Genomic DNA, 72,089 nt, shown 5'->3' on the forward strand with positions numbered 1-72,089 from the left:
TTCTCTTTCTGATAGTTAGTATTAGTGTATAGAAATGCAACAGATTCTTATATATTGATTTTGTATCCTGCAACTTTATTGAATTTTTTATTTGTTCTATTGGTTTTCTGATGGAGTCTTTAGGGTTTTCTACATATAGTATTATGTCACCTGCAAATATTACAGTTTCACTTCTTCCTTTCCAATTTGGACGCCTTTTATTTATTTTTCTTGCCTAATTGCTCCATCTAGGACTTCCAATATTATGTTAGATAACAGTTTAAATCTTAGGTGTGACCTTATAATACATGAGAAATTGCTGCTCTTTCCATTTGTGCCTCAGATTTATATCCATAAAGGGTTTGGAAAGACATTAACATTAGGTTAAGTGTTCCACCTAGTGGCCCAATCAATCCTAGCCTATTTTCTTGGGATTCCTGAAATACCTAAAAGATTAAAGCAAGTTGGCAGGAACTACCTCCCTTTCTGTAAAAAAGGAAGTGTATATAGTGGGTAATCCAACCTAGGTTTGAATCCAGGCTCTGCCTATTTACTAGCTGTATGACCTTGGTTTAGTTAATTAACACCTGGGAACTGGGAAGCTTGAATTCTAGTCCTGGCTCTGACACTATAGCTGTATATAATCCCATGAAATTTCTGCCAGGCTGTACCAGGCAATGAAGCTTCCTACAGATGGTGTCTAGGCTACCATCTAAATCAATGTATAGGACTTCCCTGGTGGCACAGTGGTTAAGAATCTGCCTGCCAATGCAGGGGACACGGGTTCGAGCCCTGGTCCAGGAAGATCCCACGTGCCACAGAGCAAGTAAGCCCGCGTGCCACAACTACTGAGCCTGCGCTCTAGAGCCCGCAAGCCACAACTACTGAGCCCACACACCACAACTACTGAAGCCCGCATGCCTAGAGCCTGTGCTCTGCAACAAAAGAAGCCACCGCAATGAGAAGCCCGCACACCAAAACGAAGAGCAGCCCCTGTGCACCACAACTAGAGAAAGCCCGCGCACAGCAACAAAGACCTAACACAGCCAAAAATAAATAAATAAATAAATTTATTAAAAAATAAAACAAATCAATGAATGACCTGAGGTCTAAAGTTGACAATTTTGGATATAACCATGAAAGTGTTGATTTCATGAGTGTGAGAGGCAGGGAGAGCTGAAAAAGTCAAACAGCTGGGTACATCTAGCTGAAACTAATGACAATTACAGCAGCAACAAGTTAGTCTCATAAAAATGGAAGACTTCCACTTCCTCTCTGGAGAGTTTCAATGTAGGAGCAGCAAGCCAAAAGGCTGTCCCAGATGCAACCATTTGGACCCTGCAGATGAAGTGCTGCCTCTCTCCTGACCAACAGGAGATGACCCAGCATCTCAGGGGAATGCAGGTTGCCAAGAGGAGCTTCTCCTTCCCTTTCCATCCAGAGGCTTGGGTTAACTACTGCAGACCAGCAGATATGGGAGAGCATGCCCTCTGGAGAGGACATTTCTTCTCTCCGCTTTAAGCCTTAGTATCATAGGAAGCATCAAATAAATGCAAGTTTCTGTGTTTAACCTAAATAACGTGCACATATTATGTGTACCTTCACAAGCACAAAGGCCAAGTGCCTGACATGAATTTGTAACCTAATCTGTGACCCGAGACATTTCCATCACCCATCCTCATTTAGTGGCAGAGCACTAAACACTTTAGGCTTCCTGAGAAATTGATAGAGGCACTGTTTAGTCAAAGACTGGCTGGTCATAGCAAAATATACAAATTTGACTGTAAACCTTCTGCAGTGTTATTTCTTTTGTAAAACAAGGCGTACTAGGTGATCCCTAAGTTCCTTCCAAGTCTGAACTTCTATGTGTACAGGGGTCTGCTGGAGCTAGCTCTACCGCCTCTCAAGAGCCAATTGTTAAACATTTAGAAATTTTAAAAGTCAGTGGTTAAACCACAGATAACATGAAATTGCTGGGTTTGGAATATTTACAGCACAGAAATTGGCAAAGGATACAACTTAGGGCTTTTTTTTTTTTTGAGAGCTAGCTTACCAGCGTGCCACTGAATATGAGCCATTTAACCAAATACTGTGCATGTACAGGGCACAGTTTCAGATGCTGTAAGAAGGTATTTCTCAACCAGACACATGGCCAGCTTCCCAGGTGGCATTTGAAATGTGAGAATACATTTTTTTTTGTCAAAATAACAGATGGGCACTACTGGCATTTAATGAGCATATGCTTGTTATGATAAATATCCCACAATGTGTATGATAGTTTCTCCAACTGAAGAAATATCATGTCTAAAATGTCAAGAGCAACCCCATGGAGAAGCAGTACAAGCAGAACAAATATAACACCAACTTGGGGTTGCCTTCTTTGAGCCTCTACAGGAAATCACAGTTGTATGAAAATTATTGTCTATACAACTAGCAAACAAAAGTTGATGAGGCCTCACTCCGTATAGGAATCTGTTGATAATTTGTTCCCTTACTTCCTAATCTCAGTCTCAAAGTGTCATTTGTCCTTTCTTCTTGCATCTTTCTCTTTGTCTTATAGCTACCTCCACTCTAAATCACTGATGAAAAATTTCTTTTAGCCTAATTCTATTGAGACACTGTATAAAAAAGGGGTTGTTACTGGAACAAGAATATGGCAAAGAATATACATATATGTATAACTGAGTCACTTGGCTGTACAGCAGAAATTAACACAACATTGTAAATCAACTACACGTCAATAAAATTTTTAAAAAAGAATAAGGAAGGGGTTGTGTTAGGCTGCAAGTAACAGAAAACCCAACTAGTGATAGTTTAAGCATGTGATGATTTTTTTTTTCTTATACTGATGTCATGAGGTAGACAGTTGCTGGCTTTTTTTCAGCAGCTCAAAGATAGTGGCCTCTTCCTAATGGTTTCAAGTTGCTTAGGAAGCTCTGCCAATCAAGACCATTTCCCCAGGAGGAAGATGAGGAATGAAATCAGAAAAAGGAGTCATCTGTATCCAAAAGCAAAGGCTTTCCCAGAGGTTTCTAGTAGACTTCTGCTTCACCCTCAAGGACCAGGCTCTATCACACAGCCACTCTAGTTGCAAGAGAGTGTAAAGTGGGATTTTAGCTTCCTATTCTCTATAATAAGAAGAAAGCAAGGGAAAGTGAATCGGATTGAGTGATGAGAGAGCCAACCCCAGTATGTGTCACTGGCAGAAACTTTCCTGCAGACCTTCAGGGAATATCACAGTTAAATATAGGAATATTGAAGGTATAGAAATAGGCTTACTCAGAATGGATTCTTATTGTAAAACAAATACAACGTAGCCACAGGCTAGTTGGCACATTTGTGGGCCTTCATCCAGGATTGCTTTTTTCCACTTTGTTTCATTCTGAAGTTCCCTGTCAAAAATGTTCACCCTTTGGAGTCCATAAACAATGTATATCAAATCATCACACTATACACTTCAAATGGCTTACAATTTTTTTGTCAATTATAAATCAGTTTTTAAAAGCCATGGAAGCATTAGTAAAAGAAGAGATACAGAAGCAAATATTGACAGTGTGCCCACAGGTACTCACCAGGAAAATTCTTCCCAATGGATTCTGAAGTCTATTTCCACTGGCTTCTATTTCTGCTGTGCAAAGATGAAGCAAGCTATTTCAACCATTAATCATTTTTTTAAGTCCCCTTGATTTACAGCAAACATTCTGGGGAAACGATTTCATTTCTCTAGAACGTCTGTCTTCAGGGAGAGAATACACGGGTCAAGGGGACTTGGAATGTGAGAGCCTCGAGGTTTAGAGCAGTGATCCTCAAACTGTAGCATTCCGTAGGAGGACCTAGTAAATCATAGCTGATTGGGCCCTCCCCAGAGAATCTGATTCGGTAGGTTTGTGGTGAGGCCCCTGAATTTACATGTTTAACAAGTTCCCAGGTGATTCTGGTCTGGGGACCATGCTTTGAGAAATAACGGTTTCATTGAAATTCTTAGCAGTCACTAGCAGAGTCACTGCTTAATGAAAACTGTTACCATTATTTCTCTGGTTAGGGTGTCAGCCTTGGGCGAGTGCTCACCATTCCCTGCGGGGCCTATTTTGCACCTTTCATGCTCTCCTCATGATTTCCTCTCTCCATTTCCATCCCCTTTTCCTGATAACCTGCCTTTTCCTTCACAGGTGAAATACTAGGTGTTATCCTTCTCAGCCTCCTAGCACCTTTAAGTTGATCTTCTACATCCTTTCAATGAAACCATTGTTTCTCAAAGTGTCCCCAGACACGTAGTAAATTGAGATCCTGATATTCAGCCAGTAGACCATGGTATGGTAGGCAGGTATTTCAGCCAGCATGCCTTCTGATATCTATATCCTTGCTATACTGGTTATTAAATATTTTTTTGTGTTTAGATTACCTAAGTGATAAAACACACAAAGCCATAAATCACAGCTATTCTAAAGGAATATTTAGAAACAAGCAGCAAATAATAAAATGATGGCTAACACTATAAAGTAGAACATCTCTTCAAAGGAAGATATTATAAATATTTAGTATATTTTGAAAGTAGGAAGATATCTAAGAAATTTTCAAGTGATATAGATTTTTTTGTTTACGTTAAACTGACTCACTGACATGCTGAACTGTTAACTTGGAGTAGTGACTAGATGGGTTCTATTCCATCCCCAAAGCATGGCATTTACTCAGGCACTCCCCATTCAGAGTTATTGCTACAAAAAGAAACAATCACCTATGAAGCAAGTTACTGTCTTGTTACTCCATCTGCACAAGACACAGAAGCTTTGCCCATGGTGAGCCCTGAATTCAGAGTTCATGGGAACAGTATTAAAAGATGAAAACTTTTTTAAAAGCTAATAAAATCAGCCTCACAGGAAACTGTACTCAGTATTTTGTAATAACCTATAAGGGAAAAGAATCTGAAAAAAATAGCTATGTGTGTATAACTGAATCATTTTGCTGTACACCTGAAACTAACACAACATTGTAAATCAACTATATACCTCAATAAAAAAATTCAAATTAAAATTAAAATTTTAAAAATCAGCCTCATCCACACAAAGATCACAGGCAATTTTTTACTGTTATAATTCAAAAACCAGTTCAAAACACTATAAATGCATACATTTTCCTTTAGCATGTAAGTACCTCTAAGAGTATTTTTATTTATAGATTTCCCCCAAGCATCAAGGACCTTCAACATGCCCTCAAAAATAAATATCATCTTTCAGCATGTGGAATTTTAAAATGTAAAGCTTTGGACTATATGAAAGTTGAGCGAAAAAAACTAAGACAATTTGTTATTCATCACAGAAATAAGTTAAGATGCTACCAAACTTATGAAATTCATTCACCAGTTTAAAAAATAGAATTTAAGGGAAACTTACCTGGCGGTCTAGTGGTTAAGACTCCGCACTTCCACTGCAGGAGACACAGGTTCGATCCCTAGCTGGGGAACTAAGATCCTGCATGCTGCATGGTGCGGCCAAAAAAATATATATGTATATAATTTACAAAGGGGCTGATTGGTAACCTAGGATCTGGCGCCATCTACTGAGCAGCCATAGTAACTTGTCCCTACCTGTTTCAGCACATTTACATAAGAAATATGTACTCGTGTGAAAATGACTGGAAAGTAATTGGCAAAGGTAAAAATAATTCCTATGTTTATAGTGGAGCTTTGTTCTTTTTGAATGGCTGTATATATTTTTTAAGAAAACAGGTTGATTTAAATATTTACAAGACACAAGAAATACAGAAACTTGAAAGACATGGGCAAAATGAGAAAATGAATAGCGCCAGGACAGGGAATGAAACTCTTAAGGTCACTTACCACAGGGAGGCAGGCATCGGAGAGTGTCACGGATCTGGTGCTGGTGACCAAAAGTCATCCGACCAGCCAAAATTCAAGACCTACCTTTTCTTTTACTGTCTACAATTAAGGCTGGTTATCTAACAAAACATAAATCAAGACCTCCTATGAATCAGCACTATGAGAAATTTATTCCAATAGATTTACCCCCTGGTGGTAATGGGAAGAAACTCTGAAGGCATTCTTTGAATTGTCAAAGAAAAATAAATATATGGTTTAGCTAGACTAGAAGTTCCAGGATCAACTGTGTTGAGAGCGTGAGCTTCCAGGGCTTTGCCTGGGCCATATAAACTACAACCTCGTAGGAGGCTAGGTACTGAAAACTGCGATGTGTCCCTGCAAACCGGTTCATCTGTACCATTTTTCTAGGTTCCACATACATGCTTTAATATACGATATTTGTCTTTCTCTTTCTGACTTACTTCACTCTGTATGACAGTCTCTAAATCCAACCATGTCTCAACAAATAACCCGATTTCATTCCTTTTTATGGCTGAGTAATATTCCATTGTATATATGTACCACAACTTCTTTATACATTCGTCTGTCGATGGGTATTTAGGTTGCTTCCATAACCTGGCTATTGTAAATAGTGCTGCACTGAACATTGGGGTGCATGTGTCTTTTTGAATTATGGTTTTCTCTGGGTATATGCCCAGTAGTGGGATTGCTGGATCATATGGTAATTCTATGTTTAGCTTTTTAAGGAACCTCCATACTGTTCTCCATAGTGGCTGTATCAATTTACATTCCCACCAACAGTGCAAGAGGGTTCCCTTTTCTCCACACCCTCTCCAGCATTTGTTGTTTGTAGATTTTCTGATGATACCCATTCTAACTGGTGTGAGGTGATACCTCATTGTAGTTTTGATTTGCATTTCTCTAATAATTAGTGATGTTGAGCAGCTTTTCATGTGCTTCTTGGCCATCTGTATGTCTTCTTTGAGAAATGTCTATTTAGGTCTTCTGCCCATTTTTGGATTGGGTTGTTTCTTTAATATTGAGCTGCATGAGCTATTTATATATTTTGGAGATTAATCCTTTGTCCGTTGATTCGTTTGCAAATATTTTCTCCCATTCTGAGGGTTGTCTTTTCATCTTGTTTATGGTTTACTTTGCTGTGCAAAAGCTTTTAAGTTTCATTAGGTCCCATTTGTTTATTTTTATTTTTTTCCCATTTCTCTAGGAGGTGGATCAAAAAAGATCTTGCTGTGATTTATGTCAAAGAGTGTTCTTCTTATGTTTTCCTCTAAGAGTTTTATAGTGTCCAGTCTTACATTTAGGTCTTTAATCCATCTTGAGTTTATTTTGGTGTATGGTGTTAGGGAGTGTTCTAATTTCATTCTTTTACATGTAGCTGTCCAGTTTTCCCAGCACCACTTATTGAAGAGACTGTCTTTTCTCCGTTGTATATCCTTGCCTCTTTTGTCATAGATTAGTTGATCATAGGTGCCGTGGGTTTATCTCTGGGCTTTCTATCTTGTTCCATTGATCTATGTTTCTGTTTTTGTGCTAGTACCATATTGTCTTGATTACTGTAGCTTTGTAGTGTAGTCTGAAGTCAGGGAGTCTGATTCCTCCCGCTCCGTTTTGTTCCCTCAAGACTGCTTTGGCTATTCACAGTCTTTTGTGTCTCCTTACAAATTTTAAGATTTTTTCTTCTAGTTCCGTAAAAAACGCCATTGATAATTTGATAGGGATTGCATTGAATCTGTAGATTGCTTTCGGTAGTATAGTCATTTTCATAATATTGATTCTTCCAATCCGAGAACATGGTATATCTCTCCATCTGTTCGTATCATCTTTAATTTCATCAGTGTCTTATAGTTTTCTGCATACAGGTCTTTTGTCTCCCTAGGTAGGTTTATTCCTAGGTATTTTATTCTTTTTGTTGCAATGGTAAATGGGAGTGTTTCCTTAATTTCTCTTTCAGATCTTTCATCTTTAGTGTATAGGAATGCAAGAGATTTCTGTGCATTAATTTTGTATCCTGCTACTTTACCAAATTCATTGATTAGCTCTACTAGTTTTCTGGTGGCATCTTTAGGATTCTCTATGTATAGTATCATGGCATATGCAAACAGTGACAGTTTTACTTCTTCTTTTCCAATTTGTATTCCTTTTATTTCTTTTTCTTCTCTGATTGCCGTGGCTAGGACTTCCATAACTGTGTTGAATAATAGTGGTGAGAGTGGACATCCTTGTCTTATTCCTGATCTTAGAGGAAATGCTTTCAGTTTTTCACCATTGAGAATGATGTTTGCTGTGGGTTTGTCATATATGGCCTTTATTATGTTGAGGTAGGTTCCCTCTATGCCCACTTTCTGGAGAGTTTTTATCATAAATGGGTGTTGAATTTTGTCAAAAGCTTTTTCTGCATCTATTGAGATGATCATATGGTTTTTATTCTTCAGTTTGGTAATATGGTGTATCACATTGATTGATTTGTGTATATTGAAGAATCCTTGCATCCTTGGGATAAATCCCACTTGATCATGGTGTATGATCCTTTTAATGTGTTGTTGGATTGTGTTTGCTAGTATTTTGTTGAGGATTTTTGCATCTATATTCATCAGTGATATTGGTCTGTAATGTTTTTTTTTGTAGTATCTTTGTCTGGTTTTGGTATCAGGGTGATGGTGGCCTCATAGAATGAGTTTGGGAGTGTTCCTTCCTCTGCAATTTTTTGGAAGAGTTTGTGAAGGATGGGTGTTAGCTCTTCTCTAAATGTTTGATAGAATTCACCTGTGAAGCCATCTGGTCCTGGACTTTGGTTTGTTGGAAGATTTTTAATCACAGTTTCAATTTCATTACTTGTGATTCGTCTGTTCATATTTTCTATTTCTTCCTGGTTCAGTCTTGGAAGGTTATACCTTTCTAAGAATTTGTCCATTTCTTCCGGGTTGTCCATTTTATTGGCATAGGGTTGCTTATAGTAGTCTCTTAAGATGCTTTGTATTTCTGCGGTGTCTGTTGTAACTTCTCCTTTTTCGTTTCTAATCTTATTGATTTGAGTCCTCTTCCTCTTTTTCTTGATCAGTCTGGCTAATGGTTTATCAATTTTGTTTTTCTTCTCAAAGAACCAGCTTTTAGTTTTATTGATCTTTCCTATTGTTTTCTTTGTTTCTATTTCCTTTATTTCTGCTCTGATCTTGATGATTTCTTTCCTTCTGCTAACTTTGGGTTTTGTTTGTTCTTCTTTCTCTAGTTTCTTTAGGTGTAACGTTAGATTGTTTATTTGAGATTTTTCTTGTTTCTTGAGGTAGGCTTTTATAGCTATAAACTTCCCTCTTAGAACTGCTTTTGCTGCCTCCCATAGGTTTTGGATTGTCGTGTTTTCATTGTCATTTGTCTCTAGGTATTTTTTGATTTCCTCTTTGATTTCTTCAGTGATCTCTTGGTTATTTAGTAACGTATTGTTTAGCCTCCATGTGTTTCTGTTTTTTACGTTTTTTTCCCTGTAATTAATTTTCTAATCTCATAGCATTGTGGTCAGAAAAGATGCTTGATATGATTTCAATTTTCTTACATTTACTGAGGCTTGATTTGTGACCCAAGTTGTGATCTATCCTGGAGAATGTTCCATGCACATTTGAGAAGAAAGTGTAATCTGCTGTTTTTGGATGGAATGTCCTATAAATATCAATTAAATCTATCTGGTCTATTGTGTCATTTAAAGCTTCTGTTTCCTTATTTATTTTCATTTTGGATGATTTGTCCATTGGTGTAACTGAGGTGTTAAAGTCCCCCACTATTATCGTGTTACTGTCGATTTTCTCTTTTACAGCTGTTAGCAGTTGCCCTATGTATTGAGGTGCTCCTATGTTGGGTGCATATATATTTATAATTGTTATATCTTCTTCTTGGATTGATCCCTTGATCATTATGTAGTGTCCTTCCTTGTCTCTTGTAACATTCCTTATTTTAAAGTCTATTTTATCTGATATGAGTATTGCTACTCCAGCTTTCTTTTGATTTCCATTTGCATGGAATATCTTTTTCCATCCCCTCACTTTCAGTCTGTATGTGTCCCTAGGTCTGAAGTGGGTCTCTTGTAGACAGCCTATAGATAGGTCTTGTTTTTGTATCCATTCAGCAAGCCTGTGTCTTTTGGTTGGAGCATTTAATCCATTCACGTTTAAGGTAATTATCGATATGTATGTTCCTATGACCATTTTCTTAATTGTTCTGGGTTTGTTTTTGTAGGTCCTTTTCTTCTCTTGTGTTTCCCACTTAGAGAAGTTCCTTTAGCATTTGTTGTAGAGCTGGTTTTGTGGTGCTGAATTCTCTTAGTTTTTGCTTGTCTGTAAAGCTTTTGATTTCTCCATCGAATCTGAATGTGATCCTTGCCGGGTAGAGTAATCTTGGTTATACGTTCTTCCCTTTCATCACTTTAAGTATATCATGCCACTCTCTTCTGGATTGTAGAGTTTCTGCTGAGAAATCAGCTGTTAACCTTATGGGAGTTCCCTTGTATGTTATTTGTCAGTTTTCCCTTGCTGCTTTCAATAATTTTTCTTTGTCTTTAATTTTTGCCATTTTGATTACTATGTGTCTCGGCCTGTTTCTCCTTGGGTTTATCTTGTATGGGACTCACTGCGCTTCCTGGACTTGGGTGGCTATTTCCTTTCCCATGTTAGGGAAGTTTTCGACTATAATCTCTTCAAATATTTTCTCTGGTCCTTTCTCTCTCTCTTCTCCTTCTGGGACCCCTATAATGAGAATGTTGTTGCATTTAATGTTGTCCCAGAGGTCTCTTAGGCTGTCTTCATTTCTTTTCATTCTTTTTTCTTTATTCTGTTCCACAGCAGTGAATTCCACCATTCTGTCTTCCAGGTCACTTATCCGTTCTTCTGCCTCAGTTATTCTGCTATTGATTCCTTCTAGTGTAGTTTTCATTTCAGTTATTGTATTGTTCATCTCTGTTTGTTTGTTCTTTAATTCTTCTAGTTCTTTGTTAAACATTTCTTGCATCTTCTCGATCTTTGCCTCCATTCTTTTTCCGAGGTCCTGGATCATCTTCACTATCATTATTCTGAATTCTTTTTCAGGAAGGTTGCTTATCTCCACTTTATTTAGTTGTTTTTCTGGAGTTTTATATTGTTCCTTCATCTGGTACATAGCCCTCTGCCTTTGCATCTTGTCTATCTTTCTGTGAATGTGGTTTTTGTTCCACAGGCTGCAGGATTGTAGTTCTTCTTGCTTCTGCTGTCTGCCCTCTGGAGTTGATTTATTTTTAAATGGGCCTTGAGTGAGTCCAGTTCTTCCACTATTAGCTGTGGGATTTTTTTCACTTGATTTCTCTCTGGGCTAAATTTGAGAAATTATGTATTCTGACTACTGAGGAATTGTTTGCTGAAAACTGAAAAACTGAATAGATCAAACAGTCCTAGAAAATTTAAAAACTGTACCAAGAACAAGAGTGATCATTCAGCACTATGGGTGACAACAACATAATTATGTACAAAGGGGGTTTAGACTAATCCTCACAGCAGGGCATTCATAATGGTAGAAAGACCACATATTTTAACATTTTAATTCTAATTCACCATTGACCAAGAGCCCACTTATTTGCATTATATCATGACAACCCTCAGCCAACATACTTAAGGTCATGGCTACCTCTTTAATCTTTCTATTTTTTATTATACTGTGCCAAAATTTTTCACCAAAAGAGAGAGGAAGAAGTTGACAGTGAGAAAAAGAGAAGAGAATAAAAGATCAACACCCACAGAAAACTACAGACTTTCTTCCTGCTTCTGGCAGTTAGAATAACTTTTATCATCGACAAAAAGAAAAGCTACTGCATTTGGATTTCACACATATAAATATGCAAGGAACATCTGCTATAAAAAGCTTTTTCACTGTTCTGTATCCTTAAGGGCATGTAGCTTTCACTTCTTCTTTACTCAGACATTCATTAAGACTTCCCCAGAATAAAGGACAAAATGAGTCATCATAACACAAGCAAAGTGGAAACCAAGAAAATGATTTTTATAAAATGTAAATGTTCTGTCTCTCTGCAAAATATTCATCATCTTCAAGTGTGTCATAGCCATTTGCTATGTCAAACTGTACAAGTGTGATTTCATTCTGGAAAAAAAAAGAAGAGCTTTTTTCACCGTCCTTTAAAAAAAAAACATTTAAAATCATTACAACAGAAAATGATATATTGTACTTGAAAAGTATGATTAGGAATAACTTTATATTATGTGTTGGTAGTCGTGAGGAAGCTGTAAATGTGCTCTCAACTGGTTAAAATAAAAGAAAGAGCATCCAAATAATTGTGACTTTTTAAATTAAAAAACCATTTTGCAGGTTGAAATTAGTCCTCATAAAGATGAGAAAGCATTTTCATAAATTTTATTTTTACCAGCAGAGAATCAAAATGCGTTTTGCCCATGAAAGTGGGAAGAAAGAGACAATGCTTTCAAGATATTAAAATGTCGGAGGACATCTTTACCGAGGTGGCATTTAAAACAGGAACAATGTTACCTCCTTGTTGTCTATTGTTCTTTCAGGAACAACAAAACTCAAGCAAAATCTGAGTGCAGTGACAGTTTTAACTTGTATGTTATATAACGGGGGTGGGAATCTTTATGAACTTTGATAAATTCATTAAATCAACATTTGCTGAACATATATATGAGGTATTGTTCTAAGCCCAATAGAAGAACTTGCTTCTTTCTCTAGAAAAAAAGAATGCCGTTAGTCTTGAAAAAGAAAAAAAAAAAAAAAAGGAAAGAAAGAAAACTATTGTCTTAAGGGTATAGGCTTTCAGCATCTTTCACTAGCTCAATGAACTAAAATGAACACTTTAAGTTTCCCTCACAGCACTTTGACGTCATGCTTTGGCCTCTCTCTTCAAGTGTTGTGTCCTGAGTTTCTGCCTTTAACATTGTCCTTTAGTTTTCTCTTCATCTAAGAATCCCCTTCTGAGCCTCACCTCTACTCTGTCACACACTTCACAAGCCCTCTGAATCTCACATTTCTTGTTTGGGAAATTCAGTATGAGATGTGTCAACAGAGGCTTTCTCCCCACATTGTAACTGAATGGAGGTCCATTCAGTGTGGAGATCCTGAATAGATGGGAAATGAGTAAAAGGATCTGGAATGTCTTCTTCCAGAATTTATACTCCAGCAGATGCACTAGAGGTAAAGGATATTTAAAAAAAAAAAATCAACTCAGCTCAAAATATTTCCCAGGAGCAAGCCACCAATCAGAGACTGATTTATGGTGACAGTTCCATTTAATAATTGCAAACATACATTATGAGGGTTAATCCTACTAGTCACTCACATTTTAGGTTAATATCCAGTTAAGCTTAAACATAGCTTTGTTTGAAAAGAGAAGACAAGGTCAACTAGGATGTCTGGGCAGGTCTGCGTGAACTTTCACACAGTGACTAATGAGACTGGCATGCAGGAGACCTTCGATAAATATTTCTGATTGAATGAAAGAATGATTCAGAAAGGAAAAGGGAAGGAACAAAGAGAAAAATGGCCTTATTTGCAAATTCATCTCAAGTTGGAAGCAGGGACCAGAAATTAAGGAAGTTGCCAGTTAGATAGACCATGTTCATGGTTGGGAACACCCACTGTAATAAAGTCAATTCTCTCCAGATTAATCTATGAACTCAATAAAATTCATTTCAAATTTTATTAAGGTTTTGTGTGGAACTTGACAAGCCAATGTTAAATTTTATTTAGAAGAGCAAAGGGCCAAGAAATCAAACATTTTTTATTAAAAAGACAGGGGATATCTTTGCTCTAAGAAATACCATTATAAAGTCTAATAATTAAGACCTTGAGATTTTGACACAGTAAAGACCAAAAGGCAGTTAAAACATTTTTTAAAGTAAATATAGAAATACAAAATATCACTGAACTAACATTGCAAATCAGTGGGAAAGGATGAACTATTCAATAAATGCTTTGAGGTCAATCGGTTATCCATTTTAAAAAAGGTAACTTAGAGCCCTAAGTTCACACCATACATAAAAGTCTATATTAGGGGAATTAAAAACCTAAATGTGAAAACCAAAATTTTTTAAATTCCAGAAGAAAATGTAGGAGAATAACTTTTTTGAATTGTGTTCAGGAAGGATATCTTACATTAGGATACAGAAAGCATAAACAATAAAGGTGGAAAAAAATCAATGAGTTGAACTACATCAATCCCTGAAAACTCTGTATGAAAAAAGACACTATTAAAAAGTGAAAATAACTAAAACCACTATAAGCGTATGCTTTTTAAAGAGTTAGTTGTGTGGTATGTAAGTTATATCTCAATAAAACTGATATTAAGAAAGTAAAAAGTACTATATGCAAAATAGATAAACAACAAGGAACTTCTGTATGGCACAGGGAACTATATTCAATATCTTGTAATAACCTATAATGGAAAAGAATCTGATAAAGAATAGATACATATACGTATAACTGAATCACTTTACCATACACCTGAAACTAACACAACATTGTAAATCAACTACACTTCAATAAAAAATTGTTTGTTTGAAAAAAAAAAGAAGAAAGACAGTGATAAGACTGAGAACAATGACCTCTGACTTTGCATGCATAAAATTGACAAAAATTTTAAAGACTGAGAGTACCAAGGGTATGCAAAGGTGTAGAGTACATGGTTGAATAAGCTGCTGGTGAGAGCATAACGTGTTACAACCACTTTGAAAAGAAATTTGTCAATATCCATTAAACTTGAAGATCTCGGAACCCCATCACCCAGAAAGTTCACTTCCACGTATATACGCTATTGAGACTTGAGCACCTATGACCTAAAAGACGTATGTACATGTTCACAGCAGCATCTCTTTAGTATCAAAATTTTTTCAAAATCATCTGAATAATCACCAATAGGGAAACGTTTAAAATAGGAATACTCATAAATGAAACGTGATACAACAGCCCCAATGAAAAAGCACAGCTACAGGAATCATCATGCTAACAACTGCTTGTTACCACTGGCGGGGGGAAGAGAATCTGGAGGCACAAAGGGACACAAACAGAGCTTCAACTCAACCTGCGAAATGTTTATTTTCTGTTTCCAAAATCTGAGACAAATATAACAAAAATGTATGATCCAGCAATCCCACTCCTGGGCATATACCCAGACAAATCTATAATTCAAAAAGATACATGCACCCCTATGTTCATAGCAGCACTATTCACAATAGCCAAGACATGGAAACAACCTAAATGTCCATCGACGGATGAATGGATAAAGAAGATGTGGTACATATGTACCATGAGATACTACTCAGCCATAAAAAAGAATGAAATAATGCCATTTGCAGCAACATGGATGGACCTCGAGATTATCATGCTAAGTGAAGTAAGTCAGACAGAAAAAGACAAATACCATATGATATCACTTATATGTGGAATCTAAAATATGACACAAATGAACCTATTTCCAAACAGAAGCAGACTCACAGACATAGAGATCAGACTTGTGGTTGCCAAGGGGGAGCGGGAAAGGGGGACCGGGGAAGGGAGAGGGCTGGAGTGGGAGTTTGGGGTTGGTAGATGCAAACTATTACATTTAGGACAGATAAACAACAAGGTCTTACTGTATAGCACAGGGAACTATATCCAGTCTCCTGGGATAAACCATAATGGAAAAGAATATTTAAAAAAGAATGTATATATGTGTATAACTGAGTCACTTTGCTGTACAGCACAGATTGGCACCACATTGTAAATCAACTATACTTCAATTATATATATATATATATATATATATATATATATATATATATATATAACAAAAATGTTAGTTGTAAGATCTGGGTAGTAGCACATGTGTGTTTATTATCTTATTTTCATGTTTTATATATTTGGAATAATGTCATAGGAAATAAAAGGCCTTTGATGTCTAATAAACATGGCTGGTTCTGCAATTATAGTAAATAATACTTTTGGTATGAAAGCATCAGTTCTATCCACACACTTCATTATCAAAAATGTTTAAATCAAAGGGATAGTATACCTTCAGTTATGCAGAATGAATAAGTCCTAGAAACCTGCTCTATAACATTGTGCCTGTAATTAACAATACTGTATTGTGGATTTTTTAATTTGTCAAGGGAATAGACCTCATGTTAAGTGTTCTTACAATAAAATTAAATAAAATAGATAGATAGATAGATAGATAGGGATAGTGGCAAAGAATTACAGAATGCCCTAGAAATAGGTCCTGTAAAGTGAAAAATTGGTTCTCTGCATTCTTACTAAAACATACATGTAAAGGTGACAAGCAGAATTCATATAACTTAATCCAATCTATTCCTCCTTATTTTTATATGGCACTCATTAATTATGTACTGATGAAATATTACTGATAGATAATTCCTTTTACTCTTTAGACAAGACCGTGCTACTTCTATGTCTTGCCTAATACATCATAATAAGGTAATAATCCCACTTATGAGCCAGTTTTTTGATTAGGCTGTCAATTTGCTTTTTTAGATAAGACCCAGTTATCAGTGTCCTGAGAACCCCCTAAACAAGGAATCGTCAGTCTAGCTGCAGGTACATCAGTATGCACAGGGTTTGCCCCCTTTCTCGTTATCATTTTTGGGTGACTTCAGCTATCATATCTCTCTTTCACCTGTGAAGAGATATGACCAAATAAGAAAATGGGCAAAGAGGGGCATTGCAATTAAAGGGAGATGTCAGGCAGCGAGAGAGAAATTCTTGGCTACCTTCCATCCTTTATGCAAAACTGAGTCAGAGGAGCATATGCATATTGTCCTGGAAAAAGGATCTAAACCCATGTTAACAAGCTGGAACTTTGGCCAAATTTTACACTGAAAACATTAATAAGGGCAAGTATAAAAGACCTTACTTGGGGGGCATTCTTGGGGGCTTCCCTGGTGGCGCAGTGGTTGAGAATCTGCCTGCCAATGCAGGGGACGCAGGTTCGAGCCCTGGTCTGGGAGGATCCCACATGCCATGGAGCGGCTGGGCCCGTGAGCCACAACTACTGAGCCTGCGCATCTGGAGCCTGTGCTCCGCAACAAGAGAGGCCACGACAGTGAGAGGCCCGCGCACCGCGATGAAGAGTGGCCCCCGCTTGCCACAACTAGAGAAAGCCCTCGCACAGAAACGAAGACCCAATACAGCCAAAAATAAATAAATAAATTTAGAAAAAAAAAAAAGACTTTACTTGGGTGCAAGAATCCCAGTGCCACACATACGGGCTAAGGACTAAAAGAATGAGCAGCCATGTGTTAAACTTTTTTAATTTGTATAGTTGACCAGACACTCATTGTCAGTAAACAGTGAATTACGGCTGAAAAAACAAAAACGCTAGTGCAGTTTCAGACAGAATCTGAAAGGAAGAAAGTATGTCCCAGACAGGTCCATGGTGTATAATATCAACATCTGGGCCATTGCATCTAATTCTGGACACCATGTTTTAAGAGCCGCTTGAACACATTTAAAGAACAGTAAAAATGGTGAGGAGACCAATAACTATTTTATGAGCAGGAATGGAAGAAACATAAAGAGAGCTGAGCTCCTATGGATATAAACAATGAGTGAAATCAAAGAGCAAACTAAATCCTGCTGGACACAGAAAACGTCTGTGGCACATTACGGGGCCTGTTTCCATCACGGTGGGCCCAGAGCAAAAAGGATGTCTTCTACTGGTATTACAGAGAGTGAATGGCTCATCCTTCTAGAATGTAAAATAAATTTTTAAGGTGCACCCAGTGATATAGATCAAGTGCCTAAGAATAAATAAAAATATAATTAACTTTATAAGATTGAATGTACAAAGGGGTAGCATGCCAGAATTTGGGGAGGTGATGGAATTGTTCTGTATCTTGACAGTGGAAGTAGTTACATGACCCTACACGTGTCAAAATTCATAAATCTGTACACCAAAGAAGAATAACTTTTACTATTGTGAATTGTAAAATAAACAACTAGTCAAGACATTTTAAGTTTAAAATAAAACAATGCTAATTTTATCCAAAGAGAGCTTCTTGTTTATACTACACGACACACCAATTCCAGAGTAGAAAAAAGACACTCATGAGAGTCCAGGCCTTTAACCTTTTTGATGCTCTTTTGGTGGTTGATACACATCCTGGAGGTATTAAGAAAGGTCCATTTAAGTCTTTCCGGGGGGCAGGTGTTGGAGAAGAGAGATGATCTTCTCCTCCCCCTCCTGGCATAGGACAGATGAGAATATGCTCTATGATGCCTGGACAAGCCCGGTTGGCCCCTCGGCCTCTAAACCGTCTAAACTGAAAACTAAAAATAAACAAAAAAGAAAGAAATGCGCATTCACCCTTTCTCTTCCTCTTGTTTCTCCTTCCTTTAACCGTAGAACTTATTTATTATTGAGTTTCTAGGATCTTAGCCTGACCTGGAAGCCTAAACGTAAGATCATTTATTTGCTTAGAAAAGAAAAATAAATCTGTGTATGCATTCACATGAGCTTAGAGTTACATTTTCAATGTGATATAATTCTCATTTTATGTCTTTTTCTTACATAGTGTTTCATCAGCTAAGAAATAATGATGAAAAAAGTAAAAGTCAACTTATGAGTTTTCTAAGTTGGTGTAGTTTAAAGACACTGAGAGGGTTCAGTTATTATGCCAGCAGATGGAAAGTTTCACATTTCGCATATGAATTCCAAGCTGTAGATATAATAATTCGTAATAACTCATAATTCGTAATAATTCATAATTCCAGTGCCATTACTGCCCGACACATGAGCAGAAAATGCTGCCTGCAATAGAAGAGGGTTTTGTAAACAGGAGGCTCATGCTTCATTGTGTGACCGAGATGTGATGCCTAGCTTCCCGCTCCAGATGAAGCCGGCCCCCGGCCAGCCCAGGGCCCCTTGCCTCCTAAGGAAGACATCTGGGAGGAGGCCTTGACTCTCTTCTGCTCCACCACACTCCTTGGAGACTGCAAGATAGAACAATTGCCCAGTGGCTCCCATAGAAGATATATTAAACCAGGTACCTTCCACTCAGGGATGATCATACAAATCCCTTAGGCTTTATGAACACCTCAGCTCAGCCATCGGCAGAAGCCCAAGCCCCATAAGTCAGCCATCATCACCAAAACAACTAGGCACCTGCACTAATGTGACCCCATTCCCCTTCCTCTCCACACTTACGAATCCGGCAGTGTGTTCTGTGGAACTCACAGAGTATCATCAGACACTCCCTTCCCATCACTGGCTTCTCTAAGCTTTCTCTTCTCCCATGCCCTGTCTCAAACGTGGTTGTTCCATTAAAATGTCTCTTCCTCTTTCCCTGCTGCCCTCTGGACTGGTGGCTCTCTTTCCTCCCCCACCCCATTAACTTGGGGTCTGGAAATAAGGGTGTTGTCCTTCTATCTTCCCATTGCAGAGATAAAACTCTCAATTTTCTTCTCTAAACCTGTTTCTCCCCTAGGCTTCCTCAGCCCAGGAAATAACAGACATATCTACCAGATTGTTCAAAACTCTAGCAGTTACGTTTGATGAACTTCTTTAATCACACCAGCATTCGGTCCCTCAGAAAACCTATCAGTTCTATCTCCAAAACACATCCCAACTCTGTCCTATTCTCTCCACCTTCACCTTTGCCACTGTAATCCCAGCCCTGCCTACTCCCTCCTACCCTCTTTTCCTCCACGCTAACCCTCCTATGGTCCATCTCCACATAGGAGTCATCTTTCCTTTAAAGGACCATGATATCACATCTCTCTGCTTCTGAAAACTCACCAAGAGGCTCATTCCTTGCCTTACCTTGCAAATCCCTGTGTGATCTGGGCCCTGCCAACCTCTCTGCTTCCTCTTGTACCACTTCCAGCCTTGTCCACTGCAGTGGGTTCACTTGTGTCCCCAGAAAAGATATCTTGAGTTTCTAACCACCCCTCCCATACCTGTAAGTGTGAACTTATTTGGAAATAGGATCTTTGCAGATGTAATCAATTTAGATGATATCAACACAGGATGCCCTTCTCCAATGACTGATGTCCTTATAAGAAGAGGAAAAATACAAGTAAAGACAGAGACATAGGGACAACACCACGTGAAGACAGAGGCAGAGACTGGAGTGCTGGGTCTACCAGCCAAGGAACACCACGGATTTCCAGCAAGAACCGGAAGCTAGAAAGAGGCAAAGAAGTATCCTCCCCTGGGGTCTTCAGAGGAAGTATAGCCCTGCTGACAGCTTGACTTTAGACCTCTGGCCTCCAGACTGTGAGGCAATAAATTCCTGTTATTTTAAGCTACTTAGTTTGTGGTAATTTGTTAGGAAGCCCTAGAAAACTAACACACCCACTAAACTCAAGTTACCTTGGCTCCTTTGGGTTTCTTAAACACACCAAGCTTATCCCAGACCTAGGACTTTGTTCTAACTTTTCTCTTTGCCCAGAATGTTCTTTCCTTCTATCTTCATGTGACCATCTCCTCCGTGTCATTCAGCTCTCAGTTCAAATGTCACCTCCTCTATCACAAGCACTCAACCTAAAAGAGCCACCAAGAGACTTTCAATTACATTAACCTAATTGGTTACCTGTGTAACTTATATCTGATATGTTACATGACTATACATCATCTGTGTACCCTTCCAACAATAACACACACTCCATAAATAGTGACTTTGTCTGTCTTATTCATTGCTACATCCTGATTGCCCAGACAGTGCTTTATACTTAGTAGGTAGGGGACCGATTGGTCCCGGTTTATCTGGGACTGTCCTAGTTTTAAACCTTAAGAGTCTAGTGTCCCTGGAGGCCCCTCAGTCTTGGGAAAGCAGGGATGGCTTATCACCCTATTGGTAGACACTGTCAATCCAATTACCCATAATGCCAAGAACTGAATGAATGAATGAACAGTTTAAAGAAAGTTCTTACTCACTGAAATCTAACATGATGTAGTTGAGCATTTCAGTCACAGGGTGGCACTAGACTACTAGATTTATTAACACACCAACTTTAAGTCAACTTGATGTGAAGTGATATTACATTCTAAAGTATTAAGATATTCAGCTGTTTTTCATAGTACTATTAGAGTTTCTTTAAGACTGAAGTATAGAACTATATACTTTTGAGGAACTTTTGATTCCAGTGCTTATTTCTGACAATCATTAAATTTTTCCATATAGAAAAAAGATGAACCAGTTTGCAAGGCAGAAAATAGAGACACAGATGTAGAGAACAAACGTATGGACACCAAGGGGAGAAAGCGGGGTGGGGGAGGGATGAATTGGGAGATTAGTATTGACATAGATACACTAATATGTATAAAATAGATAACTAATAAAAAAAAGAAAAAAGGTGAGTTTATAAATACTATGACTAATTTGCATTTTTAATTTTATTTCTAAAACTTGTGTCACACTAACATGAAAAAATCTACCGTTGGACAGATAAAACTGTGACTACTGTAACATCTTGTACCCAGGGATTTAAAATATAGCAAGTATTTATGTATTCACTGTGCGACCACCTAAAGATTTTGATAGCTGCAGAAAAAAATCAACTTGCCAGAAAAATCGAATGTCAAAAATGTTCCAAAGCAAGCTTTCATCAAGTTTACAGATGTTGGGTAAGAGATAATCCCAACCCCATTTTTATCTTCTAGCAGAACCTTGTAAAGTCACCACGGCAAAAGAGTTCACCTCCAGAATCCTTGTCTGTAGAAGAGATTTACTACTCTGATTATTCCAGAAATTAAAATTTGCTCCAGGGAACAGCTGGGTTTTTTTGTTTGTTTGTTTTTGGTTTACTTCTCCTAGTATTAGATTTTTTTAAAAATCTTTTTAATTGAAGTATAGTTAATTTACGATGTGGTATTAGTTTCGAGTGTACAGCAAAGTGATTCAGTTTCAGTTTTATATATATATATATATATATATATATATATATATATATATATATTCTTTTTCAGATTCTTTTCCATTATAGGTTATTACAAGATACTGAGATATTGAGTATAGTTCCCTGTGCTATACAGTATTATTGTTTACCTATTTTACACATTCCAGGGAACAGTTTCTAAAACAGAGGTCATAATTTAAGGAAATTTCATCCTCTCTTATCCCCAGAGATTAAGGTAGTTCAATCTGATCTTGGCAAGACATGATACTATGTTTGTATCATGCAAGCAATAGTATATGTTATTTATAAAGAATATACCTAAAGTAAAATAATGGGCTGACAGATACCATGCCGAAATCCTCATGGTGGTGGCTTTCAGGGGGAAATTAGATCAGGGAGGAGGTCAAGGGGACTGCAGCTTAATCCGCATTATTTATTTTACAAAAGAAATGACAAAAGTTAGATATTTTCTTGTGTCTGCTAATGTTTGTTATATTATGTTCCATTGTTTTCTTTCTTTTTAACTTTTCCAATTAAAAGAAGAAGAAAGAAAGAAAGAAGTATTGTTCCCAAGGGTCAGTTGACTTTCCTGCAACAAGTCTGGCAAGTCAAGGAAGGAACAGAATATGGGGCTTCCCTGGTGGCACAGTGGTTCAGAATCAGCCTGCCAATGCAGGGGACACGGGTTCGAGCCCTGGTCAGGGAAGCTCCCACATGCGGCCGAGCAACTAAGCCTGTGCGCCACAACTACTGAGCCCGCATGCCACAACTACTGAAGCCCGCGTGCCTAGAGCCCATGCTCCACAACAAGAGAAGCCACCGCAATGAGAAGCCCACGCACCACAACGAAGAGTAGTCTCCACTCGCCGCAACTAGAGAAAGCCCACACGCAACAACGAAAACCCAACAACTGAAACTTTCATGAAGACATAAGAACCCAGGATGGGTTATTCCGATTGGAAACTGTTTTGTTTTGTTGGATATTTAATTTTTTTCTTCCAGTTTTATTGAGATGTAGTTGACATACAGCACTGTATAAGTTTAAGGTGTACAGCATAATGATTTGACTCACATACATCATGAAATGATGACCACAATAAGTTTAGTGAACATCTGTCTCATATAGATACAAAATAAAAGAAAAAGGAAAAGTATCTTTTCCTTGTGATGAGAACTCTTAGGATTTCCTCTCTGAACAAGTTTCATATAAAACATTCAATAGTATTAATTATATTCATCATGTTGTACATTGCATCCCTAGTACTTATTTCTCTTATAACAGGAAATGTGTACTTTTTGGCTGTCTTCATCCAATTCTCCCCTCCCCCAACCCCTGCCTCTGGTTACCACAAATCTGATCTCTTTTTCCATGAGTTTGTTTTGTTTTGTTTTTTTAGTTTGGGAAGGTTTAACGGAAGAATTGGTCCTACAGGACTGTGTTAGTTCCTAGGGCCCAGCATAGTGATTCAATATTTCTAGACACTACAAAACGATCACCGTTTTGGCTTAGATCACAAATCTAGCTACCATCTATCACCATACAAAGATATTACATCATTATTAACTCTATTTATTCTGTTATTTTATTCTGTTATTTCATACCCATGACACATTTATTTTGTAACTGGAAGTGTGTCCCTCTTAATCTCCCACACCTATTTCTCTAAATCCCAGCCCCCCCCACCCGCCACATTAGAAGTTTCAATGGGTCAGTGGATAGGTGGGTTTCTTTCTTTTTAAGCTTGTTATTAAAAAAGAGTGTTTTGCAAAATGCAGTTCTAATGAGAGCGTTATATAGGTAATGGCCTCACACACGAGAGAAATGGAGGAAGGATGGAAAGGGGAAGAGGTGGGAGGCTTGGAAAATGAGTCAGTGCAACTGGAAACCATTTACCACAAAACAGTTGAAGATGACAGACTCACGGGGAAATCTCTGGCATGTTTAAAATGTTCTTCTTGTGGTGACCGTTTTGCTTTATACAAATGCAGCATAATGCAGGCCAAAAACCCAAGGTTATGGGTGGGAAAAGTGTATGAAAAACTCTAGGCATCTTTCCTTGCTTTCAGTGTTTTTCAAGTAATTTTTAATGGCTTTGAAGTAGCTACTTTTTAGGGAAAAAATATGTTAAATATATCTTTATATAGTGAGATTCTTTTTCTTTAATATTCTTCAATATATTTATATCATTTGGTTTGGATCAGTTCAGATTCAGTGAAAAAATGCTGTCTTATCATCAATGAGGCTCTAATCCACATTCCTAATTCCCTTTCGGGAAACTAAAGCACACACAGAGGTAAATAAAATACAAAAACTATGCATTGATCCAACATCTTGTGAAAGGTAAACAGGAATGAACAGATGAAGCGTCCATATAATTCAAGTCTATTACAGATATACCCCATAACTTCGTATTTGAGCACTTTGAATAAAATGCTTTCTAAAATTTATTTTATACTTTACTCTTTTTTATAGTACAAAACCCAATTTAACCTTTTCTTTTCTTCACATTCAAAAATGCTAGTTGTTACTATACATAAAATAGATAATCAGCAAGGACCTACTATATGGCATAGTGAACTCTACTCAATACTATTTAATTACCCATATGGAAAAGAATCTGAAAAAGAAGAGATATATGTATAACTGAATCACTTTGCTATACGTCTGAAACTAACACAACATTGTAAATCAACCATACTCCCATATAAAATAAATTTTTAAAAAAAAAATGCTAGTTGTTTTCCTGACCAATGAGTAGAAAGGCATTCTCAGGAGCTACACTAAATGCTGTTTGCTTGTTTGTTTGTTTTTTGGTTTGTTTGCTAAGGATCTTATGTGCTTTGCTTGAAGGCTATCTTATTACTTGAATAGAGGTGGGAGTAGTAATACTTGTTGATACGTTGTTCATTGAGGGATGCATTTTTGTATATTTGTTTGTTCCTCAGATGTGTTTTTGAATAGTTGTGACTTAATAAGAGGCCCAAAGAAAGTGTACATTTAGGGCAGGAATCTACATAGACAGATTGGGTGGCAGGAATCTAAAAGATCCATGGAGTTCTCTACAGATCCCTGCAATTAATTAAACCCTCTCTCTTTTAGGGACAACAAGAAAAAAAGATACCCTTCAAAACTTTCATCTTCCAAAATATGTTGATGCAGAGTCTTGTAAGAAGGTAAATAGGTCCTGTTTTGATCAGAGAGGCAGTATATACAGTGGTTGGAAGCAGACTCAACAAGACTGGCGACACTTACTTGAATTCCTATGCCCCTATTGCCTTATCCATAAAATGGCCATTATACTAAGAGTACCTACCTCACAGAGTTTTCAAGAAGAAAAACATGAGTCAGGATTTGCAAAGCACTTAGAACTGTGTCTGGCACATAGAAAGTACAACTGTTATATAAGCCACATTATAGCAAAAAAAAAAAAATGCTAAGGCAACATTTTTTTTTTGTTCATATTCCTGACTGGAATATATGTGTTGTTGTTGTTTTCTCGGTGATTCTAAGAATAAATGTGTATCTGGGTGTGTAACCCTGCCCAGTGCCAGCTTCACCGACGTGCCACCCACCCAGGGCCCCCACGCCCATCTCAGAAGGTCCCCGTGCCGGGTTTAATGCTCCTGTCTTGAAATGCTTCTTACCTTTTGAACAAGGGGTCCCCATTTCATTTTGCACTGGGCCCTGCAAATGATGTCCCTGATGTTGATAATGACCAGCTAAAGTCCCTCTTCTGTTCTCCTTGGTTCTTTTAAGCCCAGAGGCCCTCAGCTGGTGGCAGCACCCTCTCTCTGCTCACAGGTGTGGGGTGGATTGCTTTGGACGACAGGAAACAATTGAAAGCTGTCAGGCACCTTGCGCTGTCTTTGCCCACAGCACCCAGCGGACTGCGGCAGCAGAGGGGGAGGGGCTGAAAGGCTTGCTTTGCTCCCTTCTCCCTGCCTCAGACTTCCAAAGGGAATGCATCTATAAATATGCCTTTCCAGAGAGAAGAAAAAAGAGTTTTTCCTTCTTGGACACACAACTTACACAAAACTACGCTTTATTCAGGGCCATTTCCCCTTGGGAGTTGAATGATCAAGTCCAGAGTTTCTCTTCTTCCCTTCGAGGTCTTACTTCCTTAGGAGGTGGCAGCAAAAGGCAGTAGGAGAGTCTTTCATTCTAGCTGCACCACCTCAGACAGGCAAATCAGCCAAGCACTCTTGGTCTCCCTTTCCAGTTGTTTTCAAATGAGGACAACAATAGTTGCAGATCCCCGGACCACGTGAGATCCAAAGAAGATAATGTTAAAAAAAAAAAAAAAAAAAAGTTATCATCTGGAAGGTGGGGGCAGTAGTCACAGCCTGAAATAATCTCCTCTGCTCTTCTTCCTGGGGGGGATGTGAGACCCAGTTACAAAGCAGCTGACTTCATTTTCCCAGTGGAAACTCTGAGCGCTGGGCACATTGTTACTCCATCAGAGTTTCATAGAAAAGGTTAAACAAAGGTACACACATGAAATAAATAATCACTGATTATGTATCTTCTTTGAGTGGATTACAGAAAAAAACACCAAGAAGTGGAATAAGAAACATGCATTTTCCTCAAAGAGTTCACACTACATGCAGGAGTGAGGACTGGGGGGTAAATATGTACCGTGCAGGATCGTGGGCATTTTAATTAAGGAAAATGTAGACAGTGCTGAGGCATCACCTGTTCTCCCAGAGGGCCTTGGGGAAGGCTTCAAAGGGGAGGCTAGAGGGAATTCACCATTCGTTCAGGGAGGAGGTTATTCTGGTCAGAGCAGAGACCCAAAATGGGGAATGTGCGTGGCATGAGAATTTGTCCATGTAGGGCATCTGTGGAAAGAAATAAGGGACAAGGAGACTAAAACAGGAGGATGGGGTGAGGACTTCTTTCTGTAGGTGAACCACTGGCCAGCCTTCACAGGTTTTTTTTTAATACAAGGTGCTGTGATCAGAATTGTTTAAGAAAGTAATCCTGGGGAATTCCCTGGCGGTCCAGTGGTTAGGACTCCACGCTTCCATTGCAGGGGGCATAGGTGCCATCCCTGGTCAGGGAACTAAGATCCCGCAAGCTGCTCAGGGTGGCCAAAAAAAAAAAAAAGAAAAGAAAAAAGAAAGTAAGCCTGGACATGGTATAGATTACACATTGAAGTGAAGAAATCAAGAATCAAGGAGGCGAGGGAATTTAGTAATAGACTATTCCCCAAGTGTCCATCCACTGGCGAATGGCTAAACAAATGTGGTCCCTCCACACAATGGAATATTATTTGGCCATAAAAAGGAACAAAGTACTGATACATATGGATGTATACGTATGGATATGGATGAACCTTGAAAACGATGCTAAGTGAAAGAAGCCAGTCATGAAAGATCATGTATGGTATGATTACATTCATATGGAATGGCCAGAATACACAGATCTAGAGAGAGAGAAAGTAGACTGTTGGTTGCCAGGGGCGAGGGGAAGAGAAGTTTGAGGAGTGAGTGCTACTTGGTACAAAATTGTTTTTTTGGGTGATGAAATGTTCTGGAATTAGATAGTGGTGATGGCGCACGACTCCACATATACTAAAAACCACTGAATTGGACAACTTAAAACTATACAAATTAAAATTTTTAAAAAGAACTGAACAGAATTAGAACCAGAGAAAATAAAGAAATAGGATGGGCTCCAAAATATTTAGGAGATGCATTTGTAAGAAAATGCATTTAGAAAATATGGCAATTAAAAAAAAAAAAAAGAGCTTTCCACCAGTCTTCCAACCAAAGGCTGGCTGGGGCTGAGACAGAGAACAGACAAAGGGGAAATATTCTTGCAAATACAGAGCTGCATTTCAGGTGTGGCAGGTCAGGCAGTGTTACACTAGGTTACATGAAGTTACTGCAGTTTATAGAGATGGAGGTCGTTAGCAGTCAGAAAAGAACAAACCATTTTTTGTGGACCTTTTAAGGGGCTACATTTAGCAGAAAAATGTGTTTTTAATTATTACCTACTTTTTGTTTTGTTTCAAGAGGAATTGTGAAGCCATTTATTAAAATGCATAATATACAAATGCTATAGGATAAACAGTGTGATTGAAGCAAAGGGATAGTAATAATAAAAATGGTCAGAGGAAGCTGGGGGATAAGTACTGTACAGCAATGTAACTCAGAAGATCTCTTGTACTTTCTGAAAGTGGGTGCAAACTGAGCTCTGAGGTTTTGTTTTTTTTTTTTTTTTTAACAGCAGGAACATGAAGTACAAGTATTTGAGAAGCCTGATCAGTTGGTTACAAGAGTCACTGGTCAATGAGGGATTTGGATTCTCGGCTTCCTGTTAATTGAGGTTTTGCTATATAAGGCTTTCCTGTTTTGCAGATGAAACCGCCACTGCTGTCACGTCCAGGTGTGTGTGTTTTGTGGCAAGCTGTGCCTCACCCACCAGGCCTGCGGGAGCCCTGCTGTTGAGCTCACAGAGCTGCAAGATCTCATCTGGTTCCAGGCACACTCTCCTCAGAAGGCAAGAGTCAAGCTTGGGAGACCAATTGCTGTTCCTTTCCAGCAGCAGCATTTAGCCACCCCAGCATTTGACCTTGGGCTCCTGTGTGTCTTCTCCAAAAAAAAAAACTGGGCCTCTGGAATATGTCAGTGAATTAAGAGAAGTGCCTTGACTACCAGAGTCTGAACATAAACTCCATCAGTTCTAAGGAGATGCCTAAAGTCTCATCCTTTCCCATCCCACCCACCCTCTGTGCCCTAAAATACAGCAGCAGCTAAACTGCTTTAGTATCCAATTGGCTACTAAAAATAAATTTAAAATACATTGGACAGTAACGCTAAATATGCAAAAAATAACAAAGGATACCTAGGGACTCATCTTAGTGCTGAAACACAATTGCTTCAGTTTCTCACAGCCAGCACAGAACTAAGGATTATTATCACCAACTGGGGTGGAGGGGTGGTTCCGGCTTTGAGATTCTGCTTTGATTTCTCTCTAGTAGGTCCAAGGGATGGACCTACTTTTAATCAGATGACAGCATCATCCAAACAAAGGCATTGCCTTTGGGATGGCATATTTTGCTGTTAAAGGGCAGCCCGAGGAACTAGAGGAGGGGGGGAGGAAGAGAGAAGAGAAGGCAAATAGGATGCAGTGAAGAAAGAAGTGCTTCTAAAAATAAACAAGCTACAAGGATATATCGTACAACACAGGGAATATAGCCAATATTTTATAATAACTATAACTGGAATATAACTTAAAAATTGTGAATTACTATGGTGTATACCTGAAACATATAATATTGTACATCAACTATACCTCAATAAAAAAAAAATTTTTTTAAACCTTTAAAAAGAAGTTCTTCTAACAATGTGGTGGCAACATTAGCAAACACCTTGAAATATCAAGTCATCTATTGCTTTCTAGAAAGGTCATGAGACCTCACCTGCCAGCTTGTCCTTTTTCAACTTACTGTTTTAGGTTTTAGTAATTACAAGAGTTTTGGTTTTTAAGCCATTGGATATAGAGCAGTTTCTAAGACAACACAAGCAATCTTGTAGGAAGGCACAAGGGTATTCTGGCCTTGGGAGACTCCAGTTCTAGCTCTGGCCCTGCGATTAACCAGCCCACTGGGCATAGGGCAGAGCCTCAGAGTCCTGATTTGTAAAAAGAGGTGTTTGACTAGACTATTCCAGTCACCCTTCCATCCTGAACTTCCTCTGATAACCTGATGCAGTGTAGTGACCAAGAATAAGGTAACTGGCATTGGATAATGCCTGCCTTGAATCACGGTTTTGCTATTTATTTTGTCACCATGCTAAGCCTCGGTTTCCTCATCTATAATACAAGTATAACGATAATGAATATATCACCTACTTCATAGAACAGTTATGGACACTAAGTAAGGATGTATATAAAATGCCTACCCAGGCACTGGCATATACGAAGCCTTAAAAAAAAAGCTGTTTACTGTTATCGGTATTAGGAATCACCTAGGATTTCCCTGGTGGTCCAGTGGTTAAGACTCCGCACTTCCAATGCAAGGGGCATGGGTTCGATCCCTGGTTGGGGAAGTTCCACATGTCACACAGTGTGGCCAAAAATTAAAAAAAAAAAAAAAGGAATTACCTAGAAGAAATAGACAGGTTCTAACACAGAAAGCACAAGTCACTTAACATTTAACAGCAAGGATGAAAATGAATCTTTTCATTAACCTTTTTTCTCATTTCAAAAGTAATATCTCATTCTAAGACGTTTAGAAAATATTTTTTAAGTATTAGTTCTTCTGAGGAAAGATACCCAGAAAGTGAGGCAGAATTTCTTCTAAAATACAACAACTTTGGAGGTAAAATGACCCAGTGATTTTAAACTGTACTATTACTGAATCCAAGTCTTTGAACCTTCAAAAGTCATCCATCCATTACGCCACAGAATGCACAGTTCTAAAATCCTACATACAATCACTATAATTCATGTTCTATCTTTTGGGGGGTTCTGCCATTTTAAAGATTATTTCTTTTCAAGGAGGAAAGTTATGGAAACCATTAGCAAAATGTTTCTCCTCGACCCCCTGCTTGCGACGGCCCCGTTTCCGGTCAGCAAGCAGCAGCTGTTTTTGATATCCAGTTGCCATCTTCGGCACCTGCCCACTCGGCCGGGCAGAGAGAATTTGCAGCAAGCATGGCCTCAGAGCCAGGAGCCTGGCAGCCTTCCAGGGTCTTGATACATGGCTAGGAACAAGATCCTGCCTTCCCATATCAACTCACCATGGCTTATAGGTGATGCTAATGAAGCAGCTCAGGAAGTAGTTATGAAGATCGATTTGTGCTGGAAACTATGGGAGATAGCTATGGGACTATAAAGAGGATGACAGAAGGTGTCACCAGGGTTTTCAGTCCTTGTGTCCCTGTAACTACACTATGAGTGTTGCAGTAAGATTTTATGATGCTAAAAGCCTACCAAAAACATCATCAGCCATAAAAAGGGTAAAAAGGAAATTTAGATATATGCTACAACATGGATGGACCTTGAAACCATTACACTAAGTGAAATAAACCAGACACAGAAGAACAAATATTGTATGAGTCCATTTATACACGGTCCCTAGAAGAGGCAAATTCATGGAGCCAGAAAGTAGAATTGGGTTACCATGGGTTGAGGGGAGGGGAGAAAGGGGAATTGTTGTCTAATGGGTACCAAGTTTATGTTGGGGAAGACAATGAAGTTTTAGAAATAGATAGTGGTGATGGTTACACAACACTGTGCGTGGATATAATGTCACTGAATTATACACGTACGTAGGTTAAAATGATAAATACTATGTTTTGTATATTTTACCACAACTGAAAGAAGCAAAGCAATCAAAGCAGTGGGGGAGGGGAAACTCTGTTAAATTCAGTTTCTCAGAGAAACAAGCAGCTTCAGATCCAACTTAAGCACTAATAATTTGAACAACTTGCTTCGCTATCACACACACCAGCTTCAAGGGAGTGGCTGTCTTTGGAAGGATGGAAAGGATAAAATGAACAGTGGAGAGTTACTTTGACTATCTCTGTAACTGTTTGTTGTTGTTGTTGTTTTTTTTTGGCTGGGCCATGCATCATGTGGGATCTTAGTTCCCCAAACAGGGATCAAGCCCGTGCCCCCTGCAATGGAAGAGCAGAGTCTTAACCACTGGACCACCAGGGAACTCCCTGTAACTCTTTATTTAAAAAAGATAAATCTGAACAAAGTATGGCAAAATGTTATCTGTTTGATCTGCAGTTGTTTATAAGTGTCTGTTACATCGTATTCTGTACTAAATAAACTTTTCACAACTTCGGCTTCTATCCTCATATCTCCCCCATCCTCACTTTCTGCTGACCTTGCTTCCTACTTCCCAGAGAACATGGACACAATGAGAACTTCCTGGGCTTCCCCCCCAACTCCATCAACCCACCCACCAATACCTAGACCCACACATTCTGCTTTCCTGCCCACTACCATACAGGAACTATCTAAATCCACTTCCTTCTTGGTCACTGGGTCCCACTGCCTGTCATCTATTCAAGACCATCTCTGAAGTAATTCTTTATTGCCTATCTCCTCTGCCAGAACATACTCTCCATAAAGGTAGGGATCTTGGGGCTTCCCTGGTGGCACAGTGGTTAAGAATCCTCCTGCCAATGCAAGGGACCCGGGTTCGAGCCCTGGTCCGGGAAGATCCCACATGCCCGCGGAGCAACTAAGCCCGTGAGCCACAACTACTGAGCCCATGCGCCACAACTACTGAAGTCCGTGTGCCTAGAGCCCGTGCTCCAAAACAAAGAGAAGCCACTGCAATGAGAAGCCTGCACACTGCAACGAAGAGTAGCCCCCGCTCGCCACAACTAGAGAGAGCCCACGTGCAGCAACAAAGACCCAACACAGCCAAAAATAAACTAAAATAAATAAATTAAAAAAAAAAAAGGTAGGGATCTTGTCTATAGAGTTCTCTGATGTATCCTAAGCATGGAGATCAGTTGCTGGCATGTAGTAGACTTGCAAAAGATATTTATTAAATGAATGAATATATTCTTTTTCTATATGTTTGAACTATTTCAATATTTTTAAAATGAAATATTTGAACAGATAAACTTGATTGCATAACCTGATGTCATGAAATATTTGGAATAAACGATTCTCCCCTGTTATTCCCATAAACCATTTAAATGTCCCAGAGGATTCCTTAAAACACTAAAAATAGAGTTGCCATAAAATCCAGCAATCCCACGCCTGGGCGTATATTTGGAAAAACAAAAACTCTAATTTGAAGAGATACATGCACCCCAATGTTCATAGCAGCACTATTCACAGTAGCCAAGACATGGAAACAACCTAAATGTCCATCAACAGATGAATGGACAAAGAAGATGTGGTATATATATACAATGGAATATATATATATATATACACACACATACAATGGAATACTACCCAATCGTAAAAATAAGAATGAAATAATGCCATTTGCAGCAACATGGATGGATGTAGAGATTATCACACTAAGAGAAGTAAGTCAGACAGAGAAAGACAAGTATCATATGAAAGTACTTACATGTGGAATTTAAAAAATGGATACAAATGAACTTATTTACAAAACAGAAAGAGACTCACAGACTTTGAAAACAAACATGGTTACCAAAGGGGAAAGGTTGAGGGAGACATAAATTAGGAGTTTGGGGTTAACAAATACACACTACTATATGTAAAATATATAAACAGCAAGGACCTACTGTATAGCACAGGGAACTATATTCAATATCTTGTAATAACCTATAGTGGAAAATAACCTGAAAAAGAATATATATATAATATATACATTATATATGTATGTATAACTGAATCACCTTGCTGTATGCCTGAAAGTAACACATTCAATTTAAAATTTTTTCTTTTAATTAAAAAAAAAATTTTTTTAAGAAAAAAAAAAAAGAAAAAGAAATGTCCCAGAGGTACAAGTATTTCAACAACCAAGCCTCATCTCCCAGAAGTCACACACAAAATACTTGGTCATCCATATGTCCCCAATATTGTTTTAGAAATAGGGCTGTCTCCCTTTCCATGGCACAGTGTCTCTGGACCTTGGACACCAAGGAATTTGTGCAGCTCACGTTCAAACACTGAAGAAATGTGAAAGTCATTTTAGTACAGACAAAATCAGAACCATTAGAATAGAAGGGGTTAAGAGCTGAATGCACTTTTTAGACAGCTGTTAAGTGCCAAGGCAAGTTCTCTGTGACTAATTATAATACTAAACACCTTTAGTCTGAATTACATATGCTATGTTTCTTAAAACACTAAATGAAGTGTGGGCTTAAGAGTACAGAAGTGGTTATTCTTTACTTGGTCTCTATACTTCCTGTCATCAAAGCAGAGCATGAAGATCATCATTAAAGAATTTTTTTCTTCTGACCTACTTGAGAACACTGTGAAATGATCAGTTGTAATACGTTCTGGAAACTTGACAATGTTGGCCTTAACAGTGACAAAAAAAAAAAAAAAGATGAAAAATATGTGTGTCTTGAGGGAGGTCTCTTTCAGCAGAACTGTATAGATACTTTTCTGTTTTAAAATTTTTCACTCTAATAAGTAACCTGATTCAAGTTGGAGGCTTGGGACAGCTTTTATGATCTATTCTAAATTACAATTAAGAATAGATTAAGAGCCTTTTTAGCTTGCACGTAAGCTAACGAAAATTTAAATTTACCTTTACATACTGCATATTTTATCTCTACAGCTAGTTTTTCCATTGCATCTTAAATCCAATACAGTTAGTACTGGGGGAAAGATTTTAAAGATGCTTTCCCTTTGGCACATGGTACTGCGATGTAGGAACAGCCTTGTGTACATTTTGGGAGTCGGGGTTAAGCTTTCAAGTTAAAGAATAGGATTTCTCTTTTATGTTCCATGACTTAATTTAGGGGAAAACCAGACTAGAGGTTAAGAACAGTTCATTAAGACTCAAGAATTCTAATCATGTCTCTGGGCTTGTCCTTAATCTAAAGCATTAAACGATAGCTTTCACTTCTCTGTGGCTCACTGTTTACATCTAACCTCGAGACAAAAATGCCACCCAGAGTTTGTTAGGTCGGGGATTCAGTTCCCCTCTAGAGTCTCTTTGGCAACTCAGCTCCACATGTACATTCAGGATTGACATGCTTAGAAGTTGAAGTCTGTCATTGTCGGTGCTACCAAATGATTTGTGTTTATAAACTTCCTTGTTCTTAGCACAAGAATAAGTAATGTTTTTCTATTTCTCTTTTATTAGAACAAGTAAATATTTACAAAGGAGATCCAAGTATGGTATTCATTACAGCCTAAAGTCGAGATACAGAGTGAAAACCATTTATGGTAAAGGATGTCAAATCTCTTAGCAAATTTCTTTTCAAACTACCTTAAAATTTAATCAAGTGTCATTTGTATAAACCCAACTCAAATCAAGGGGTCCTAATAAGCTTTTTAAAGATTAGTTGTTTTTGTCAAGTACTATTAAAATGGAAAAAAAAAGTACCATGTTTTCACTGATAGAAATGAGCTTATTTTAATATACAGTTGATATCAGAGTTCTACAGATTAGCAAATGAATATTAACTGTTATACTGGAGATATATCTATATCATACATACATGACTTGCCTTAATGTTCCATTATGAAGGCACTAAAAACCTTAGAATTAATTCAAGTATATTCTTTGTGTTTACAATGACATTTCCAAAAGAATGCTTTTTTAAAATCACTCAAATACTCTTTTGAGATTAAGACGTTTATTAATTTGTGTCCCATCTTACAGAGATCATGTCTTATTCATTTTTGCACTTCTAATAATTAACAAGATCCTGGGGATATATTTGACAATAATAAATATTTGCTGAGTAAAAATGCAGGCACACACTGACATTAGCAAGTCATATTTAGAAATCTGTCTCCCTCTTTAGGACACAAGTTTTCGACATGCACAACTGAGCACCAATTTGATCTGGAAAACTTGGTCCTTACGGTATTTCCTTTAAGACTGATTTGTAAGTTATCTCACTGCTTTTACTGAAGGTCATCAGTGGATCTGGGTTTTCTTACCTTTTCCCACTTCCCCTCGGGTCTTCCTCAGGGACCATCCCCAAGGAGATGCCCTTCTGTCTACATTGGCTTATCTTGTCTACAGAGATGTCCTGAAAGTCTCCTACAGGCAGCAATTGCACGAAGATGATCACTGATTGAGGGAAAGATGGACCCAGTCTTCTGCTAAACAGGAACTATCTTCCATCCACCAGGAGAAGGACTGATGCCCTAAGAACAGGATGGAATCATGGAAACCATCTGAAACCTGGAGGAACATGAGCAGCTTTTTATAGTGCAGGAAGGTGTAACCCTGCAGTCAGAGAAAATGAACGTAACTTCCCATGCTCATGGCCATTGCTTACAAGGCACACTGTTCAGAGTGATCATTAACAAACCCAGCCACTCATGTTGCATTATCTGGGGTTAAAGCTGATTGCTTAGCACACTTCTCTAAGCCTCTTTAGAAGCAGACGCCTTTACCATTGATCACATCTCACTAATCAGAGAATAATCTAGAGGTGACTATTCTAGACACCTTTTGATGCAAAGCAGCAATGATGTGGGAAACTTAGGCTTGGAAAAATGTCAGGTTTTTATTCACTCCTGTTTTTATTCTGATTAAAAACATAAGGCTGGGCCTAGGTCAATTTCACCAACCTCATAACTTGCTAGGAGTTCCAAAGGCAGATTTTGTAGTTACCTTACATGCGCAAAAGGCACACCCTACCTCGGTACCACTTCTGTTTCTGAGGTTCCACCTAAGTTTGTTTTTAATGAGTATAATCTCACATACCTCTTAAGATTGCGTCTCAAATAATTCCAGAGTCCCCTCTCTCCCACCTTCGTCTGTAAAGCAAAATATACTCTATGGGATTCAGAAGAAAAGACATTTTATTCTTCCCTTGAGATACCCATCTCATGCAGAACCTGCAGCTGGATCCTCCCCTTGTCTTTTATAATTTAGCCATGGCCTTGGGATCTGGGGACTCTTAGCCCCAGCTGTTTTCAGTGGCTTTCCTGAAAGCATTATGTACATTAAGACACTGAGCTCAATGGCCAGGTTAGACTTCCGGTTTCAGTGAAGGAAAAGCAACCTCATTAAGATAGATCTCTTTGTAAAAAGAGTACTTAATATTAACATCCTGGGGAAACCAACAGAACTTTCTGTTATCTGAATTCTTTCCACATATGGTTCAATGCACCGCTAATGGCTTCCATTTGAAAAAGCAAATTCATTTAGAAAGAAAGATGTTTTGTAATGTATGTAAGATTTCGTGTTCTTAAGAATACACCAGTTCTTTAGAATTTGAGTAAATCAATCTAAGAGTTGCCAGTCATAAGTTTTAAACATAATTAACCAGTATTTTATTATACTTAAAGTTGCAAACTTCATTGGTTCACAGTTGTGGGTTTATATACACACTGCTCAGTGAACTCTTTTACAAAAGTTAGAGGGATACGTGAGCACTGATAATTTTGTAAGATTAACATCATTTCTTAAAACATCTGCCTGAGAACCATCCTGCATATTCCCACACATTTTCCACGTTCACATCCCCTGCTGCAATGTCTTCTTCCATTTTGCAAAGGGCCCTACCTTCTACTCTGGTGCACTGCTCCAAGTACTAAAAATCTCTGTTAAAATGATGGGTGTTAAGGAAGCCATTTAATGAGAAATTAATTTGCTATAAACCTGCCTCACTACATATATTTCAATTAAGACCCAAATGTGACTTCAGCACCAAGAGTATTTTGGCTGAAGTCAGGATACTCCGAATTGAGATAGATGGCAGAGTAGAATGGTGGGAGAGACTTTTCCTTTTCCGTACTCTAGTTTCAAACAACACAGATCTCTTTTAGGAGAGAACCTTGTGAGCAAAAGCAAAGGAAGCTTCAAACTGAAAACAGCTTTCCCAGTGTTTAAGAGGTATACTTAAAAGTGTTATGAAATATGACTTCTGTTCATGAACTTGAAAACCTGATTTGGTAACAGTCAACATATACCCTAATCTCTCTTTGTGATTTTGAGTCAATTTCTTTTAGGGGGTTTGGTACATGAATAATTAGATCATAAACCAATTTAAAGTTTGAGGTTCTACCTCTACATTGTTGGTGGGAATGTAAATTGGTGCAGCCCCTATGGAAAACAGTATGGAGGTTCCTCAAAAAACTAAAAATAGAGTTGGCATATGATCCAGCAATCCCACTCCTAGGCATATATATGGACAAAACTATAATTCGAAAAGATACATGCACCCCTATGGTCATAGCGGCACTATTCACAATAGGCAAGACATGGAAACATCCTAAATGTTTTATCCATCGAATGGATAAAGATGTGATATATTTATATACACAATGGGATACTACTCAGCCATAAAAAAGAATGAAATAATGCCATCTGCAGCAACATGGATGGATCTAGAGATTATCATACTAAATGAAGTAAGTCAGACAGAAAGACAAATATTATATATCACTTATATGTGGAATCTAAAATATGACACAGATGGACTTATCTACGAAACAGAAACAGACTCACAGACATAGAGAACAGATTTGTGGTTGCCACGGGGGAGGAGAAAGGGAAGGATGGAGTGGGAGTTTGGGGTTAGCAGATGCAAATGATTATATAGAATGGATAAGCAACAAGGTCCTACTTGTTGTGTAGCACAGAGAACTATATTCAATATCCTGTGATAAACCATAATGGAAAAGAACATGAAAAAGAATGTGTGTGTGTGTGTGTGTGTGTGTGTGTGTGTATATAACTGAATCACTTTGCTGTACAGCAGAAATTAACACAGCATTGTAAATCAACTATACTTCAATAAAATTAATTTTAAAAAACAATAATAATAAAGTTTGAGGTTCTCAAAAGATAATTATGTTTCAAAGTAACTGGGTAAGCTGTTAACAGTTGAGAAGAGCCTATTTTAATTCTATCTAATCAGGGACTCCATTTTATTTGTCTTCAAAAAGCAATACCATTTCACATTTACATTGCAATTTATAATTTGTAAGGATTTTTGACCTATGTAACCTCATTTGATGTTTATACCAACTCCACATGGTGGTCAGAGCTTTTTTATTGAGGGGACTGGGGCTCAGGGAGGAAAGCGTGGAACCCAGAGCAAACTCGGGTCTCCTAGCTCCTGGCCCAGTGTTCTTTCTGTTCTATCAAACTGACTCTCAACAGTTAGATGGAACCCTCCATTGTTTGGGGCTGTGCCTTCATCCTTACATGAAAAACCATGGTGGACTTCCCAGGTGGTCCAGTGGTTAAGACTCCATGCTTCCACTGCAGGAGGTGCAGGTTCAATCATCCCTGGTCGGGGAGCTAAGATCCCACATGCCACGTGGTGCAGCCAAAAAAAAAAAGGCAATACATAAGCAGAGTGTAATTGATTATGAAAATTTTTAGGCCAAGAAGCAATTGTTTTTGTTTTGTTTTGCTTTTATCAAGACTTCTTTTTTTCTTAGAGCAGTTTTAGATTCATGGCAAAATTGAAGGGAGGGTGCAGAGATTTCCCATATACTTCCTGACTCTCCACATGCATAAAGACAATAGTTTTAACCCTTTCTTAAAACATAAATTTTAGTAAGTAATTTGGGAATGTAACAATTAGGCTGCTATTCAATATTCCCATTACATCATTGTGCTCTTTGAGACTTAGAACAAGACCATGTGGTTCTAAAACAGGATTGTGGTGATGGTCATGGGACTATATAAACTTACTAAGACTCATCAAACTTAAAATGGGTAAAATTTATAGCACATAGATTATACCTCAATAAAGCTGTTAAAGCTACATACCCACTGGTATGCACTGAATTGGGTCCCCCCAAAATTCATATGTTGAAGTACTAATTCCAGCACTTCAGAATGTGATGGCATTTGGATAGGGCCTTTAAAGAGGTAATTAAGTTAAAATGAGGTCATTAAAGTTGGCCTTAATCCAACATGATCGATATCCTTTAAGAAGAGAAGATGCGGACACAGACACACACAGAAGAAAGACCATGAGATGACCCAGGGAGAAGATGGCCATCTACAAGCCAAGGAGAGAGGCCTCAGAAGAAACCAACCCTGCCAACACCTTGATCTCAGACTCCTGCCTCCAGAACTGTGAGAAATCAATTTCCGTTGTTTAAGTCACCTAGCCTGTGATACTTTGTTTTCGCAGTCCTAGTAAACACTCCCCAAATCTACCCCCCAAAGATACACATACACATGGATGGACCTAGAGATTATCATACTGAGTGAAGTAAGTCAGACAGAGAAAGAAAAATATCATATGCTATCGCTTATATGTGGAATCTAAAAAGATGATACAAATGAACTTATTTACAAAACAGAAACAGACTCACAGACTTCGAAAACAAACATGGTTACCAAAGGGGAAAGGTTGGGAGAGGGATAAATTAGGAGTTTGGGATTAACATATACACACTACTATGTATAAAATAGATAATCAACAAGGATCTACTGTATAGCACAGGGAACTCTACTCAGTGTTCTGTAATAACCTATATAGGAAAGGAATCTGAAAAAGAATGGATGTATGTATATGTATAACTGAACCACTTCACTGCACACCTGAAACTAACACAACATTGTAAATCAACTATACCCCAATATAAAATAAAAATTAAAGAGTATATATAAAAACAAATAAAATAAAATAAACAAACAAAAAAAAAGATACATACACACAGATACACACACACAAATGCTACATAACACAAACTATATGAAAACCTGCCTGAAAGAGTAGCTTTGGATTTTTACTTCTCCCCTGGGACACTATTTTACTCACCAAATTTTGTATGCTTAAGTTTCAATTATTTATATTTTGATGTTACTTATTACAGACTTAATAACAAACTACCAAAATTCAACATATAAAAAAGCTACATAGCTTTTTAGCTACATACCTCAACTCTATAAAAATAGAAACAAGCCATGCTCGATGGTGAAGAATGACTTTCCTGAAGTTCCACAGTCACTGGTGGACACCTTGAGAACTGGGAGCCAATATCTGGGCATCTGTCTCTTTATTAAAAATATTGATAGTTGCAGTGGAGAAAGCCCAAAACGCTGGGCCAAAGAAAGAAAAGATGAAATTCTTGCTACACAAACTGTGTAGAGTTAGTATAATTAGAAAGCGTAGAAATCATCCTATGAAGCAAGCACTATTTCTTACATTTCTTAACAGTAAAAATTTCCCTTGTTTCAATTCCTTTCTTAATTTTGTACCACAGTGACATGTTGCGGTACAGTGAGATCCTGAAATGACAGAAAAACATTGAGGTTAAGTATTGTTTTTAGTCAGATGAGTTGTGAGTTGAGCAAAAATGAAGTTAGACATTGGCAGGCAATGGGATATTTCTTTCATGTGCCCATCGTCACACTTCATTGACAGGCTGGGGTGTAAAATGTGCATTGCTGGGTTCAACGTGTAACGTTTGGCAGGACTTTTTTTTTTTTAATCACAATTGCAAACTAAAGTTTAACTTGATATAAAGAGAGATTAAAAGTCTAAGAACCATCTTTAAAACACAATACCATCCCCAGTTCTAAGAAAATAATTTGTTCTCTATAGAAGTTAAGAAAATTCCCCCAACAGATGGAACTTACTGCTTTATAAAAAAATATGATGGCCAGGCCAATGAAATGTTGGGTGGTGTTCTATAACCCAGAGGTCTGTACCCCTAGTATTTGTTTTACTTTTTCTTTATGCCTTTATTTTGACCACTCAATTCTATTCTCTTTCATAGAGTCCGCAGAATTAGTGACCCATGAGGCCATCTGCCTCTCAAGACAATCACTAGTAAGTTCTGCTACGTTTAAAGATACCATCCCACTGTAGTAGTTCCCAAAACTCAGCTCTCTTTCTTCTCATGTTCTCTGGATTGACAATATTTAACAGCTACCGATTGGAACTGCCATTAAAGAAAGTACATACATGAGACCCCAAATCTCTCAAATTCTAAAATCCTGACTACGTAAATCTAACACATTTCCTGCATTAGCTGACTGGTTTAAAATGTTATGCTTAATTTATCTCCATGAAAGCTGTCTGTATTTCCAAGAACATGGCAACCATAGGCATTCACTTCATAGGCAAATTTTCAGATCATCTAACCCTGTTGCATAGTTTATGTTATTCCCTCACCCCTCAAATGCTTTCTCAAACCTTGTGATCATCTGGGTAAACAAGTAACAGCTCCATGCTTACAACAAGATTAGAGCATAGGATAGAAAAATCAAAACATTAAAACAGGTCTTAGACTCAATTTCACTGTGCTTCGTGGTAAATATCACCAAAAAACAAATATCTATGCTTGTATGATTATGTAGGTTAATGGCCAGACTTAGCCAATGGTCTTTAGTTTCCATTTTGGCTGTAAATCAGTATAGAGGAAGAACCCTGCCCTGCTATTCTCTCTTATTTCCCTATGTTGACATCAAGGGGACCCATTTTCAAAGAGAATGTTGGTTGGTCATTTCAGGGCACATACTTATGAACATGGAGTTCATTCCTGATAGAAAAGGAAATTGAGAGTGCCAAAGGACAAGAATTTGGGCTGAGAATAGGAGGAAGAGCTGGCACTAATCCAGCTAGAAGACCTACACACATATAGGAAAAATATAATTTAGAGCAAGTCCTTTATTCCATTAGCTCTCTGTGTAAAGGAGGCCATAACTCCCTTCTCATATGAACCCTCAGAAGAAAGTTCCTAAAACAATAAAGTATATTAGGGCAAAAGAGGAAATGGAGTCTGATGAATGTACCAGAGAAGAACAACTAGCAAAATGACGAAGTAAACTGCTGTTTACATTTCTATTGTGATGGATCATGCCTTGTGAGTGTAAGTAATCTCTATGCTTTGATTTTAGCAATCAGCATATAAAAATATTGCCTAAGCCTCAAAAAATAAATCACCATAAAGGTTCATAGCCTCATAAAGTTTGGTAAATAAGCAACAGAATGGTTTGGAGTGCATTCATAGGACATAGAAACACAGCATTTGGAACTGTTAGCTGAAAGTAAAATTGAATAAGATGTATCTGTATAAGGCTTACCTTGGAGACGAAGGAAGATGCAAAATCAAATTATGAAAAGTAATATTTTCAGGGACTGCAATGTATGATGTTTCTAGGTAGAGTTCAATTTACTGAAGATAAAGATACCATGAAGCATAGCAAACCTGACTATATTTAAAATAGAAAATCATTTCTCTACTTGAAGGGAAGTCTATTAGCTACATTTTAGTAAACCCTGAACCAAAGAACCTATGAACTTCACTCTTCCAGCAGGAAGTATCTTGAGTTGGTTCAGGCTGTATTACAGGCTGGTCATTACAACACTTAGAAAAAATGTTATTGTCATCTCCATATTTTACCCAACCTAAGTATGATGGTTTCCTAGGGCCATAACAAAGTACCACAAACTTGGTGGCTTAAAACAACAGAGATTTATTCTCTCACAGTTCTGGAGGCCAGAAGTCTGAAATTAAAGTGTCAACAGGGCCATACTTTTTCTGAAGGCTCCAGGGAAGATTCCCTCCTTGCCTCTTCCTAGCTTCTGGCAGTGGCCGTCATTTCTTGGCTTCTAGACTCATCACTCCAGTATCTGCCTCTGTCCTCAAGGGGAGTTCTTCGTGTATGTCTCTGTGTCTTGACATGGCCTTTTTTTTTTTTTTGGCCGTGTGGCTTGAGGATCTTAGTTCCCTGACCAGGGATTGAACCCAGGCCACAGCAGTAAAAGCACCAAGTCCTAACCACTGGACCACCAGGGAATTCCCAATATGGCCTTTTTATAAGGACACCAGTCACTGGATTTAGGGCCCAATCTAATCCAGTGTGATCCCAATTTAACTTAACTAGTTACATCTGCAAAGACCCTGTTTCCAAATGAGGTCACATTTTGAGGTTCCAGGTGGACATGAATTTGCAGGGGACATTATCCAACCCAGTACACTAATCAATGATAAAAATATTTTTTAATAATCAAATATCTTCCAGGAGTCCACAATTTCTAAACATGTGCACTGTGTTTGGAGGCCAAATATAAGTACTCCAAATTATCCTTTTAAAAACAATGGATACATGTACACGTATGGCTGAGTCCCTTTGCTGTGCATCTGAAACTATCACAACATTGTTAATCGGCTAAACTCCAATATAAAATAAAAAGTTAAAAAAGAAAAAAGAAGGGTTTTCTTCTTGATCCTCGAATGACTGAAATTACATCTAAGCATGGAACAACTTCTGCTCTGGGGAGAGTGACGCAGACTACTGTTGCTATTCTTTCCTTCACTTTTTAAAATCATTTTTTTAAATCAAAAATAGTCCCTTGTTTAAAAAAATGCTTCAGGCTGTTGGGGAAATCCATCACCTGTTTATCCTTTTGGAACAGGACTTTCTTCAGGAACGTATTCTCATTTTATGTAGTTACAAGATGGATTCCATTTTTTCTTGTGTACTCTATCACCCTGACTTAGATAAACCCACAATGCTTCTTGACTTCAGTAAACAAATGAATAATGCTAGAGAAACAGATGACAGTCATCATTAAGATTAAAGAGCAAAGCCATGTGGTTAAAATATAAATTTGAAGTCTAGACTTACTGTTTTCATGTAGGGAGAGGGAAATATCTCAGACATTTTATATTCCAGAAATTGAGTTTACAGTGGTGCTTTTACAAGGAGAAGAAACAATTGTACATTTGAGGGTTTTTTTTTTTTAATAACCTAAGTTTTGGGCTAAGGCTTAAAGGAAAAAAAAATTTATTTCCCAAGAAATGGGAATTTTGTGAATTTTTGACTTTTTAACATTGATTTTATGGACCCTTTAACCTTCCCTGCTCTTGGGCTCAAATACGTTCCTTCAGATGCTTTAGTCCCTAAAAGAGGAGGGAATAGTCTAAGCCACACCCAAACCTCTGATTCTCATCCCACTCAGGTTCATGCAGGTTCAGAAAATGGGCAGAAGACCTAAATAGACACTTCTCCAAAGAAGACATACAGATGGCCAAGAAGCACATGAAAAGCTGCTCAACATCACTAATTATTAGAGAAATGCAAATCAAAACTACAATGAGGTATCACCTCACACCCGTTAGAATGGGCTTCATCAGAAAATCTACAAACAACAAATGCTGGAGTGGGTGTGGAGAAAAGGGAACCCTCTTGCACTGTTGGTGGGAATGTAAATTGATACAGCCACTATGGAGAACAGTATGGAGGGTCCTTAAAAAACTAAACATAGAACTAGCATACGACCCAGCAATCCCACTACTGGGCATATACCCAGAGAAAACCATAATTCAAAAAGACACATGCACCCCAATGTTCACTGCAGCATTATTTACAATAGCCAGGACATGGAAGCAACCTAAACGCCCATCGACAGATGAATGGATAAAGAAGTTGTGGTACATATACACAATGGAATATTACTCAGCCATAAAAAGGAACGAAATTCGGTCATTTGTAGAGACGTGGATGGATCTACAGACTGTCATACAGAGTGAAGTAAGTCAGAAAGAGAAAAACAAATACCATATATTAACGCATATATGTGGAACCTAGAAAAATGGTACAGATGAACCAGTTTGCAGGGCAGAAATTGAGACACAGATGTAGAGAACAAACGTATGGACACCAAGGGGGGAAAGCCGTGGGGGGGAGTGGTGGTGGTGTGATGAACTGGGAGATTGGGATTGATATGTATACACTGATGTGTATAAAAATGGATGACTAATAAGAACCTGCTGTATAAAAACATAAATAAAATAAAATTCAAAAAAAAAAAAAGTCATAGAAAAAGAGATCAAATGTATGGTCACCAGAGGTGGGGAGTGGGGGGAGGGGGAGTTGGATGAAGGCAGTCAGAAGGTATGAACTTCCAGTTATAAGATAAATAAATACTAAGGATGTAATGTACAACATGATAAATGTAATTAACACTGCTATATGTTATATGTGAAAGTTAAGAGAATAAATCCTAAGAGTTCTTATCACAAGGAAAAAAGGTTTTTTTTCTTTTTCTTAATTTTGTATCTGTATGAGATAACGGATGTTCACTAACTTTATTGTGGCCATCATTCCACGATGTATGTAAGTCAAATCAGGATGCTGTAACTTACACAGTGCTATATGTCCATTATATCTCAATGAAACTGGAAGAAAATAATTCACCCACAAAATAATAAAAAGAAAAAGAGGAGAGGACACAAGACAGAGGCAGAGATTGAGGTGATGCTGCCACAAGCCACGGAATGCCAGGAGCCACCAGAAGCTGGAAGACACAAGAAAAGGTTGTCTCTTGGAGGCTTCAGACGGAGCCTGGCCCTGCCAACACCTGCATTTTGGACTCTGGCCCCTGGAACTGTGAGAGAGTAAATTTTTGTTGTAAAGTCACCGAGTTAGCAGCCCTAGGAAAGTAATACAAACATCTCTTGCTTTTTATGACTCAGTTCTCTTTCTGCTATACCCTTTGCAAGAATGTGGTTATTAAACTCAACAAGTTTAAAAAAAAAAAAAAAAGGGGGGGGGGGTGAGCTGCACTGCAGATCTGGGTAGTAGGTCTTGATTAGATCAGCTCCAACTTCTCGCTGAGGACCAGCAATTACATGGAGAGAAGGAAGAAGGAGGCAAAGCTACCCGCCCCACGGTGTTCACATTAAATATTCAGTAGCTAACTTCTTGCATTCTATTTGTGGCCGAGATGATGAAAGATTATTTGAAATCAGCACAGAAATATTTTTTGCATCTGATTTTAAAGCTGTGCTTAAATATAGTGAGAAGAGCACAGCAAAGTATGTATAGACAGAATCTTCTAGAGCAATCTCTTTCTGGAATTCCCCAAGACTCATGCCTGAGCAATACAGACATTACCTAATAGGTAGCTTTCTTGACTACATAAGCCAAGATAATTATATCAGTTGTTTCCACCCAGACAGGATCCTACCTGGACAGGCTCCCTCGATGACACCTGGTAAGGCTTCGTAGGAAAAAGGAAACGTGACTAGCTTGGGCTACAATATAAAAGTATTTCTTAATCTTTAGAGTTTAAATCATTACTAGTATTTCTAATTAGGTCCCCTAAAGCCCTCATTTCTGTGTCAGGATACTGATAATACTATCTAATAATATAACAGACAGTATCATGCATTAAAACTGCTGTTCTTATTTTTCATTTGCCAATCGTTCAATTTAGACCATATGGGTTGTATCAGGTACAAGGTAACCTCACGAGGTTGAAGCAGGCTAGATTTCATTTCCATCCACCCCCAAGACAGAGTTTAACTTTACATTGTGCTTAATTGCCATCACACCTCCCATGTGATAGAGGCCTTTACTTTTTTATTTATATAGAATACATATATACAGAAAAGGGTTGGCAACGTAATTCCCTGATAAAAAAGCTATGTATTTTAACTTCTTTTTCTCTGTTATACAAATACACATCACTGAATTTTTTAAATAATTTAGAAACAAAATCTACTTAGTAATGATTTTTCACTGCTTCTGATTCAAATCATTTAACTTTCTAATGGCCAAGACAACAGCACCCAAATGGGTGGTATCTGGGGAAATAAAGAAAAGATCACCTTGGCTGCACCCCCCCCCACCCCATCCTCACCTCCCTCACTCCCTTGGCTTCACATGGCATCTTCACTCTACCCAGGGTTATTCAAAATCCAAAATCGTAAATTGAAACACACTGACTTAGTTCTTTCTGGCTGCTGTAACGGAACATCGCAGGCTGGGTGGCTTAATAACAACAGAAATTTATTTCTCACAGTTCTGGAGGCTGGAAGTCAGAGATCAGGGTGCCAGCATGGTGGGGTTCCGGTGAGGACCCTCTTCCGGGTTGCAGATGGCTGTTTTCTCGTTGTATCCTAGAGGGAGAGAGCGAGAGAGAGAGAGAAAGAGGAAAAGAGGGAGAGAGGGAGAGAGAGAAATTGAGAACGAAGAGAAAGGGAGAGGGAAAGGCAAGCTCCTCGGGACTCTTCCAAGGGCATTAATCCCATTCATGAGGGCTCCACACTCATAACCTAATCACCTCCCCAAGACCCCACCTGCTGATACCGTTACACTGCGGGCTAGGGTTTCAAAGTATGAATCTGGTGGGGGGGGGAGAGGGACACAAACATTCAGTCCACAACACACACCCTTCTTGGATGGCAGTCTCTACCTCTCAGCCTCACTCCCTTCCACCCACTACTTCGCTTTTCAATTTCATCAAGACCTCTAGGCACCTGAGCCCTTTTCTGTTGATCAGCCACGCCCACTCCCTTCCTTACCCGCAAAATACGTGGTGGTTCCTCACCTCCTTTCCTACCAAGCTCTTCAACTCCCTAGTTCCCTTGTCCTTCTGCCATGCTGGTCCCCTAAAACCCCAACCTAGATCTAACCAACTCTCCACCTTGTCGTTGCCGTTGTGAACGGCTGGAGGAAATCTCTCCACCCCCAGATGGAACTTGACATCGATGCTGCCAGTTGTAGGCGCATGTTTCCCTGCTCAGCTGTTCCCCTCCTGCTCCAGGGGCTATTTTCAACCTTCTCAGCTTTCTTCAAACCTTCGACCCCAGGATGGCAGATACAGCCAGCTGGGGAACCAACCAACGTCCTCTTCTTCCAGGACACCCAGGAAAACTACACTCCACAGCCCCTTGCGTCTGGTGTGGTGGTGCTGCTGAGATCTAGTCCCGGGCCTGGCACAGCCAAACCTCCCATAAATGCTCCTCCGTCTCCTCCCCCTTCTGCAGGGCGGATGCTGAGGCCTGGGGCAGACTCGGATGTAGCCAGTTAAGAATCAGAGCCTCGGGGCTTCCCTGGTGGCGCAGTGGTTGAGAGTCCGCCTGCCAATGCAGGGGACACGGGTTCGAGCCCTGGTCTGGGAAGATCCCACATGCCGCGGAGCAGCTGGACCCGTGAGCCACAACTACTGAGCCTGCGCGTCTGGAGCCTGTGCTCCGCAACAAGAGAGGCCGCGATAGTGAGAGGCCCGCGCACCGCGATGAAGAGTGGTCCCCGCTTGCCGCAACTAGAGAAAGCCCTCGCACAGAAACGAAGACCCAACACAGCCATAAATAAATAAGTAAAATTAAAAAAAAAAAAAAATTTAAAAGAATCAGAGCCTCTGTCCAAAGTGGCCCTGAATGATTTTGCGAAGCACATCTCACGCACGCGCACACACACACGCACACCCTCCTACCTGCCCTCTCCACTGTGTCACGTGAGTTTCACGTGAATGAGAAATAAACTTAGGTTAATGAACTTAGGCTAAACCCCTGAGGGAGGCCTGGAGAGGACATCACGTCCAGCTGCTGGGCTGACCTAATCCCCACCCCACCCTCATACAGCACGGGGCCTTGCCTGCCGTTCTGCTGAAGAAGAAAAAATGAAAACGCATTTTGTTCTCTAATAAGCGATGGAGGCCAACGAAAGGCAGCCCGAGTAGTAAGCTTCAGTGTTACCTATTGTCTTCGGGGCAATGATCTTACAGAATTCATAAGGCCGCCAGCCTCTCAGACTCAGCTTGGAGGGGAGATCTGAGGCCAGGAGGCCTTCACAGGCCCTGGTTCTGAGCTCTGCCTTTCCCCTCAGAATTCTAACCTACTATAATAGTTTTATACCCGAAAGTCTTTTATTGATCTTCCTTATGTTTCTATAACAAAAATAGGTTTATAAATTGAAACTGAAAAATTATTTCCTCTGACCACAAAGGTCTGTGTTGAAAAAATTATTTTTTCTGGATTGAATTATCTTTACAATTATTATCAGTAAATAGTTGATCAAAGTACCTAAATATTACATATTTTAAGTAATTAAATAATAAGTAAATATAAAGTAAAGCATAAGATAAAAAATATAAAGCAAAATATGGAATTCCCTGCTGGTCCCGTGGTTAGGTCTCCACGCTTCCAGTGCAGGGGACATGGGGCTTGATCCTTGGTCAGGAAACTAAGATCCCACAAGCCAAGCAGCCCAAACAAACAAACAAATAACAACAACAACAACAATAACAATAACAAAAAAATATATATACATAAAGCAAAATACAATAAAATGTATTGGGAATGAAGCTCTTAAGAGAGGAATGGGTCTATTTTGTTTAATGGTTTGGGGGTTTTTCAATTATTAAATGTATCTGTGGATGATGGACTGAAAATAGCTTAACATCAATTTTATTCCTATTTTCACTTTTTTGAAACAATTGAGAAAACTTTTTGCACATAAATAGAAAGAATGTGGGTATAAAATGGTACTCAATTATCTGAACAACTTCTCTGTTTTACTGATAAAATAAAATTATTTTGAAGACATACCACTAAAAATAAGTTACATTGTTAGTTGTCTATCACTAAAAACAAATCGCTGAAATAGGAGTCTGACTAAAAGCTAACAGCCAGCTCTGTCCTCCTCTGGTTGAAAACTCCCTGATCTGTCAAAGAACCCACCAGCTCCTCACTAGCCACTGGCTTGCTCAGCACCTCACCCGCATTTCCACCTGTCCTTCCCTTTCATAACCAGGGGCATTCACACCCGGGGGCAGAACCTCGGTTAGATTCATGATGAATGGGTAAGAGGTGGTTGTAAAAGGCGACCTGAAGGCAAACTCTCAGGCAGATTAAATTTTACGAAGATACACTGAGCACTGGGAAGTTCATTCCTTAAACCTCTGCGGGTTTGGGTGCCCCTTAGAAAGCCTTTGCACCCCATCCAAATACATGCAGACCATAGACTGAACGCCATTAACCTAATGAATTGATAGGGTCCCCAGAGGAACCCCCTTTAGGGTCTGCACCCCAAAAGGCAAATGCCACTTTGTAAAGAGAGTCTCTTCTTTTCATAGCGGAGACAGTTCTCTTAAAGTCATTAAAATCTCTGAGTATAATCCAGGCCGATGTCACTTGAATGAAAAGCAGTAGTTAGGATTTTAGGTGCAGATATTACGTTTGACTGACGCTGGGCTGGTTATTTTTTAAAAATAGGTGTGTTCTCATGCCGAGCTTTGGGGCTAGCACTATGTGGTCGCCTGTCCTGGGGCGGTTTGGATAACAAGACATCTACCCACCCCTGGAGGCTTTTGGCCCTGCTGAGATGGCCTGGTGGACTTGCTGCTTCTCTCTAATTAGATGAGGCAAGACCCAGTGTTTTCTAGGACAAGAACCTCGGGGGAAACAGCGGCTCCAGTCCCCTTCTCTGCAATGAGTGACTGCTGGCCCCTGAGCATGGTGGTAAGAAATTCCAATCCTTAACTCACTTTTGGACAGGAACATTACTCTCCTTTACTCCCTCTGGGTCTAGGGAGGAAGAGAGGCAGCATTAAAACTTGCTTTGTTATTCATACTGTGACTCTTTGTTTTGTATGTAAAGAGAATCTGGAACTAGAAAGTGACTGTTAAGCAAATCAACACGCTAGAGATTCTGACCGGGTTAGGTGGTCCGTGGTTGAACAGAGCTCTTCATATCACATCATTTCACAGGCTGACTGTCAACTTCTGAAAGAGCGCCTTGCTGGAGTCTTCCTGATTCAGTTCGAAATGCTTGGGATGAACACAAGACGTGGCTGCCTGCGACTGTCACGGCATCAGGAACAAAGTGACAGGTGATTTCCCCTGGGAGGGCTGGGAGCCCTTCCCTCCTCTGTCTCCTCACAGCATCAGGGGTGTCCTTCCTCCTGGTCAAAATTAACTCCTCAGACGGGCTCAGGAAACCATTTCCCTGCCTCTTCAGGGATCTACCATCTAAATCCCACCCTTCTCCTGTAGTATCAGTAACCCGTCTGTCCGCACTGTCCCTTCCCCATTTGAAAATACTGAAGATTCTCTCTAGAAACTGGTTCTTCCAGATATTAAAACATAAAGTGCAGATACAATAATTAAAATACCTTGGAACGGCAAAAGCAATAAACAGTAGTACAGATTCCAGAAACAGACCGAAGTGCATTCCGCAAGGTACTTGGTAGTCAGGTTGGCATTGCAAATCCATGGAGGAAAGAGCATCATTTAATAAATGGTGTTGGGACAGCGATTTTGAAGATAAATAAATCCAGATCCCAACACTGCTCCTTAAGCCAAAAGAGATTCCAGATGAACCAAAAGTTTAAACATAAAAAAACATAAAACTATTTTTTTTATATAAATTTATTTATTTATTTTTGGCTGCGTTGGGTGTTCGTTGCTGCACGCGGGCTTTCTCTCGTTGCGGCGAGCGGGGGGCTATTCTTCGTTACTGTGCGCAGGCTTCTCATTGCGGTGGCTTCTCTTGTTGCGGAGCACGGGCTCTAGGCGTGCAGGCTCAGTAGTTGTGGCACGCGGGCTCTAAAGCGCAGGCTCAGTAGTTGTGGCGCACGGGCTTAGTTGCTCTGCAGCATGCGGAATCTTCCTGGACCAGGGCTCGAACCCGTGTCCCCTGCATTGGCAAGCAGATTTTTAACCACTGTGCCACCAGGGAAGCCCAGCATGAAACTACTTTGTATAGACTTGAGTGGGGAAAGCATTTCTAAGTAGGGTTACAAAATTCTCATATTTAAAGGAAAAGAGTATTAAATCTGTTGACATAAAAACATGAAATATATCTACATTAAACTGTAACGTTATTCAATAAGTAAATAAAGGTAAAGGGCAAACAACAAAAAAGTCCAAATGGCTTACTGAATTTGATTATTAATTCTAATATTTTATTTCTTTTCCAACATTTATACAGATTATTTAATCTTTTATTGCATTAGCTAGACCCTCCAAAGCAATGTAGAAGTAATAAGTATGTTGACATAGTAGGTATACTTGTCATATTTCTGATTTTAATTCAAATGACTTCTTTTGCACTGTAACTCTTGGTATAATGTTTGCTTTTGTGTTTTGGTAAAACTTACTATACTTAAGTAGCTTTTATTTTTTAATGGATACTGAATTATCTCATGCCTTTTGAATACCTATTAATATGTGGGGTTTTTCTTTTAATTTGTTACTGTAATGAATTTTTATTTATAGATCTTTTTCAGTGTTGAACAATTCTTGCATTCCAGGATAAGACTACTCAACCTTGGTATGTTATTCTCTGATACAATACTACATTTGACTTGTGAATAGTTTATTTGACTGTTCCTGAGTTGGATCCTTTATAATAAGCTGGTAAGTGTAAGTAAAGCGTTCTTCTGAGTTCTGTGAGCCATTCTAGCAATTATCAAACCTGAGAAGGGGGTTGAGGGAACCCCCAATTTATAGCCAGTCAGTACAGGTGTAAGGGCAGCCTTGGGGGTCTGTGCTAACTCCAGGTAGGTAGTGTCAGAATTGAACTGAATCCAGAGAACTGGAAAATTGCTCGGTGGCAGGTCAGGGGGGCGGTGGGGGGCAGGAGCACCCACACACTTGGTGTCAGAAGTGTCATGGGTTAATACGGTTCAGAAGCCAGTTATCTCAGACGCCAGTAAGCTGGGGAGACAGCGCCCCCTCCACTTCCCCCGGGGCGCTTACGCAATACCAGCTGAAGTGGGGAAAGCAAACGAACCGCTCTCTCCCGTCTTTCTTCCTACTCCATTAGGAAAGCCTGGAGGCAGCGTTTGGTTTTTGTTTTACTCACACCCCAGGCAACTGGCTTCCACTCACTTGGAAGAAGAATTTCTTCTACCTCTGGAACTAGAAACTTTGCCTTGAATCCAACTCGTCCGGTCAATTTTACAACACCTAATTTTCAAATGAGAGCACTGAGACTTTGACATTTAAACCTAATTTTCCCAAGTTCGTACAGCAATGTGGTGTCAGAGCCTAACAGCTGTGCTCTCTGCTCAGTTACATTCAAGACAGTTTGCTTTAAGAAGGGATCTCTGGGCTTCCCTGGTGGCACAGTGGTTGAGAGTCTGCCTGTCGATGCAGGGAACACGGGTTCGAGCCCTGGTCTGGGAAGATCCCACATGCCGCGGAGCAACTGGGCCCGTGAGCCACAACTACTGAGCCTGCGCGTCTGGAGCCTGTGCTCCGCAACAAGAGAGGCCGCGATAGTGAGAGGCCCGCGCACCGCGATGAAGAGTGGCCCCCGCTTGCCGCGATTAGAGAGAGCCCTCGCACAGAAACGAAGATCCAACACAGCCATAAATAAATAAATAAATAAATAATTTAAAAAAAAAAAAAAAAAAAAAGAAGGGATCTCTGCTTTCAGGGACCACTACTCCATCACCCCCCCTCCATATAAGGCCTTCAATTATTCTCCCCCCACACATACCTATCCCTAAATTCACCCACATTTGGAAAGTTCCTCTGGTTCAAAATTTCGTTGGGAAGGCTGATGTTCTCAAGTGCTGTTAGAGCAGGGGAGAAGAAAGAGAACCTCCCCTTGAGCATGAACGGAGAACTAGAAGGTTGGCAAGGGCAGGGCGTGCTTAGTCTTCTGGATGTGTCCTGACAGACCCGACAAGAACTCTTTGTGAAAAGTCAAAGGAGAGAAGGTCCCGTGGTAAACAGCTGTGTCCTCCCCTCCCCCAATCTTATTCACCTACCTCCAGAAATAAGTTTTATTCTGACTCGGCCCCAGGATTTGAGTCACGGACACACCCACACATACTTGGCAAGTCTTGGCCTAGATGTTCTGCCCGCTCAGACCTCTAGCCTTCTCTAACTGCTTGGAGATTAAGCTTGGTCTTTCTCACCGATCACATGGTTCTTTTCTCTGTTAAAACAACAACACTGCAGCTCAGAATAAAATTGCCGCACGCTGCTTCGTGTGGCCCGTGGGGCAGGTCTGGAGAACTGGGCAAGACATCCAGGGCGGTGATGGGACAATGGGTTTGAAGCGTGGGTCTTTCCTAAAGCAGGGGGATTCTGAGGCACCTGTTAGGAAGCGTACCTGGACTTGTGGGTCTCCAAGACTGGTGCTCATTTTCTTGTTTCGGCCTCTTGTGCAACTGTCCTCATTTTTTAAGTTAACATGTTAGCTTTCTTCACAATGATAGTTTCCACTCTTCCTGAAAAATGTGATGCCAATGCAGAAAGACATTGGCAGCTTTATGTCCACAGACAGTAATAATACCTTGCTAGGAATGGATAACAATAATAGCAAACACTTATGTAATACCTACTATATGCCAGACACTGTTTTAAGTTCTTCCCATGTATTAACTCGTTTCATCCACACAGCAACCCTAGAAGGTCAGTCCTGCTATTACCCCTGTTTACAGATGGGAAAACTGAACCACAGAGAGGTTAAGTACCTTGCCCAGTGTCTCACAGCTAATGAGTGATGGGTTCAAAAGCAGACTTTATACTCTTCGCTACCACACAATTCCTGCTTCTCAGATGATTTATTTCTGAACAGAGCTCAATAGTCTCAGACATCAGTGGAAGCAATAGTCTCAGACATAGTCTCAGGCATCAGTGGAAGTACAAGCAATAGTCTCAAACATCAGTGGAAACCATCATTCAGACCACAGGAGCCTCCCATTCTCCAACGGTTGTGACGGGTCCCAAATACAAACACAAAAAATGTGAGACAGGCTTTTGGTCAACTACTCATTTCTGAACATCTTCACAGCAGTAAATTTGTGAGAAAAAAAAAGAATGGAGGAAATTAGTGTGCACACGGATTTTGAAAAATTATTGGGAAAAATGGAATTCTGTTTAAGAAATGCAGTTGACTATTTTCTGAACTGGTTTATAGAGACTCAAAACAACCTAAGTCTCCTCTATAAAAGATCTAATATCCTTCATAACAGAAAATAATAATTTGTGCATTATTTATTTTTATGAAGACAGTTCTCTGAATCTCTGTTTAATTATAAACGCAAACATAGAACAACAACCAAAAAAAACTACACAAATTTCAAACCATGAGACATTTACCTAGAAAAAAGGTAGGAAGATTGTTTTTCCCTCCCTGACTCTCTGATCTAGCGTCCCTAACTTCCAGGAAAAAGGAGATAGCTAAACCTTCTATTAAATAGGTACTAATTTTGAATATGATTTTTTTCTTTTCAATTTTTTCACTGTGGTATGTACCATATATATTTAAGAGTGTTTAAAACAATTTAAAGAATAATTATAAGTGAACACTTGTGAAACCACAACTCGTGACTAGATTCTGGGCCAGGGAATATAGCTGGAAACGTACACATCACTTCCACCACGGACAGACCTGCCCACAGAGAGCTCCCAGGGGGGATTCTCCAATCTCTCTCCCCTCATCTGTTCTCAGGATTATGCTAAAGTGACTGTATTAGTTAGCTCAGGCTGCCTTAACAAATACCACAGACGGGAGGGCAGAATTTTTTTTTCTCACAATTCTGGAAACTAGAAGCCCTAGATCAAGGGGTCAGCATGTTTGCTTTCTCCCGAGGCCCCTCACCTTGGTTTGTGTGGCTTCTCGCTGTGTCCTCTTGTGGTCTTTTGTCTGTGCATGTACATCCCTAGCGTCTCTTTATGTGTCCAAATTCCCTGTCCTTATATGGATTGGATTAGGAGTCACCCTGAGAGCCTCCTTTCAACTTAATCACCTTTTTAAAGGTCCTAGCTCCAATACAGTCACATTTTGAGGTACTAGAGGTTAAAGTTTCAACATATGAATGGGCAGGGGGGGAAACAATTCAGCTCATAACAGTGACCTTGAAGCGAAAAGATGGCGGAGCCTCAACATGGAAGGATCCTGGGTCCCTGAACCACCCCTTGGAAGAGAGAAGACTAGAGGACCTCTCAACCAGGAACATCAGCATTAGACTTTATGTGACCAACAAATGAAATTTTCATTTTGCTAACTCAGACTTTGGGATTGTTTATAACAGTGAGCTTACACTGAATAATACTCAAGTGAAAGAAAACTCATCCATCCCCTACTGAGTTTATCTCATGAAATCTGGTATTAATATACTAGCTTCAGGTGATGACAAAAGAGTGCAAACAAAGAGAACTGATTCTCAAGTTGTATCCTCTCAAATTGATTTGGTGAAATTGACCACGCACATTAGGCTCTATAATGAATTAAAACATTAATTAACGCTAAATCATATGAATAATTCATACTAAATTTTCTTTAAGTGCAACAAATAGTTCTGGTCTTTATGTGTGCCTGAAAGCATCGCAGAATTAACACTTCTGAATTAGTTAATCTGCAGGTGTTTGGGAAATGGATCAAGCCTCACATTCTGATGGCTTTACGATCTCTCCTAGGTCTGTTGAAGTGACGACTGGAAACAGAGGGCCTGCCAACACCCAATATTCTTCTGTTCAGAGGCAGTAAATTAGAATTTTAAGAGAAGAACAAAAGGAACTAGAAAGGCACCTCCCTGACAGTTTAAATGTCCTCCGCTGCTGAAAGGAGGATTTTCCACAGTGAGCTGTGAGAAGATCCTGAGCACTGATTTGGGATACAGGCAAGTGATGCTTATGGACAGTCTCCTTGAACGAAAGGACACCTAAGGCATGTAGGAGATGAAGGATGCTCATGAAGAAAGCCGGAAGTCTGGAGGTCCCACAGAAGCTCCCTCACAGCTCCCTGGTGCTGGAGACAGACAGTGGGACTACAGCTGACCCTGCTACTGTCCACACCTGCTCCCTGGTACCCGGCCTCACTGATCTCTCCCCTCTTCAGGTCTTCTCTGTCTCGGGCAACTTTATCTCATCTTCAGTGGTGGGAGAACTGGCTCTGCTTTACCATCTCTTCCTCCAAATCTTCTTTATCTTACACCTGGTTGTTGGCTTTTGAAACCAAAACCACGAGTGTTTTCTTGTTTCTCTGGTTTTGTTAAGACAGTTCTGCCTAGACTCAACAGAGCTTGGTTTCTGTCTGCCCACCAGAAGGAAGCTCATGAAGTACCCCACCAAAAACCCAGTCAATATATCCCAGCATCTCCCTGCCATGCTATCAAAATAAAGAGCTGGAAAAATGTCACCCTCATTTATATTCGGTTGGGGAAGAAAACAGTGAAAGAAACCTGCAACTTATCTAAGGAAACATTTACAGCCAAAGACAACCTGTCCTCCTGTGGGAACTCTCAGCAAGGAATCCTATAGGAGGATGGGGTCACACTGCACAGAGAAACTGCCTGCCATCAGGTAAAATGAAACACTCCTCAGAGACAGCATGAAGTTTACAGGTTACCAGGCACTGGTGTCCTCTTGCAAAAGAAGCGTGGCCCTGTTTGGTGGCATTCCATAGGTGCATGTCATCTAGGGTGTTCAAGTCTGAGCTACAAGCATGGAAAAAGAGCTTCCTGTTTAGATGACAAGGCAATATTTAGCAAGGTTTAGGAATACTACATTTGACATAGAATTAAACATTTGCCAGTCCGGGATGGCTTTTTCCCTTCTGTTTCGCAGCAGGTTGAACAAGATAAAAGTCAACCTTATAGAATGTTTAAAGCATTAAAAAGTTGAAATGATATACAAGTGGTCAGGCCTCAAGACCAGAACATTCGACAAGGCTCTTATCGTTGTGAGACATTTTACATTTGAGAGTATCAGGAAGTGACAGGTGACTATCAGTATTTTGGCCGCAGCTGAGAGTATTATTTAGGGTGGGTGGAATCCTCAATTTTTTTCACCCTTTCTTTGAAGATGGAAGGCTCTGAAAAAGACCAGAGGATCTTCCTCAGATTCAGAAACAGCCAAGGATCAGCATAAACATACACAAAACAGCACTAAGAGCTGTTTTCTGACACTGGGCTTAGTCCAGGGAATCTGAGCAGGAGATGGTAAATGTTGCTGAGATGGATTTTGGTGGTTTGGCTGGTTGGGTAGGAGGGCATTTGATCTGGTTTATTGCTTCATACAATGCATAGAATAGGTGGCCAATCACAGGACAGTTAGCCAAGATCATGAATCTTTGATAGGAGTTAAGGAATTACTCATCCCCCATCCCTCCCCCTCCCCCCTGACATTTTCTCCATGTGGGAACTAGCATCAGGAGAATGAGTGACGTTGCAAGTTCTCCCAGCAAGTTCATTGCAACACTTGGACAAGAACCTGGTTCTCCTATCTCTGAGCCTAAGGTTCTCCCCACTTCAAACTCATTGCCTCTGTGATGGTCGTGGGCTTTATCATAAAAGTCACCAACCGGCCATGAGCCAAGACATCTTCCTTCACCACAAGCATGCCTTCTGCATGATGGCCCGGCTATCGATGTAGTTTGCACAATGCAAACTCATGTGAAGGACAATACCACAACCGTGCGAAGTTCTGAGACAGGAAGCTGGATGCACCGCACATAGTAGGTGCTGAGTAAGTAGTTTATTAATGAATAAATCAATACGCGAATAAGGTATGGTGTGTTGTCAGGGCATTAGACACACAAGGAGCAGCCCTTGATGTATTATGTATTTCTTAGGTCTAATATACTTCAAATACTTGGCTGACAACACTAAACTTACTAAAGATGCTAAACATAGACCCCAAATTCGGCTCACTCTCGTGTTCAAACACTTTCAAGTCAAGCATCAAAATTCAATATTGTAAATCATCTATGCTTCAGGTTTTTTAAAGCGTCAAAATTCAGAATATACAGGATGAAATGAGGGCTGTAATGAAAAGATTTTGTCATTAAAATACTCTTAAAATTATATTAAAACGTTAAAATTGTTTTCAACATATTGAGTGATTATTTTTGCAACTGCCATTATAGGTAAATTTCTCCCCCTTTTTTATACCTTTCTGCATATTCTGAATTTTTAAAAAATTTTTATTGGAGTAGAGTTGATTTACAATGTTGTGTTAGTTTCAGGTGTGCAGCAAAGTGAATCAGTTATACATATACATATATCCACTCTTTTTTAGATTCTTTTCCCATATAGGCCATTACAGAGTATTGAGTAGAGTTCCCTATGTTATACAGTAGGTCCTTACTAGTTATCTATTTTATATATAGTAATGTGTGTATGTATGTATTCTTAATTTTTTAAGATTAAAAATGTAATTTAAGAATAGCAGACTAGTATACCAAACCAGTGACTATAACAAAAAAGAAGCAGACTCACAGATATAGAGAACAAACTAGTGGTTACCAGTGGGGAGAGGGGAGGGAGAGGAGCAACATAGGGGTAAAAGATTAAGAGATACAAACTACTATGTATAAAATAAACTGCAAGGATACATTGCACTACACAGGGAATATAGCCAATATTTTACAACTGTAAGTGAAGTACAACCTTTAAAAAGTGTGAATCACTATATTGTGCACCTGTAACATATAATATCGTACATCAACTATACTTCAATTTAAAAAAAAAAAAAGGAAAAAGCAGACTATGTTGAGAATTAACTGAAAAGGGTAAAGTATGGTAGTGGCTGTCGCCTGTCAGGTCCTAGGTCCTGGTGATACGGCAGACACAGAAGGGCCACGGCCCCTCCCCTCAGAGGCCCTCCATTCTAGAGTGGGTATCGGAGTGTTACAAAATCAACAAATCTATATCAAGTGGTGAAGAAGGATAAAGCAGGGCTGGGGTCTGGCGAATGATGGCACAGGTTTTAAAAGGACACTCACAGAAGGCTTCTCTGATAAGATGCTATTCAAGCTGGGTCTAAAGGGACAAGCGAGGGACAAAGAGGGGGACCATTTAGGGGACCCTGACAGTGATCCAGATGAGGGATGACGGTGGCCCTGACTGCAGGAGAACAGAGAAGGGTCATCCTCAGAAGGCACAGCTGACAGAATTGCCAATGAAGCGACAGAATGTGAGATGAAACAGAACAGGAAGGTGCCCTGGCGGCGTCAAGACACCTGAGTTTGGCCTGCGTGCGCTTTGCTTCAGAACTAGCCAGCTAAAACCCAGGTATCTTGTGAAAGATGAACGCAGCTGCACTTTTCTGAGCACCTGTTACTTTTCAACACACCATCCTCAGCTTTCCCTTGTCTAGATTCACAACCGTCCCGTAATCTCCATTTTAGAGCTGAACAAAAAGGAATCTTGGACTAAATAAATCAGCCACAGTCACACCACAGGTGAGGGATAGACTGAGACTAAAATGGGCATTTTCCAATGTACCTGGGTGGTTCTTCCAGAGGCCGGTGACTTCCAGATAACAGGGACCACATGTTCTAGCATTTGTATTCTCCACAGTGCCCAGCAAAGCATCTGGCTTCTCACAGTGCTTGTTGAACTAATTCCCCACTGGGAGAGGCCACGAGCAGCTCCATCATGAAGACCAAGGACACGGGCTTTGGACTCAGTCGGATCTGAGTTCTGTCTCTACCTCTGCATCTATTCTTTTGACCGGGCAGGCTTCCAAACCTTCTAACCTTCAATTTCTCTCCTGTTAAAAAAAAGTGGGGATAATCATACTTGGCCCTGAGAGTTGTTGGAAAGATTAAATGAAATTATACTTACAAGGTGCTTAATGCAGGAGCTGGCACACATCAAGCAATGGGAAAGGGTAAACTGTTATTAAAGCAGGGACCTGGAGGCAGTATTTAAACCCTCCCCGTTCCCCAGCCAACAGTACAGTTCCTATCAAACCTCTTATAAGACCCTGTTGCTTAAAATAAAGCAACCGGGGAGGTCTCTGGTGCTCAGCTACACTCAGCCCCACCCTGGAAGGCCCCCGCAGTGTGACTGAAGAACGCGGTCTGAGTCATCCCAGCTGCCGGCAGGGCAATTTTAAGTCCCACAGGGCCCTGTGCCTGACGAGATCCACAACACCCCACACCCAGCTTTCCTGCCTGCGGAGAGATAAATGACAAAGGGGAAAACCGCGTGTGTTTCTGGGTGTCTGGACAATCAACTAGGGGACAGGGTCTTATCTGAGCCTCTATCCAGCTTTGATTTACGTATCGATGGCAGAGAGACCCCTGGCTTCTACACTACCAGCCTGCAGAGAAAAGCAGAGAAGTGTGGCTCATTAGATTATTTGTGTGGGTAGCTCATTAAACAATGAAAGCCATTTCCATATCTGACATAAGAAGCTGAAATCCTTTTCAATTCTGTTAACTTACCTGTTTGTTTGTTCCCCTTCACTAGCTCGTTTAAAAAAAAAAAAAACACTTCCTGATAATTACCCTGCTGAGTCACCCAACAGCTGTGGCCCATTTTCAGGATAGGATCAACAGGTCTTTGAACAAGTTTACGTTCGATGCCCCATCCTCATCACCTTCCTAGTGGTGGGGATGGTTGCTTGGACTCCCCCTCTCTCACTGCAGCCCCTTGGAAGCTATGCAGTGTCCTCCTCTTTTGTGCTCATTCTTCCTGCGTGCATAATGGTATAGGGAGAGGAGGAGAGAAGCCTCAGGAACCAGTCCCCCTCTCTCCCCTCACACCCTGTGCAATGGCAGAATCCACCAGAGGCTTACAGGAAATTCTTGAAATATACACCAGAAGAATCTCAAATCATAATACTCATGGGGCTCAACATTCTCTAGTTCATCATGCATTTATTCTTGTTGTTTCCTCTGAGAGAAATAAGCTAGTTAACTTCTCGTTCTTTAAGATTCATTGTGGCGGTGGACAGACTTTTAAAATGGATCTCAAAAATACCCAGTTCCTGGTATTTATGCCCTAGTAATCCCGTCCCCTTGCGTGGAACTTGTTTCTAATATCGCAAAAGTGATGGGATGTCTCTTCCATGATTAGGTTATAAAGACTGTGACTTCCGTCTTGTTCTCTCTCTCTCCGTCTCTCTCATTCTTCTCCAGTACTTGCTCTGATAAAGTAAGCTGGAGAGGCTCATGTGGCAAGACATTGAGGGTGGCCTCCAGCCAACCACCAGTTAGAAACTGATGTCGTCAGCCCAACAACCATATGAGAGAGCTTGGAAGTAAATCCTTCCCCACTTGAGCCTTCAGATGCGACCATGGCTGTAGTCAACACCTTGACTGCAGCTTTGTGAGATACCCTGAAACAGAAGATACAGCTACTCCGTGCCTAGACTCCTAACCACAGGTAGACTGAGATAATAAATGTGTATTGTTTAAAGCTACTAAATTTGGGGGTAATTTGTTACAGAGAAATATATAACTTATACACTCATCTCAGGCAACCTCTATTCCATGAAGATTTCAATACCTCCTGCCAAACACACACACACACACACACACACACACACACACTCTTTGTGAGTCTCAGAGCTCCCTCAGCACTTTGTGCTCACCCCTTAGCACAATACTTAAAATATTAATTGTAATCTTCTGTTTTTGTCTTGGTCTCCCCACTAGAGAGACATGTGTTCTTTACATCTGTAGTATCAAATGTAGTCCTTGGCACATATGATCAAAATTATTTTATGGATGAATGAATAAATAAATGAAAGAATGCCATTTTGCTAAGTGATGCAGGGGATTGAAAAATAAATTAGATCTCTGTTCCACCTGTAGGAGCTTATAATCAAGTTGGAGAAGCAGACATAAAATTAACATAAATGTGAATGAAATCAGTGTTGTGTCATGATAAGAAAAATGTGCTATGGAAACATAAAAGATAGGCTGTCCTTTCTGACTGGGGAATCTGAAAATACTTCTTGAGGAAATGACTTTGACATTGGCCTTGAAGGATAACAGAGCTTTGAGCAGCAAAGATGAGAAGGAAAGGAATCCAAAATTAATGAAAACTATAAACAAATCCTAGAAAGTCAAGAAATCTAGCTGGAGGACAGAGTCAGGCTAGTGCCCACGAGGAGAAGCCAGATGGAGATGAAAATTGGAAGTCAATTAGCTTAAAGGGGCACGTGAGGTCATTACTCTTAGAGAACATGTTGAAAGCAGAACCTTGGGAAACTGACATTTAAAAACCAAGAGGAAAGAGGAACTTGCTACGAGTTTAGAGGACTATACATAAGTTTGAAGGAGGAGGTGAGTCTCAGAGGTTGGACATGATGCAACATAAAAAGAGGCCTTGGGATGTGGCAGTTGGGTTGCTAGTGACCTTTAAGAAAACAGTACCTATGAAAAAGTGGAGATGGAAGACAGATTACAAAATGATAAAAATAGAGTATGTTTGAGGACACCAACCAAGGAAGAGTAGCCTTTGGAGAAGCATCCCAGTGATAACTTGGTAGACCTCTTGTTAAGATTTTTGAGTCTCTGGTGATTTTGATAGTGAAAAAACTCATCTAACAAACAACATCTTTATTTGAAATAAAAAATACCTGACCCTATCAATCTGTCTATACCTCTACCAGTAATATGCCAACATAATTACTATCAATTTATAATGTCTTGCTTTTTGGTAGTTCAAGTACTCACTTTTTATTCCAAACAGCAGTTCATTGGGATATTAATTTGCCTACTTTGGGGACTTTGCTCTTCCATGTACATTATGCTTAAAATTGCAGTGGATCTATAAAAACTTTGCAAAAGAATTAAAATTAAATTCATCATTTAATTAGATTTTCTTGAACAATTTTCAAAAGTTTTTAAACTCCATCACAATCTTGCATTCTTTCTGGATTCTTTTCTTTACTCTTTTTTTGCCTTATAAATTATCCCTATTTTTTAATTGTGTTAGAAGTATATTTCTGGTGTACAAAATAGAGTTATGCACTTTAATGCTATATCCAGCCAACTGCTGTAGTCTCATTCATTTTAATAGCTTACATTTAGATTGTCTTGTATTTTCTATGGTGACAATCATGTTATCTGCAAATAAATGACAATTTTCTTCCTTTATAACTCTTTTATTTTTTCTGATTTTACTGCGGCGACTGGAACTCGAATAGAACCTTGAATACAAGCTCTGAAAAAAAAACAAAACTGACCCTACCTGACATTTTTCTTTTCTCTAGTGAACAACTTCACAGCTTATAACTGTTAATTCTGGACCATTTGTAAATGTTTCATCTGGTTTTGCTCATCTGTGTCCTCAACTAAACTGTAAAGTCCCTAAGTCAGGGAGGCTGCTTTCTGCATCTCTTCACTCAGTATGTACTTAATAATTCCAGTAAAACCATGATAACATTCACTTTTCGTAAACTCTCTGTAATCCCCCAGAGTATTTTTTTCAGCAACCATTTATTGGGAGCTTACTAACTGCCAGGCCCTGAGCTGAGAGCTTTGCATTCAGGATCTCTTTTAATCCCCTTATGAACTTTCTGATTCCACAGGGCTGGGAGTTATGACTACCACTCTCTTACAAATGAGCCAAAAGTGGGAAAAAGAAGTGGGATATAGATTACTTAGATGGAGAGCCTCGGAGTTAAATCGACTAAAGATACACGTGTAAGCACACTACAACCACACAAGGGTGACCAACTGTCCTGGGCTCGCCCAGAACTGAGGCCATTTCCAGGACATGAGACTTTCAATTTTAAAACCAGGTAGTCCGGGCTTCCCTGGTGGCGCAGTGGTTAAGAATCCGCCTGCCAATGCAGGGGACAGGGGTTTGAGACCTGGTCCGGGAAGATCCCACATGCCATGGAGCAACTAAGCCCACGTGCCACAACTACTGAGCCTGAGCTCTAGAGCCCGTGAACCACAACTACTGAGCCCGCAAGGCACAACTACTGAGCCCGCACGCCTAGAGCCCGTGCTCTGCAACAAGAGAAGCCACTGCAATGAGAATCCCGCACACCGCAACAAAGAGCAGCCCCCGCTCGCTGCAACTAGAGAAAGCCTGTGCGCAGCAATGAAGACCCAACACAGCCAAAAATAAAAATAAATAAGTAAATTTAAAACCAGGTAGTCCCAGGCACACCAGGACCAGAGAACTTTCCATAGTCTTCAGGGATGAAACAATAAAATGTTGCAATGATAAAAGGGGCCAGGAGCTGTGTGCCTTCAGGAATATTTATTATGAAGAGAATTCCAATGTAACTGTAATATGATTTGGGTTGAAAATTATAGCGGAGTATGTTTCCAAACAGGTAGAAATATGCACTTTGTCATTTCACCAGCTTATTCTTGGAAAAGTGTGGTTGACCAGTAAGCCACACCTAGAGCATATTGCCACCCTTTTCCCTCCTTTATGTTAATTAAAACCTGGAAGAAAAGCCAGATTTATCATCCTGGCTGGTACTTTCTCAGGGCCCCAAGGAGTCATCTGTGAAGTATTAGCCTGACTTCCTCATATCCTTCTATTTTGAAAATTAAATAAAAGTTTTAGTCTTGATTTGCTAATTCTCACAAATCTGTCCTTTTTGATGTGACACCAGTAAAAACTTCAAAAGGAGGAAAGGAGACTTTTTCTCACTTTAGTTACAGGTGCTGTATTGTGTTGCAAGTCTCTTTTTTTCAAGTTGGGATGTTTTTCCTCCTCTTCTCTCGGATGAACTGATTAATGTGTATGCTGCCTGAAGACAGAGGATCTGGGAATCTCTTACTAAAAAGTAACCTTCATAAAACCAGAGGATTTCATAATCCACACAACCACCCTTTGCTCCCTGCCTCTCCACCACTAGTCCGAATGAATCATCCAGGACCCAGACTGGTTAATTTCGATGTTCTCCATTGTTTGGTTTTTTAATAATGGCGGCACCAATTTCTTCTTCCTTCCTAATTACTGCTTAGCTTTGCTGAAATCGGGCAGATACTGCAGGCAGCCAACTAAACACAGAAATTGCTGTTTTGACTGGATTCTTTGAATCGTTTTCTTTCCCATTACAAATAGCTCCTGCAGGTCTGGCTCAGTAGGTGCTTGTTTGGGCGTTAGCTGGTAAAAAGCGAGCCAGTGGGGAGTGTATCTTTCAGAATTAATTCCACACTTGTCCAACACAAAATCCCTCCCAGGGTGCGATGCGGCATCACCCTCCCTGCTGGCTCACCCAGGTTTCTTGGAATAATGTGAGCCAGCTTCCCGAGGTTGCATATGCATCGCTGGAGGTTGGGGAGCAATCGGCAGCAGTGCTGAGCTAAAGGAATTCCAGCTGGTGAGGCACTTATCGGTATTTTTCATTTATCAGCTGGTTTAATAATCAACCTTCAACCCTCGAAAAACTCAGGCGTAGAAAACCTGGCTGAAGGCACTGGGCTGGAAAACAACTAGCTTTGCTCTGAAATGAGGACCCTCCCCTAACCCATCCTGCTGGCAAGAGAGGAGAGCTTTGAGGTCAGAAAGGCACAAGTTCAAATCCTGTGTCTTCCACTCATTTGCCAGTTAACTTTGGGGAAATTGCTGATTCGCTGAAGCAGCTGCCTTCACTATAGAATAGGAAAGATTATCGTATTTTCCAATAGAAAGATTGTAAGCACTAAGTGAAATAATAAGACTACTGTTCCTAAAATGTCAGGCCCATCATGGGTGATCAGTAAATGGTATTTATCTTGAGGAAGTTTTGTTCACAGAAGGACAGACTCAGAGTAGCCCTGTGGAAACCCTACGGGTGGACGCCACTCAAGTTCCCTAAAGGCAGGACTTGACCTCTGTCCTCCAAATGAACAAATTTTCAGTTTCATCTCAGAGGAGAGCCCGCACTTCAGAACCCCCCAGTTGAAAAAGAGCCTTATCCAAATCTAGTCCAAACTAACTCTTGAGGTGATATTGTGTAAATCAGAACCGGAGTTTTTATATGAATACGTGAAGGGGCTTCGGGAGATTGAATAGTATTGATGAAACCTAATACGTACGAGGGGACAATAAATGTTCCGCCATCGCTGAGAGGTTACAAATTAAAAGCAGATGGCCCCATCAAGGGAAAAACTGCCACTTCCTCTCCGGCTCCACCACTGCCCTACCGCCTTCCTTCAAAAGGTTTCATTTTAGTCTAATAATCTTAATTGGGCAAGATCTTCCATAGCTTGGTAAAGAAGCTAATATCTAACCCTCCGTTTTGAAGCTAAAGTTAAGGACATTCACAGAGCGTGACTGAGCCAGACATCAGGCACTTTCTTACCTCATTTGATTCTCAAGATGGTTTGAAATAGGTACATTTTACACCATTTTATAAGAAAATAGAAATCAAGTAATTTATCCAGAGTTCCCCCAAGAGTAAGTGGTAAAGTAACTGACTGATTTGAAAGTCAGGAGCCAATGACAGTTGTGGGCGGAGGAACTTTGTGGTTTTGACAATAGCTGGGTGAAGATGTGAAGCTGGAAATGAACAAATCTCAGAAGCTCCGTCAGAGACCGTTAGGGAGAGAGCATGACAAAAAGGAGAGAAGACTTTTTCTAAAACACTAGAAATATCAAGGGGTTATTTTGTTTATTCTATTTTCAACCCAAACCCAAGCCCAGGCCCCATGCCCTGCGCAGTTTGTAATCACAGAGTAGAGAGGACTGCAGAAAGCAATCTGGGACCCGGACTTCTAAGTAAAGAAACCCCAAATCCCAACCTATAACTCTCATTAATTCTCTGACTTTTCTGGTGTTCTAAAAAGTAGCCAATTTGGAAGAAGACAGTAGGTGGGTGTGACCATCTGACTCTGAATTTGTTAAAGCAATTTCTGAAAGCCCTTAAAAAGAGAAGCTCCAGTTAGTGCCTGGATTGATTGACAAAGGTTTTGCTCTTGAACCATGACCTGTTACGTAAGAATGCTCAGGTGAATAATTCAAAAAGAGTAATGTACCACAATGTTCATTGCAGCTCTATTTACAATAGCCAGGACATGGAAGCAACCTAAATGTCCATCATCGGATGAATGGATAAAGAAGATGTGGCACATATATACAATGGAATATTACTCAGCCATAAAAAGAAACGAAATGGAGTTATTTGTAGTGAGGTGGATGGAGTTAGAGTGTGTCATACAGAGTGAAGTAAGTCAGAAAGAGAAAAACAAATACAGTATGCTAACACATATATATGGAATCTAAGGGATAAAAAAAAAAAAGAGGTCATGAAGAACCTAGTGGCAGGACGGGAATAAAGACACAGACCTACTAGAGAATGGACTTGAGGACATGGGGAGGGGGAAGGGTAAGATGTGACAAAGTGAGAGAGTGGCATGGACATATATACACTACCAAACGTAAAATAGCTAGTGGGAAGCAACCGCATAGTGCAAGGAGATCAGCTCTGTGCTTTGTGACCGCCTGGGGGGGTGGGATGGGGAGGGTGGGAGGGAGGGAGATGCAGGAGGGAGGAGATGTGGGAACATATGTATATGTACAACTGATTCACTTTGTTATAGAGCAGAAACTAACACACCATTGTAAGGCAATTATACTCCAATAAAGATGTTTAAAAAAAAAAAAGAATACTCAGGTGATTACACAGCCAGGTGTGTTCTGTCAGGTGACCCCCAACTATGTTCAGCCTCATATAAGAAGCAGCCCTGACAGAGTGACACCACTATCAGGGAAGCCAGAGCGCATGGGGGATTCTCATTTCCCAGAAAATACAAGTCCAAGAAGTTCCTGCACAGCTTCCTGCAGGACTTAGAATCAATGCTGGGGAGAAGAATCTGGATGATAGTTGTTTTTTTGTTTTGGTTTTTTTGGGGGTTTTGGCTTTTTACATCCACTCTTTTACTTCTTTTAGCAAATCCTTCAGTTCTCTCTTAATACTGTCTGAAATGAGGTGGGCAGGTAGGACTAGGGGTGTGATGGGAGACCTTCTTCAGAGCCCTTTGTCACCCCATTATCTGTTTCACACCACGAGGAACTCTGAAGATCTGGGTCTCTTGATTTCAGAGGAATAACTCTGGCTTAGACAGGCTATCTCACTCAGGGTCACACAGCTCAGTAATGGTTTTGCCTTGAGAGTCTGGCTCCAGCATTCCCAAGTGGGGTGTCCTTTGCATCTCATCACACCCCATTACCATTCTCTTTTCAAGGTGTCAGTTATCTCCTGGGGCATCTTTCTCTCTGTCAAAGGTTTGAGGAGTTTGACAGGATTCTCACCATTTATGCTGTTCCTGCCCAGTGTTGTGTATGTATGTGGGCAGAGTTATTGCAAGGGATTAAAAACCCCAAATCACAGGTCCCAGCGTCTTTAGAGAACTTGCTTCATTCATAGATACATGATAGATGATGGATATATAGATACTTTTCAAATATATAGACTTTTGAGATTTTCTTTTAAATATAAGTACAAATCAAAAAGTATTTTTTAATTCATAGTAGCTATTTGTCGGTCAATAGATAAAATTATGTGGACATCATGCGAATTTTCTGACATTAAAATAGAGCTCTCAGAAAACAATTCTCATACCTGAAGATTGTGAAGTGTGCCTTAGCCTTCCTGTGTGATGCCTTATACAGTATAAAAGAGCATCAAGGGTACTTTAGCAAAACTATTTAACACCAGCGGCTCAATTCTGGTTATGCAAACAGGCCTAGGGACACGGCCACGGACAAAAGTTCCTCTTCCAGTGACCCTCACATCAAATCACACATTGACCCCACCCTTTATGAAGCCAATCTCCCCTCCTGCTCCAGTTCTGTAGCTGTCATCTCCCGTTCACCTTCCTCCCCCTTCCCCTCTCTCACCATTTAAGGGAGGCCATTTACATCCCAGGACTTCAGCAGACTCAGAGGGCAGGGCTGGGGTGGTGATGTGGATCTTAGATCAAGGCTACAAATTAGGGGTATCTTTTGAGTTCTCACACTCAAACAGGAAGGCCACTTGCACCACACCTACTTCTGCACATGACTAGCTTCAGATGAAGCAATACTTGCTGCTCGCGGTACCACTAATTAGATCACGACTCTCTGTAGGCTACTTTAAATAAATCACTCTCTGGGCATCAACCTAAGGTATGCAGCAGCCCTCAAGACCTATGCCTGGCATTAATTTCCTATGTTTCACTACTTCCTTTCCCAATTAAAGTATAAGTCCCTTGACAGCAGAAATCACGTCAAATTGCCCACTCCCACACAGAACTGGAACGAAGATGGTTTGGTCAAAAGGTAACTGCTGATGGAAGTCAGTTAAAATATTCTGGTTTCATAATGAACACTCAGTAGCTTACGTGATGAAAAAATAAACACACAGAAAAGAATGGTGGTAATTTTTAATAGTTTACAGCTACAGTATCAAATTTTATATGTATATGTATATATATATATGTATAAATACAGTTACAGACCATAAATATCCACATGGCAAAATACTTGCCACTAGGCAGACCCCCCCCCCAAAAAAAATCTTTGCAACTAAATAAACTAACAGCTTAAGTAATACTGAAGAAAAACAGATGCTGAGGTAATTTTTCATCTAAAGTGACTACAGCCTATATTAAAACATTCTTACTGTAAGAGTTCAAGTAGTTATGAAACCCTTGTCACAAAACCCCAAAATGCAACTTTAATATACAGTTTCAAACTAGACAAAAAATAGTTTAATTATAAATAGGTAAAATAAATAAGATTATTCCTGCTAAAATTCAATCATGACAGTATTATTTCTTTTTTTATATATCTGGGGACTTTGTTGATAGCCTGGCCAAAAAAAACAATAGAATTCATGAAACCTTTCTCAAAAACTACATATTACTCTAATGCCATATATATATATATATATATATATATATATATATCTTCAGATGGATATATGTATATGTATATAAATGGGATTTTCATTCTGGATGAGCAATCTGTTCCTTTAAAAATATATATATGTATCCCAAATATGAAAACATGCTTAATTTCTCTTAAAAGATCACTCTTATACAATGCACGCTGACTAGTATGAGAAGGGACATTTTACAGATTTTAGAAACTTCTTTAGAAACACATTTATTTTCTTACCAACAGTTACGTTAGAATATTTGTTTTACTAAGTTATAATTACAGCAGTAAAAAAAAAGTCTGTCACTTATTTTTCATTATTCCCGGTTATGCAAAAATCCCCATGCTTCTTAATCTTTTAATATTCAACCTGCAAGAATTCCACTGGCACCAAGTAACACTTCAAATTTTTTCAAAGCATATAATTTCCCAGTTAAGGCCCATAGGATCACATTTAATAAAAGCTCATCTGAACAGAAGCCATACATTTTGAGTAAAAAGAAACTATCAAATTAGTTTATATTTTGTAGTGACCTATGAAATCAACATTCACTATGACATTCAGTGTTCTCAGAAAAAAATTTTACTTTTAACAAGATAATATATATAAACCAAAGATAATACATTGTTCTGGAGTTGTCATCCAAAAGTAGAAACAAACATTGAACATGTTCTGTTTCTTGGCCCCTGCCCATAGTCTAATCATTTGTCAACTCCTCATACACTGGGCAGCAACCTTTAGCAAAAATACTAGAACAAGTCTCTAAGCAAAACCAAAATGTATAAATAATTAATTTCCTATTTTCAAAGCTCTTCCATTCTTGTTTTAAAATAAAGTGTTTTTTTAATGTTCTCACATCCCAAACGATGACTTCTGGAAAACCTCCAACAACAATTCATTTTTGACGTATCCATCTTCGTTTCTGAGGGCATCTGAAAGCAAGTGAGAGCTCTTTCACGTTGTTCATCTCCATTACAAGGCAGTCTCTCCTCTAATTGATGAAATTTGCACTTACTGGGGAATCTTCCGTTTGAAAGGAGTCTCTTCATTCGAAAGCTTCTAAAGTCAAGTTCCCGAGCGGAAGAGTTTGGATATCAAATTCAGAAGTTTCTGCCGGAAATTCAGTTTGTCTCCAATTCTCCTGAACTGAATGGCACACTCAACTTCAGGATCTGAAGAGGAAAGCAAAACATCAAAGTTACACTGACAACACTGCAAACTGCAACCAGCAAGAATTAATACGCCCATCCCAGGGACGAGTTGAGTATTTATCCCATGAAGCATTATCTTAACTTTATGTATACCTGTTTTCTGAATGTGAGAAAGGCTACTTACACACACACACACACACACACACACACACACACACACGCACATGCACACAGGCACGCACGATGTAAACGAACATGTGGTGACTCTAAACAACAAAAAAAAGTTAAGGCAAGAATAAAGACATTTACTTTGCAATCTTTTTTTTTTTTTTTAAAGCATCCTGGATGAGGCAAATGT

The 72,089-nt window shown here is 39.5% G+C and overlaps 1 protein-coding gene and 1 long non-coding RNA gene across 3 annotated transcripts in view; both read right to left on the reverse strand.

The window, feature by feature from the left end:
* Positions 1-8,810: 8,810 nt before the first annotated feature.
* LOC309610317 lies at positions 8,811-48,720 on the reverse strand. The gene is made up of 3 exons (XR_014233846.1): positions 47,708-48,720; positions 17,038-47,180; positions 8,811-16,716 (listed from the first exon to the last, which is right to left on the reverse strand). It is a non-coding gene; the product is annotated as an uncharacterized lncRNA (long non-coding RNA).
* Positions 48,721-70,069: 21,349 nt separating this feature from the next.
* Positions 70,070-72,089, reverse strand: part of PMAIP1 (phorbol-12-myristate-13-acetate-induced protein 1) — a 4,444-nt gene continuing 2,424 nt past the window's right edge. The window contains exon 2 of one of the 2 annotated variants that reach the window (XM_082353025.1): positions 70,070-71,752. In XM_082353025.1, coding sequence (XP_082209151.1) covers positions 71,646-71,752 — 107 coding nt within the window. In that variant the 3' untranslated portion in view covers positions 70,070-71,645. The remainder of the gene's footprint in view (positions 71,753-72,089) is intronic. The other variant, XR_014233839.1, reaches the window with a different exon arrangement.

Source organism: Balaenoptera borealis (assembly GCF_965194805.1).
Source record: "Balaenoptera borealis genome assembly, chromosome: 14".
NCBI lineage: Eukaryota > Metazoa > Chordata > Mammalia > Artiodactyla > Balaenopteridae > Balaenoptera > Balaenoptera borealis.